Below are 72,089 nucleotides of genomic sequence, written 5' to 3'. Positions count from 1 at the left end.
CTTTTTATTGTATCCTCTTGTTGGCCACTAGTGTGCACTCTTGTAACACTGAATCACAGTGCCAACAGCTCAAGCAGTAGATAAGATCAACGAGAAGGAAACTCTAACTCTTAACAAATGTGGATCAACTCTTAACTGATAAAATATATATTTAGATTAATAAATATCACCACTGTACTATACCCATAACTCCGAAGGACTTGGCAGTTAACAAAATAATCAGTATTTATTTTACAGTATACTTACCTAAATAAAAGTTGTCCCTGTATAATAGTAATAATAATGATGATGATGATGAAATTGAATAAAAAATATTATAATAAAATATTTTGGTTGTTAAAATGCACAGTTTATTGATTCTTCTTTGATATAACTGAAAAATAACAAGGCTAGAGACAGATTTGTTCTGTTTTATAGCAGGGAAGGCTAGGAAGGGAAGTCTAATTATCCAAGGTAGTATACAAATTTTGCAGTACCCTGAATCCCAAATTATAGAATGACTAGGTGTTACAGGTTGCCTCTCCCTGGAAGGTGACATGAGATTACCTGAGGCGTGGAATCTAAGTGACTCCCTAGGCCTTCACCAGCACACCCCACAAAGAGTGATTGGACGGTGACCCTAGTGGCCACCAGGCTGCTGTGCTGCAAATGAGTTACCAGGTTGTGGCCCTCCAGGCTCTCCCCACCAGGGGGTGACATGGAGCTTGGAAGTGGCCAGAAAACAGAGAATCAAGTTGATGTAGTTGGATATGTGCTTTAAATTATTCCAGATCCTTAATTCTACTAATAAAAAACAAATGAAATTGTAATAAAAATGTTAAGACATCAGTCCAAAGAGACAATCTATATAAAAGTCATAATATGTATTGATCATAATGCAATAGTGATAGCAACATCTAGATTACAGATAATTGATATATCCATTTAGGATATATTAATAGTTATGCTGTATAATATATGGCAGTAAAAGTTATTACTTCGACAAGATCTCCGTACATATTTTGCTTAAAGCTATCATAACAATCATTTTAGGTTTGCAAACTGCTAATATGTGTACCAGCATTCAATCCACTTCCACATGGAAAAAGAAATTGAACAGAGGTCAAATTACTGTATGTCTTCATACTATTTTTTAATATGACTAAGAGCAGAGAAAACTCCTACAAGGAAAACTGCACTGTTTTCCCAGAGAGAATGAAAAAGTAAACAACAAAAACAACAACAAAAACAAACAACTTTGAAAGTTCAGAGTTTTTTAAATTAGTTCCCAAACTCATTTAGTTCAACACATTGTTTAAAAAAAATACTGGCCTCCTTGCTTGAAAAGAAGGTGGAGTAAAAGAGTGCTTTTGAATGGTTGGTTTTATATTTATGTATTTTTCTTTTCTCCATAAGGGAGGCATATAAGGGATGAATAGATATTGTTTTGTGCCAATCGTTACATAAAAAAACTTTACTGAGATTCCAATTTTAAGATAAATATTGACCAGTGGAAGAAGGGTTAATGTAAGGATTCAAGAAATGTTTTTAATTTACCATGCAGCCTAATCTCCCAAACCTACACTCTTAGTGCACTTTGCAAAGTGGTTACTAAAAGTATATTGACCTTTATCAGCTGCAATCCACAGTTGATCACAACACTCAACTATTGGGAACCATTTTGCAGTGTCGTGTGGCATGGATCCTGGAAGGACAAAGAAGTCATACTATACAGGTGAAGTTGAAGAAGTGAGGCTGAGAGCCACTACCAGTGTAGTTTTCAACTACAAATCTGAAGAGGGGCCTTACTGGCCGTATGTTAAAATGCAGTATTCTGTTATCCTAGTATTACCACTACACCCGCAGGTCATCTGGTCAGCATGCTGCAGCATCACCTGCATCCCTGTAGCCATGAATTTTTCATCATTCTCGGCACCCCTTGCACAGAAACTGAGGCTATGTGCAGCTGAAGGGGATTCTGGAGTGGGTGCTGCAGCCAATCAACAGATTGTTCAGCCATGTTCTGCCTTTGGCTGTTAAGCCTTTTTAAATCTCCCTGGTCCTAGACTCAGGTTGCTGGATCCTGCACTTCCTGCCTCCCTGCCAGCTGGTCTGTTTGGATTTTCTGTGTTTGACCTTGGCCTATTACTGACCTTGCCTTGCCTGCTGCCAGCCATGACCACAGCCAGTCCAGCTACATCAACTTGATTCGCTGTTTTTTGGCCTCATCACCACTTCCAAGCTGAAGTCTTTCCAGCTGAAGTTTTGTCCTTTGCTATATAATCTATAAGGTTACGTCCCACGTGCATGAACAGAAAGATGACCTCACTAGAAGTGCGCTGAACCAGGAAGCCGAGTATCGACAGCAGTCATCAAAGCCCAAAGAGGGCTAGTATGGGAGGGAGGAGAAACACCCAATACCCAATAAGAAATATAAAAATTCCCAAGGTAATGGGAGAAGACCCAAAAAAAGTATATCCAGGTGGTAAATAAATTGGAGCAAGACAGCATTGGTACAATCAAAGTCTTCAAATCTGACTGGATGGAGCAGGGAGGGCACATATATTAGGCAGTACCCACCCATCCTATCCGTGGCGATGGTTGGTGGGAGTGGAAGCATCCAGGGCCACTAAGTGGGCAGGTATCTCCTTTTCCAGCAGATCTAGAGAGGGAGACATAAAAAAAAAACAAAAAAAGTGCACACATTCTCCCGGCGGGTCCCAGAGGAAGCAGTGAGGACAAAAAAATATATACGAATTTATAATCAATTAAAAAAAACAATTAAAAAAAGGACTGGAAACTGAATGTGTTATTTAGGCCAGGAAAATAATTAGCTTTTAAATGACAGATCAATGTAGTTTCACATTGTAACACTAATTTGTCAATGTCACCCCCCTAGAATCAAATTAAATTTTATCCAAAGCAATAAATATTAAGTTTACATCATAGTTGTGTTTAAGACCAATATGACGACATAACGGAGAGGTGATTTCCCATTGGTAATCAAGAAGATTTGTTCATATATTCTTCTATGTAATTGGCATTTGGTTTTACCCACGTTGTATTTACCACATGACCCCCTTTGTAGAACAATTCACAAATTGGTTTTATTTTCAAAATCAGAATCTATAGAGGTGTGCCTGAAAATGTATCCTCTTTGGAATCATATATCTGTTTACACAAATAAAACTTAAAAGTTCCAGGGTTCTTACATATGTTAATTCTCTCAGGCTGGAAATTCCTTTTTACTAACATGTTACCAATAGATGGTATGTTTTTATAAACAAATTGAGGTCTGGCTGAGACAATTTTTTTAATCTTGGCATCTTAAGTAAGAAGAGGCCAATATTTTAGACAAATGTCACAGACCTTATCATAATCTCTAGAATAGTTAGTAATGAATCTAACAGTATTACCTTTTTGTACCAGTTTCCTAATGAAAAGTAAATGGTTTCTATTATGTTTGGTAGACCTGTGATAGGCTTTTTAAAGACACTTTTTGCTTTAGCTCCTATGTAATAGGTGATCTCGCAAATCCTTTGCTTGTAACTCAAAATCAATGTCATCAAAGTAGTTCCTGCTAACCCTCAGATATTGGGAATATATGTTAAAGTGTAATAATTGTGTTTACAAATGCAAATTTCTAAAAATGGAACTTGTAAATAGTCAAAATCCATGGTAAATTTTTTGATTAAACACATTAACCTGTATTTTACTAAAGATTTACTTTAGTAGATCAACGCTGCCAGTCCAGATCATGAAAATATCGTCAATGTATCCCCACCATAGAAAAATATGATGGAGACATAGTAATGGTACATAGAGAAGGCATCCTGGTCCACGTGGTCTCTTTCCCAGCCTCCTAAGTAGAGGTTGGTGTAGCTAGGGGCACAAAGAGTGTCCACAGCCACGCCCCGGACATGTAGGTATGGCTGGTTGTTATATAGCAGTGATGGCTAACCTTTTTGAGCCCGAGTGCCCAAACTGCCGCACAAAACCAAAGAATTTCCTCAAAGTGCCAGCACGTCAATTAAACCTTAATAACAAGATTTTAGTATCTAAAAACTCTTTATGTATTTGGGGGCTCTATGGTGCTTATAGAAGGGACCTTACGCCAATCCCAGGGGGAATTTTGTCCCACTATCCCATCTATTATGAGATGCATATCTTCCTGTGTCAGACACCTTCCTTTATAGGCTCTCTTTAAATAATGGAATGTCCCAGATGAAGATGAAGAAGGTTTAAGGCAGTGCTTAACAATCTTATTAATATCATCTACTTCAATAGGCTTCTTTAACAAGGTGTCACCTACAGTCATAAAAGGGAATCGTTCATCAATGTTACTTTCCTCATCTGGCAGTGCCTGTTCTTCCCTCCTTGCTGTTTTAAATGTATATTTACTGAGGGTTTTCCCTGAACGGGTGTCCATGGGGGATGTCTCTTTTACTAAGACAATCTTTTGTATTGTATGACTTGAGGATACCCCACCAGTCACCCCTGATTCTGGTATTGAATCATCCTCAACTGCCTGTTAGTATTATCCCTGAGACCTGCCACTTGCGATCACCAGTTTCTGGGTTAACGGGTTTCCCCTCGTCAGAGTGGTGGGGCGTCTTACGGTTCTCCAGGACACACACAATAAAGTTAGTACAATTTTCACAATATCATTTGCTGCTCACCTTCAGCACAAAATGAAATTACTTAATATTTAATTACATCACAATATAACAGACAACATATCATTACAACATAGTAGAAAGCGACAGATAAGAAGCGATAGAAATTGGCTGACAGGAGAAATCAGGGTGCAGACAATAGTTATATTCTTTTACTAAAGAATACCTCTTTTAAATTCTTCTCTAAAGAATTTCTCTTTTGAATTCTTCCCTAAAGAATTCCTCTATAGACTTGGCCATTAGTCTATTTATTTCTGGGACTTCTCTAAAGCCCTCAGTTTAAAGCCTATCTTCTTTAAAGATAGCTACTTTCCCTTTCAGTCTATTCTAAGTGGATTCAAAATAGAAGCAACAGAGAGTTTCGGAATAGATCAGAATGTCCCCAAGCCCCAAGGCAGGGACTTTCCGTACTCACCGAATTCTGTGTGCTCTAATCCCGGAAACGGAGACCCCAGCTGAAAGGATCTGCTTCTACTTCTAGTTCCACTAATGCACCGTGACTTCCCCTGCACCAGAGAGACAGACATCTGGAGAGATAACCCAATAACACACACGCACACAGTATGGTATAGGAATATACTCTAATGTTTACTTAACGAGGTGATCCTTTTATACAGACAAATATTCAAAGGAGTGGTCTTTAGTTACATACAGCTATTTAAGTTTTAGTCATATATGGTGTTATTCGATACATTGTATTTCAAAAGATTTTGCAATTTACAACATCTGTTTACATTTAAACTGTAAAGACAAGAAAGAAGAAGTACAACTTCCCTACAGGAGCATGTATGGCTCAAGCTAGATCAGCTATTTTAACCCTTCATCCACATCTGTAAACCCTCAACACACTGTTTGACACCTTAGGAGGAGCCCAAGACTTATCTTGATCACCAAGTTTAACTTTGAAATATGCCAAATAGGCGTGCTCTACAAATGTGCTGATGTTCACCCTTTGCCTGGGAATGGTGAAACTGAAACCACAGATATAACAAAATGAATCAGGGTTGTTTAGGCACTTATGATGAGAAACAGCAGAGCCAGACATTATCTAAAAAAAAGGAAATACGTGTGAAAGTAGAAAAAAATATTTTGCCTATTCACTACGTAGAGCAGCACACAACCTCTGATCACACTGTCTTGAGTGTAAATGAATAGCCTATACAAATCCGTGCTACAGTAATCATAGTTACATAGTAGGTTAGGTTGAAAAAAGACATAAGCCCATCAAGTTCAACCACTAGGGAAATATAGTTGGTCCAGAGGAAGGCAAAAAAAACCATGGTACAATTTGCTTCAACAGGGGAAAAAAATTCCTTCCTGATTCCATGAGGCAATCAGATGTTCCCTGGATGTAATCCATCAGGTCCCAGTGCTTTGTCAACCTTAATTTTTCCCAGCTGTTTCTCTATCATATCAATTCTGAGCCATTGTGACTCATTTAAGGCAGTGACATTGTTATTATGAATTTGGACTTGAGCTCTGCCATTTTCCTTTGTGTACACAGAGCTAAAAAAAGTGTTTAGTAAATCTGCCTTGTTTTTATCCCCAGTTACCAACCCAGTGACATCCTTTACGAGGCCTACATGCTCAGATCTGATCTTTTTGCTATTAATATATTTGAAAAATTTTTTGGGGTTTGCCTTACTTTCCTTTGCAACCTGTCTTTCATTTTGAAGTTTTGCAAATTTTATTTCCTTTTTTACATCTTTTCTTATATTCTTTATAGGTTTCAAATGATGAAGGTGATCCTTCATTTTTATATTTTTGGAATGCCCTTTTCTTGTTCCTTATGGCTTTTTTAACATCAGCTGTAAGCCACATAGGTTTTAATTTTAGCTTCCTAAACTAATTACCCATTGGAATATATTTTTCAGTTTGCTTTTGTAGAACAGACTTGAAACATTCCCATTTCTGTTCTGTGTTCTTTGAGAACAATATTGTCTTCCAAACCAAGTCACAGAGAGAGATGCCCTTAGTAATGGAAAATTTGCTCTCTTAAAATTAAATGTTTTTATCTTTCTTGTTTTTGCTTCCTGTTTACAGCTTTCATTAAATGAAATCAAATTATGGTCACTGCTACCCAGATTTTCTTTTTTATGCACATTTGTTATAAGCTCTGCATTGTTAGAAAGAACTAGTTCCAGCAGAGTATCATTTCTAGTTGGGGCTTCTATAAACTGTACCATAAAATTATCTTGTATTAAATTCACCAATTTCCTTCCTTTTGCTGTTCCTGTAGTGCCATTACTCCAGTCAATGCCAGGGTAGTTGAAATCTCCCATGATTAAAACACTTCCACTTTTTGCTGCTTTTCTATCTGTGCTAGAAGTTGATTTTCTATTTCTTCACTAGCACTGGGGGGCCTATAGCAGACTCCAATCATTAATTGTGTGTCATTTAACCTCACATTCAACTCCACCCATAATGCCTCAACTTCATCACTTGTTCCATCCGCAATTTCTTCTTTCACATTCACTTTCAGATCACTTCTCACATACAGACAGACACCACCACCCTTTCGTTTGACTTGTCTTTAGGAAAGAGAGTATACCCAGAAATATTGATAGCCCAGTCATGTGAAGAACAAAGCCAGGATTCAGCAATACCAACTATGTCATAATCCTCCTCACTCCCCTATCTTGTTTGCTAGACTTCTGGCATTGGTGAACAGGCTCTTTAAACCATTGCTGCTTTTACTATCGCTGTTTGCCAAATCCTTTTTTTTTAGTGCAATTAGTACTGCACAATCCAATGTCTGTTTGAAACATGGGAAGTTTCTTACATTAATATAAGTGGTAGAATAAAAACCTGACGTGATAGAAAAAAACTAAATGCACTTTCAGAATTAGCCAACCTATTTTAGTGTAAATAAGCTTAAAAGTCAACAAAAAATTGTTCAAAATTGTTCTCCAGTATTATTTGGATATTTAGTCTAAATTTTTAAATGTCACGATTCACAAATGCTGAGATGTGTGCATGAATAGAATTTTTGAAGTTTCTATTGAAAGGGGTTTTATATGCATTCCTTGCCTTGTTTTCCATCATAGACATAGGAGGCGGGTATTGGGCATTTCTCCTCCCTCCCATACTATTCCTCCTTGGGTCTTGGACGTCAGTGGCTGGAGCACTCTACCTGCGGCTGTTGATACTTGGCTTCTTGGTTCAGTGTACTTCCAGTAACATCATCTATCCATTCGTGCTCATGGGACGCTGAGTTGCGGGTCCTGGAAACCCTAGATGGAGGTGAGTATGTAACTGGGAGGGGGTGGTGCAATCTATTGCATTTCTCTCTGCATGTCGGCAAAGTGAACTTTAAAGTCTGCATTATTTTGGATGGCATGAATGGGACTCTAATAGAATAAACATTTGTTGACCATCTAACTAGTGAGTTTGTGTCTCTCTTTATTACTTTTGTCCTTGCCTAAAAAGCTATAGGATTATGATACCATACTTTATATGGGAGTTTGAAAACGATTTTAAAATTATTAATTATTATTATACATATGGAGATATTTAGTTTATTGTTGTATTGCTTCATTGTTATACTGATGACTTTACTGTCTGGAAAAATACTTTTGTTTTAATTTATTGTTGCAACTTTTTTGATGTTGATACTTTCAATTTGGCAGTACACACTAAGACCATTATAGGCTGAGGTATTTTAATTAATTACATCTGTGAAACGCGTATGTGAAATGCGGTATTTTAATTCTGTGAAACGCGGTATTTTAATTAATTACATCTTGAAACCCGCATGATTGACATGCTACATTCATTGTATGCCCGTGTACTGGTTTTGTATATGTGAGATTTATTTCTATATTTGCTCTTTTTGTTTTTTGGGGGGTCTAGAACTGTGCAATCAAATGTGCACATTTGGAGGTATGTTTTAATATTTGTTATTATCATGTCTTTTAAAATAATTATTCAAATAAATATATTTTTATTTTCATAATTATTGTTTTCTTCCTTAAAAGTCCCCATGGAATCTTTAATATGTACTACTTTTTTCATTTGGGATGTGGCAGCAGTTATAAGAACTAAAGTATATGGGATTGACATTTCTCTTATTGTTTCAAAGACATGTATAGACACAAATTCACTGGGACTATTTGCTCCATTACCTTGGGGTTTACAGCATCACACAAAAACAACATCAGTGTTTAGCATCCTGTGGTACTCACTCTGCTTGGATCCACAGTTTTCTTCCATTCAAGGCAATATCCTGCATTACATTGTGTTTGAAGTCTTCAATCGCAAAAACACTACACTGTAACTGAGTGGTCTATGAGTCCTTGGAACTGGTATCTTTTGTTTGTCTTTAAGTACGTCCTCCAACATGCTATACCAAGAGTTGGTTTTCCGCAGTACCAGTCCATATTTCAGATGAGGGGACACAGGAGTACCTAAAAGTAGAAGGTGGTTAATGGGTTGCCCATTTCTTTAGGTAAATCTGTCACAAAGGGGAACCCTGAATGCAAGGTCAGAATCTTTTTTGGTACTTTTATAAGGATGATGTGTGAATAGACTCATTGGTTGAAGCTGTTAGAAAAATTGTTTCTTAAAAGAACGCTTCAGATGAGGTCACTTTTTTACTCATGACCAAGATCATAGGCATGGTGCTTTTACACAGCATTGCTTTGTGTCAAATCCACATTTTTTTTTCATATAATTTGTTTGGTACAACACAACTTTAGTCACAGCCGACTGCATTAACACATTTCAAATATTTGGAATGTGACTCTTCATTTATTACAAACATATTCTTCTACTATTGAAGGAATACTCCTAGCCACATGGGTGTTGCTAGGATTCTAGAAGATTTAGGGCACCAATGAAAAGGAGATGTGCTTTAAGAGAGTAGGTGTGGTCATACCAGATGAACAAACATCCAAGTTAAAAATAAATATAAACATGCACATTGCTAAATATATATGCAGTTATTTTCAGAATAACAGCAGTGTGTTTAAAAAGTGAATAAAGCTCAAAATCCCTATAAAACTTTTTATGCACGGAAATGCATTGGGAACACTGTACATTCTATTCCAAATCAAAACATAAAGGAAAATTTTATCAAATTTGAGTTTTTCCTTAACAGAAAGTGAAGAAAAAGGACTATTTGACTATTCAAAAATAGCAGTGTCTGTATTCTTTACAAATCCATATTCACTGTATCAATTGAAAAAAACATTTTTTTTCAGGAGGAGGATTCCAGGATGATGCATCTAGAAAACCTTCAGCGGGAACGATGGATCTGCAAAAGTAAAGGTGAGTGAATTTTTTTGTTTTTATAGTTTATTTCAGTTTTAAATAGGGACCGTAATTGACATCTGTTTTTTTAACACAACGAATGACCTCACTAATTGAACTCCAAGCTGCTACTATTTTGAACAGCCTAATATATCTTTTTCTTCAATTTCTGTAATAGAATAACACAAATTATTCTACGCTGTTTTGAATTGCAATAGAATAGTCAGTGTTCCTAATTCTTTTGCTGTATGGAAATAAAAGCTTTTATAGGGATTTTAAGCTTTTTTTAAACACACTGCTGAATTATTCTGAACACAACTATATATATATTAAGCATTGAGTATGTTGAATTACTTGTTACTTGAAGATGAGCAGAACAGAAAAAATAATGAGCCAAATCTGGTTGGATTGGTCCTGAAGCTCTATCAGATTTTGAAATTAAGATTATTGTAAATAGATTTAAAAATATTTTTGGTGAAAAATCACTGGCATTGGTCCTCATGCAAGTTATAGGAACCTTGGAGAGCATGTGGGGAGGGCTAAATCTATTTCTCTGTTCAGATTTTTAGGCCACAATGGAAAAATTTGCTTATAACTGAAAAAAATTGCTGTGGTTTCATTTGATTAACAGTCACAAATTTACAGTGCTGGCCCTAATGAGAGACCCCAAGTGGAGAACTCAGTAACACACCCACAAAGTAAGTGGATCTTCCCCACTGTCTGCTGTTACCTGCAAGGGCTAATCACAGCAGTGTTCGCCCTAGAATTTGTTTTTTAGCTGGAATGAAGCTGTAGCTGCGTGTTCAAAAAGTGGGCAGGGAAAAGCATGAGAATTTTGTGCTTCCAGTTGTTTCATAGGTATCTAGTAACCCTTATAATTTTGGCTGCTTTCCACTGCCTTCTTTACTTTATTCTTGCAATGCCTGTTCCCTTAGTATGCAATGTTTTTCTATATTTTTCTATTATGTCCCAAATATCCTGTGTTCCTTTATTGTGATCCCACTTGTGTCCCATGTCCCATGTTTTATAAAGAGCGTAATTACTTGTAGTAGTGTAAATGTGTACCCAATGTAGTGTAATTTTTTAAACAGTAAAAACTGTATCATATACTGTTCCCAATGCCTACTGGCAATCCAGGTGCCCAGGATTTGTAACAGACAGTAACATTTAGGTTTTTCTTTAGTTTTTTTCAAGATTTTTTTTTTTTTACTACCTACTAATCTGTTTTGCAACTCTGTGACCCCTTTCCAACAAGATTATAGCTACAGTTGAAAAGAGACACTGTATACATCTTCCCTCCCTTTCCAGCATAGCTGGAATGCTGGCTGTACTCAATGACAGCTCTTTCCACACAAAGATGCCTGATGACAGCCGGGTGGCTACTGAAAAGTGCCAGGTGGTGTGCCTGGCTAAAACAGGCTGGAAAGAACACTGCACAGTTTTGAGGGCAGGGGATCACTTTACCCACAGACAATGCACTGGAACAAATGTTCCTTTTTTTGGCTATGTGAAATCGCTGGTATCTATGACACTCTAGAATATTGTGAACCCAGGACAGTCCTAAAGGATGCAGGGATATTTGTGGATGTATGCCAGAGAGGACATATTGTTTCTTTGTAAACCATGATTGACTATCTTAATATAGTTTCAAGGAGAGAAGCCAAAAAATACCAATTTTACCCCCTTAATACCCCTGTCCACACTTCATCTGTTTCTTGAATGTAGAGAAAGGAAAGCATTTCAGATATCCATATTAGGTATGTGATATAAGCAAACATATATAATATTCCTTTGTACATTGTTTACCTCTTAAAATGCTCTTGTAGTTTCTTCTGTATAGGCAAACCTACAACAAAGCTTAAAAAACAATATTTTAAAAATATTATACTCAAAAGAGTTTTGCCAAAGAATCTTACTGTTTATAAATGTAGGTTTTTTTATGTATAAAGAAAACATTTTGTATTATCTTGTCAAAAGTAGCTAAGAGTATCTACTAAACCAGTTTGAGTTATATCAAAAGTTTCTTCAATAGCTTTTTTGCCAAATAAGGTTTCTGAAGCTGCAGCTGGGATACTGTCCTAGTTTAGACATGCATTGGCTAGTACTTTAGACAGGGTTTTGCTGGAAAAAAGAATTTGTTTTTTTTTCTGCTACTCCAAGAACTATTTCTTGTGTAGGGGAGTGCTTAGCACCAATAAGGAACCTTTACATAACTTTTTTTTTCATGTTCATGTATGCCCTGTTAACACACATGTTGCATGCAAGTTGTGTATTTGTGTCAATATTGAAGGACATAGCTCTATTTATTGGACGTGTGGGTTCTTATCCTTGTCTGCAGGAGGATATTAGGTACAGAAATAATCTAAGGGACCAACAAAACCTTGTGAATAAATAATTTGAAAGATTAAAAACTTAAAATGTATCCTAGCATCACCTGGCACCTCAGTTGTCTTCTGATGGACCTGATCATTTTTGTACTCCCTGTAGTATTCATTAAGCAACACGGTTCCTTCTTGATAAGTCTGAAATGTAAAGCCATAATTAAATGAAATGGAAATTTTTGAGTCTGCCTTAAAGTTTGATCCACTTGAAGTTTTCTGCATAGAATTCTATAATTTCTTCTGGAATTGTGGGTAGTGAGATTTATTTCTAGCATCTATTTGCAATCGCCCTTAAAGCAGGACTAAACCTAAAAAGTAAAAAATTGCAAGCAAGCAGGTCCCTAATTGCAGAAGGGACAGGCTACATATTTTCATTGAGGGACTAATAAATTTAAAATTGTATCAGAAAATATAATATATGGTTATATGTACATTCAAATATAAAAATGTTTGATGATCCAAAGCAAAAGAATAAAACATCTAACTGTTGCTTACAAAACTAAAAAAAAACTATATATTAGCAAAACTAAATCAGAGTGTTGATTTTGGTCTTTCTTTTATTATGTGACAATCTATTTTTAGGTTTAGGTCTGTCAGTTCCACATACTTTTATAAGCACACAAAAAAACAAAAGTGAATGTCAGTGGTGTTCTGCAGATACCGGTAGTAAATGCATGCATTTTCAGAAAATGCTCTACACTGACAACTCTTTTTCTTTTGGGAAAGGTTTGCTTCAGCAAATGCCCCATACTTCCCAACTCTTTCGGATGCGGAGGGACTGCTCATCTTTCAAAACTTGTTTGTCCTCAATTGTCCCTAGCTGTTGGTTTAACCAATTCGTTTTTGGTTGTTCATTTTTTTATGGCCTGCAAAATGGGGGCATGACAAATGGCACCGTTCATTTTAAAAAGCTGTGTCTTTAATAAATAGCAAAACAGTCAGTCAAAATATTGATGAAAATGTTTTCTGAACCTTTTTATAAAATAATGATATTTTGAAAAGAGATCAAATGTAATTGGGTCTGCCAGTCTTTCTAGGTGTGGGATTTACAATGCCTTTAGTGTCCTTACTTAATGTACCTCACTGTGTAATATAGTGGTGCTTTATAGTTGCAGTTAAAAAATGATAAAGAAAAAATGTTTTCATAATCATTCCTATGCACGGTCTGGCCTGATTGAAAGGATTTCAATGGAACAGTAGCAAAGAATCTCTCAAATAGAAAAATACTAGGTTTTCATAAAACACATATGTATTATTGTGTGCAGCATTTTAGTGCTAATCAGTGCACTTAAACATGAAAAGGTATGAAAAGGTTATAAAAACAATGGTTTTTTTATTTTGTCAATGCATTTTTAGTGTATTTTACAATGCTACATATCTCAAGCCCATGCATCTTTGGTAAATATTCCTTTGGAGAATGATTGCTCAAGCCATTTTCCACCACCAGTTCACAGTGAAAAATAATTTCTACTACTAGAAAAATGTGAAGCAGTAAGGCCATGAACATCAACAGATGACACAAATATATATGTGTAAGAAAACATTTTTTATAAATGCCTGTGGTAGGGAAGGGTAATATCTATTTGTAAGATCTATTTGTCTTGGTGACCATGGTTAACCAACTGGGCTGTTAGCCCGAACCTGGTTTGGAGTAAGAAAACTTGCTAAAAGCGTTTACCGTGTACCAGGTTCGGGGTAGCTAAAAACAGAAACAAGCATTACAGTGCAATCTGATTGTCATACAACATTGTATGACAATCGGATTACAACTGAAAAAAAAAACACTTACCTTGTCCCCGCAGCTCCTCCGGAGATGTCTTCTCTCTTGTGTCTTCTCCCAGTGTGCAGTGACGATCTCCAGGGTTTCCCGGGTGACGTATCTACATGCGTCGGTGCGGGAAATTCAAATCACTTTGTATTGGATTCAATACAAAAAAGCTGTATTGAGTCAAATACAAAGAAATCTTTATATAATATATATATATAATTTTATTATTTATATATTATATAAGTTACTGTACAGTTACATTACATTACACACTTCTTTTTTAAGATTTTTCATAAAAAAATGTTTTATTATTAAATTTAATTATTAAGTTTATTTTTAAATTTATTAAATTTTGGACATATTTCGGTGAGTTATCCCTAAGAATTATAGCCTACAATCTAAAATTTCCAAGCAAAAAATGTAACGCTTTTTGCATAGAAGTACGCAAGTACTCTGCGTTCGTGTATGCGTCCCTCAGCGATTCCTGATGATGTCAGTGCATACGCCCATCGACGGGGGTTGTAGCAAGAAAATTCAAATATTTTGTATTGGATTCAATACAAAGTCCTGTGACCAATCCAATCCAAAATAATACAAAATATATTAATGTGGTTTTGTCTATAGGTATATGACATTGGACTCTGTTTTAAAATTTACCACACTAGGGAGGTGTTTTAGAAAAATATAGTATTATACAGTATACAGAATTATTGCATTTTCAGTATTTTTTATTTATTTATGCATTCTTGTTTAAGCTGATTTTTGTGTTTTTTATTTAATTTTATTATTAAAGTTATTTTTTTTTTTTACATGATTGTGTGTTTCAAACTTTAATATATTCAGGATATCTACTAGACCCTTGTTCGGACATATTTCTGTAAGTTACAGGTCTACAATTTAAAAAAAAATTCATGAAAAACAGTGTACTGCTTTTGGTACAGAAATCCATACATCAGTGAAACGCCCAGGTGGTTAATAAAACAGAAAGTCATGGAAAGTACAACATTTTATAATTGTCAACGGACAGGTTGGGGAAATTTTTCAATAGGAACACCTTTTCCAATAACAAAGTTTAGAGAGGATTTTCTCTCATTCCTATGTCATTAGTACAGAATGCAAAAATCTAGTTTTATAGAGTAGTATTTTGTCAATCTTCTGTTGACAAATATGGCAAAGTTAGTAAATTAAAACCTGAAGGCCCCAGAAGGTAAATGTACACAGTTTCATAGTTGGATAAAACTACTGTATAGAAACACTAAAGCTAAAGGGCAGGATGCAAAGAACGTGTCATTGTGAGTCTGCTTTGCTTTCTGAGCTTGCAAGATTTCCAATCATTGAGGAATAAATCAATTTTAAATTGTATTAGAAAATATATTATTTAATATATAGCTTTTTTTAAAACATCTGTTGCTTAAAGGGTAAAAAAAATCTGTATATTAGCATAACTAAATTAGGGTGTTCACCTTGGTCATAATTTTATTATGTGACATAATCTTAAACTGTTTAAGTGAGGCATCCCAAAAATATACATAAATACCAGCAACTGAAGTGGCATGCTCAATGTAATACAGTACACTGCAATTGATATATATTGGTACTAAGTATACCCTTGTACAACTTTTTCTTTGATTTGACGTGCATACATTACCACACTTCTTGGATTGTAATGCATAGGAATTATTTGGATGTTCTTTGGGGCCTTTGATGTATCCATGTTCTGGTAGTAGAAGTAAACGTGTGTTTTTGTCTTCATTTTTTGGATGTGTGGTCTGCAGTTTTCATTCATTGATCAATGAGCTATTCTAAACTACAACCCACCGACAGCAATGAATGTTGATTGCAACCATCACTGTAGGTTGAACATATAGCTTTGTTGATGACCATTAAAAATTGTTTATTCATGCACCAGAATTGTCAAAGTTGATATTTAAAAAGCTTGATTGAAAAAATAAAAAATAAACAAACACCAGACTTATTACATTTAAAATGCTTTAATAATGCTTCAGGTTTTAATTTACATTTCAGCAAGAACTGTTACAGAATATGGTATAGTATTGTATATATTATTACCATACCAGGGCCATCATGTAAATAGTTTTACCTTCTGGGGCCTTAGCAGTTAAATCTGTCTGACAAAAGTCAAGTTTTATGGAGTTGACTAGGATTATTTAAAGCTAATCTCTGGACAGAAGTAAACCCTTCAACTCACTGCTATACCCCTCCGAATAATTGGTGGAATAAAAAATGTTACATGTCACCCTGTGACATGTAGCTTGCCAATAACTTTCTTTAATAATAATTTCCTTATAAACAGAGAGTGGTAGGGACATAAAACTCTAAGGAAAGGGGAAATGGCTGCCAAAACATAACCCCACTGCAGGAAACATGGCAGTACAGAAAACTATAAGTAATATCAACTATCAACTATAAGCATATCATGCTATTGTGAGAGTACACTTGTCACTTATCATCTTTCAACCCACTTTGCTCATGACTGGTAAGCTGTAATGATGTGAAAAGTTTAAAAGATGAATGGAGAGGGAAAGTTTGTTTCCAATTACAAAATGTCCTACATATTCACTTTAGCAGTACAATAGCACATAAAACAAAAAAGTAACAAAATCCTGCTAGTGCAAAATTCAACTGGCTACATACCTTCTTTGAACCACATTTTCTCATGTATGTGAACGGCAGGCAAATAAAAATGTAAATGTGGGGGATAATGATTTATGATGCTATCTTCCCCAATAATAAAATCACTGTTGTAGCATTATAACAGACAAATGATAATAATAATAGTTTCATAACCTGTGACTTATTGCTGGCCACGTAGGATCAGTGACCCATATTTTCTCAGGAACTGTGAATGGTATGAAACTAACAAAATGGCAATATACCTTTAGGGTAAAGTGGGGAATTCTGCAGCTATCTAATGCCAAAAAGGAATAAGTATGTCAGCATACTTGTATACAAAACAGCATGCTATTTCAACATTTTACAAGCAACTTACCTTCTTTAACTCATTTTCTCATTAACAGTATGCCATAGTGCCCAAAATACCCAGAATGGTGGGTAGAATGATGTTGATGCCCCCAGGGCATGAGGGGAGTGTACCTCTGCTTTAGGCTCCATTTTTCCTTTGGTAAACCCCAACTCTTACCAATCAACTGTTGAACTTTAGTGGGTGGTAGAAGCTCACCTCACAGTGCCATGCCCAGAATATATGTTAAGACCAACCAAAGTTTGAGTCTTTACTTACATATAGTTGTGCTGAACATAGACCTTCCTGTTTATTCAGCCAATATAATTAAAATTTTAGCATTAAATATGATTTTCTATAAAGTTTTCTTAATAAACTAAGCACAGATAAGCTAATCAGCTTCCAAATCAAATTGAAAGATCAATGAATCCTACTTCTGCTGTTAAAAAGAAATGGTGCTCATTATTCCCCATTCTACAAATTATATTTTGCATTTCTGTAAAAAAAATGAATTGCAGTGTTTGATTTTATTCCTATAACTTTTTTTATTTTATTCTGAGCCTAACATGAACGTCAAATATTACAGTTAGTTTTCTGAACTGTATTATTGATGTAGCCAATATTACATAGATGTCACAGTAAATAAATCTGAAGGAAATGATAGTTTAGAAAATCGTAATCTAATAGATAGTGGTTGCCAAGGCTATATGTAGTAAATATCACAAAAAGTAAAGGAGAAAGATGTTTTTTTTGTGGCAACAATAAAAATGATTTACTTATCACAACATATCATAGCATTCTCGGCTAAACAGCCCAACTAAGCTCAGTGTTCTCATAAAAGGATAGTGTGATATAATTAGAATAATACAGTATCAGTTTAGTGGTCAGACTGAATAATCTTGCAAGTCATGAATATTGTCCTTTTCTCCCGCCTCGTTTCATCATTTGGCTTCTTCAGGGAATTCAGAGACTTAAATTTATAGTCAAATAAATGCTAATGAGAATGCTATGATATGTTGAGTTATTAAATAAAAATCTATTTATATACATGATAATTTTTATTGTTGCCACAAAAAAGCCATCTTTTCCCCTTTTTCTTTTTGTCACAGTAAGTCATTTTATAGGTGATATAGAGATCCTAGTAGGCTTTAGAATGACCATATCAATGTTAGACCTAGATGAGAAAAGGGGAAGGTAATCAAGGATCAAGCAGTGGGGGATAATTTTGTAAAAACATTAAAATGAAAGAAGCGAGTGTCCTAAAGTAATGCTTTTAATAAAAGACTGAGAATAAAAAAAAAAAAAAAATAATGAACCAACATTTTTTTCATGAAAGGTTTTTAATTAAGGACATGACAGTGCAGCACAACTTACCTCTGCTGATGGCCAGTTCTATGGGTTTATAGGAGGTTATTGGTGTGATCACTTCTCATGCTGTATTTTTTTTTTTTTTCATGTGCAATGAAGAGCCTCAGGGTACAGTCAACGGCCGATGGTTTATATTTGTACACTTTCTCAAACTCACCGACAGCGTTGAATGTTCTCTGAAGCCATCAGGGGCTTTTATGAATTAACGAGATCCACACCCTATTTGAGAAGAGGAAAGTCTGTTCAGTTCAGCACATTCCAGCAGCTCAATTAGGTCATCAGAGATTTCGTTATAGGGAACTTGGACAGATGCGATAGTGTTAGCTGATTCAAAGCTTGATATATAGCCGATATTCGAGCAGAATGCTTGCTGCCTTTCTGGTGTCACTGGATTTCATTATCTCATTTTGAAAATACAAAAGAAGTGAAGGAATATTTTTATTTGTTGTTCAGTCTATCATATGGTCTGTAGTTGGTGTTTGTGATGATTAGGATGGTTCATCATTACATTCATAAGTCTGCAAACAAAAAACAAAAAAACCACAAATGTAGATTTGGTAAAAGCTATAATAATTATAATTGCAGAGCCACTACCTTAACCAAAGCTTAAAATGTATGTCCATGCAAAAGTATACCAAACATGCATCAATATTACCCATTATTTGTTTCTATATATGTAACTTGTACGAAATTATATCTGTTGATCTGCTAGAAATCCATTGTGCTCTGCTCCCCATCCCCTTCTTTGTGGAATATTTTTTATTTATTTTATTTTTTTTTTGTATGAAGTTGATTCATGGAGCAAAAAGGGTTAGGAAAGGCTTGTAGCACACTTTGAGTTGCCTTGTTCTGAGGGAAAACAAAAGATCATTAACACCTTTCATCATTCCTTAAAATATTTAGGGTAGGGGTGTCCAACCTGCATGATGGCTACAAATGCTGTCTCATATTCACCTATAGTTTGCAGCTACCAAAAGGAGAAGCATTGTGGTTATCAACCTACAATTGAGAGGTTGTTTTTTAGGCAGTTAAGCATTCCTCCAGTTCATCGCCACCTCATGCATCATCTGTTACCATTTTACAATTGGCATAATAATGGTAAATATAATCCCAAACACAAGAGTAAAAATAATTTTTTTTCTCTTGTGTTTGTGTACATACAGTGTGGTGCTTCCAATTGCAGAAACACAGCAGTTATCCTACAGTCCTACAACCCATTACCCTACACAAGACAGCATTTTTAATAATATTGAGAAAGTCAGGTAAGCATTCCTCCATCACCACCTCATGCATCATCTGCCATCTTACAGTTGGTATAATAATGGTAAACGTAATCCCTTATTTTTTTTTCTTAGTTGTATATATGCAGTGTGGTGCGTCCAAATTACAGAGACACAGCAGTTATCAACCTACAGTTCCACAACCTATCAACCTTCAAAATAGAGCATTTAATGTTAGAGAAAGCCAGGTAAGCATTTCTAAGCGTTCCCTCAGGTGTCTCACATGTTGCCAGCCACATTTTACAATCAGCATAATGAATTTAGCCCCTATTATTTTCTAGCATGGATTCCACAACATCTCAAAATGAGACAGAAAGAACAATTATGGATGAAAGAAGAGTGTTCAATAAAAAGTGGACAGATGAGTACTTTTTTGTAGAGGCAAACAGTAAGGGACCCTGCTTAATTTGTGGTGAATTTGTGCAAGCGTTGAAAGACTATAATTTATTTTTAAAGACATTATATGCAAAAACATGCTGCCAAGTTCTGTGTGTACCAATAAATGTTAAAAGGACAAAACTGTGCAACTAAAATTTCTGTCTTGTAACAACAAAAAGTTACTACTCAGACCTAATTTATTGTAAAAGCTAGATATGTGGTAGCATATTTCATAGCAAAAAAATCAAAACAATTTTCTGATGGTGAGTTTATTTAGCAATGTATGGAACGTGTGGCAGATATAATTTGCCCTGAAAAAAAAGATTTCAATATTCAGTTTGACTCACCAGACTATAGCCAGGTGAACAGAAGAAATTGCAAAAACTATTGAAAGATATTTAAAAAGAAAAGCTGCTAATTTTAATTATTATGGGCGATGAATGACAGCACTGATGCTACTGATATGGCTCAATTTGCCATTTTTATAAGATGTACTGATGATGAATATAATATCACTGAAGAGATTACCTGTTTTGTGCCTTTAAAAGACACAAATAAATCCTGGGATTTACATTGTAAAAAGTATATTAAAGTGATTTTCTCTGCCCATTGTTAACATATCTGATAGTTACTAATGGTGCCCTGGTGATGATAAGTAAAAGAAAAGGAACTGTAAAATATTAGAAGAGGAAGCAATTGCTGCCAGATTCACTTTTGATGAAATATCAATTCATAGCACGTCAAGAAAATGTATGCGCAAAAGCTTTAAAAATAGATAACGTCATGCAAATAGTCTTTAAGGCTGTGAATTTCATAAGGGCCAAGATATTGAATCATCGCGAATTCCAGGAATTCCCTAATAATATGTATGCTATGGCGACATAATTTACTTTTCCGACATAAGATGGTGAGGTCGATACTAGATGTTAGATTTTGTTAAAAAAGAACTTGACGATGTAAACTGTTTTAGGCATTTAGCATTTTAGTAGATTTTTACTTCTTATTTGAATGAGTTTTTTTATTTTAAACATCCTTAAAAAAAAAAAAAAAAACAACTTTTCGGGGGTAGGTGAGTATACCTACGGTCTAGTTCTAACTTTAATTGTACATTTACTTTATTGTAATTGTTTTGTTAATGCTAAGTATATAAAAAAAATTGGTATATTTTATACTGATTCCTATTGATTGTCCCCTCCTACTGTATGCTGCCTTCCCCTTTTCTTAGATTGTAAGCTCTTTGGGACACAGTCCTTTCCTCCTCCTGTGTCACGGTCTGTGTCTGCTTGTTATTTGTAACCCCTATTTAATGTACAGCGCTGCATATTATGTTGGTGCTAGATAAATACTGTTTAATATAAATAAATAATAATAAAAGCTAACTAGTATATACTGGTAATCTCATGATGCCATATTTTGCACAAAAAAAAAATTACCTGCCAACTTATAAAGAACAAATCATTAGCAGCCCTGTAAATTGTGTTAGAGTGGTAAATGAGTAAGGGGACCCAGTCCAGGAGTCTGCTCCACCTACAGACTTGTCTTCATAATTAAATCTCACTGCTCCTAATGTGTGTGCACATCGCCATCACCTTTTATTTCCAGCCAATGGGGAAGCAAAATAGAGGAGAACTCATGAACAACAGTATGTGATGGCACAGGACCAGTGTTGTTCAAAATGACGCATGATTGCTTAAGCAGAGCTGGAATTGAACATGCCTCACAATACTGACCTAATTTCACAGTTACTGAATAAATTCAAGCAAGCTGCAGTGTATGTGTAGGGATCCAACATTTCTTGCTGTTGCTTCAGTTCTGCAGAGACAGAAAATAAAATAAAGTTTAGGTAATAGGCGGCAGGTTATTGATGGAGATTGTGAGTTTTACTTAAGCAGGCATGGTCCACTTTTGTTACATACAGGAAACCTTTCCTGAGAAATGCCATGTAGCCATCCACTATAGTGTATGTGGATGTGAAGTGTATTTTTAGAAGCACAGAAAATGAACAGCAAAAGGATAAAAAAAGATTAAACAAATATTAGGGTTTACATGTAGTTAATGTATTATAAACCCCTCAAGAAGCAGTAAAGTATCAAAGTACCATTGTCAGATGAAAAAAAATGATTTTACAAGTCAGACTTGTGTCCCTAAAAACTACCATTATTATGTTTCTACCTGGTTCGCCCCTCTTCTACCCTGAAAACCCAACGTGGTATTCATGATGGCTGCCAGACAGATAAGAAATAAAGTTTTTTGGCTTAATGTTGTTGTTCTTACCTTTTCCACCAGCGAAAAATGTAAGACTAGCCTTTCTCAATAATTTTAACATAAAGAAACCCCTTCTATAGTTACCGTAGCTACAGCTCACAGCACATTAGTGTGTTGGTCAGTGGGAAGAATGTGTTTTAAGTTGTTGCCCAGTAGGAAGAATGTCACCTTACAGATAGCAAAGAAGGTTATTGGTGTCACAAAACCCTGGGAACACTGCCTTGGGCCTTTGGATTTTGATACAATGTGGACACAGACCATGCATGATCCTGCACTTCAGTGTATGTAGGGTAAGCATCTGGCCTAGTAAAGAGGAATCTTGTCTTCAACTACAAAGTCTAAACTTGAAGGTAGTTATATAAATAATACTATGTGCCAATTACAGACAGATTGTAAGTGAAGAAACACCTTCAATGTTACAATGAAAGCATTGGCAGTTGCATCAGTAGTGCAGCTCCTACAAAGGAGGAATTTGTGTATTTCTCCTCACCAGATGACTTAAGAGAGGGTGTTTAAAGGGTGAAGAAGATCTAAACAATGAAATGAGAAATTGTTTAGTTTTTGTAGCAGCAAGTTTTCAGGTTACACAATAAATAAGGAAGAAAAGGTACATCAATTATCTATTCAGGACCAAATATACTCTAATTTGGAAGCAAAATAGAGAAAAGTGTTTACTATTCAAACTTGAATTCAAATTTTAGTGAAAATGCCTTACAGAAAATTGTTTATAAGCAAATCATAAATAAGTATATATCTATTTGCTGAAAAAGGTATAAGGCTGTGCAATAAGGTCCCCAAATTTGTGAACCTAAGGCAGATTTTTACTTTTGACAATATAGAATCATTTTGGGAAAACTATGCTGGACTTTCCATCTGAGGTTGTTCCAAGGGCTTTGAGCTTAAAGTTTTATTGAAGGTAGACAACTTATCAGTAATGCTTTGGGATGCAGTCTGATTAGGCATATTCAGCACAGCTTTTAAGGCTTTAGGACATAATAGTGAGGTTCAAACTCTGAAGCAAGGCTATGCAGGCCAGCTCTGAAAGGCAAGTACATTTTCTAGACATAATAACATTGGGGACAAAGCAGTGAATCAGAGGGAACCTGTCCCAGCAAAAAAGAAAACCTCCAAGGGATCAGCCATCAAGTTGGAGGGTTTAAAAGGGAAATGGTAAATTGATTTTTATTTATAAGCAGGGCATCCCAATTCTACTTTAAAACAATGATTTTGACATAATGGTCTGGGGAAAATGTTTTCAAGATCATTTTTCCAAGATCCACTGGGAAGTGTCACTTCAAACTTTAAGTGATCTCTCATGCATAAAAGTTAAATTTGAAAAAAGTGTCTATTCCAAACCTACCTAAAACTCATGGATGTTCTCCTTTGACATTTAAAGAGACCCAAAAGATCCCATTACTTTAATGATCTCAGAAAATGTCCCGATTCCTGCACATCTGGATTTGGTTTGATTCAGAAAAATACATGAGCTCACTGAGCCCACATCCCCTGTGCAGACCTTTGCAATGTTGGATGTTATGTAAATGGGACAGGATTAAAAGTTTTTTATTCTCTCCTTTTCTTCTCCCTATGAGTCAAGTTGTCTCTTTACAACTAGCAAATAGATTACTCGTGTGTTGCTGCAAAGGTGCATGGTGGTATGTATTTAGTCTTCATTGATCAGATATAGAGCCTACTAAGAAAAGTGGAAAAAAACAAGGGACTCAACTGTTAACAGATAATGCAACTGCAATTGCACATCATTTGTAATTGTGGTATTAAGCAGCTTTTACTATTGCACTTTTCTGATTAGATTTTTAAAGGGATACAATAACATTTCCTTTCCCTAAAGAGGGGCTATCTCAAAGGAAATGTTAGCACTGGCAGACTACACCAGTTGAGTCTTGGATATGCTGTTACCAAGATTTGTTTGCAACCAAAGTGAAAACCTTTTTTCCTTTCAACCAATAGGATTGTTTTAAGGCAATAGATATTCTTTTCAAACCTTTGCATCTGGAGCTAAAAATGCCATCTCACCCATTGCAATTCTAAATAACATCTGGGTCGTTGAATTTATTGGTGGAAGAGCTGTGGACTTTTCCTCAACACTGACTTTTGAGAGGGACTGCCTCAGAGGTTGGAGTGTTTTATCCCTGGGTATATATTAGCAGTGAACAAGCCTGCCTTGGGCAAACTTGCCTACTGGGATTGGATGTCATCACATTCAAACTGTTTAACACTTGGTTGATACCACTCTAAGATGTTGTATTTACTTGTCTTATAAAAGCAAATGTATGTGACTTTACTATTTACATGGTATAGCAAACATGCAAAAACCCTGCAAATCTGGAGGTTTATGTGACTTTGATTCACTTAGCACCAACACTGTCATATAGGAAGAGTGCATCACTGTGAAAATGCTTTACAGTTGAGGGTGATTATGATGAGAATACAGTACTGATATAAGTTTAGTAGCTAGAAGAAAATGTAGGCAAATGTGTTCAAAGGTGGTAGGCTTTGGTGTTAAAGTTTTATTTTGAAAAGGCTGCAGGATCCAATGTCTGATGGTCAGTGTATCTATAAACAACTCTAAATTACAGGCCTGGTATTGGTTTTTAAAATCGTAAACTAATATAGAAGATATAAGACCCATATAAGATATGGGTCCTCAAAAAGGCCACTGGGAAATCAAGGCCTGGGAGAAATAGGGGTTATTTAGGATGGAGAGAAGAGAAAGCTATGAGGCAAGAAAGTTACTAGAACCCCTCTCGGAGTGATATAATGACAATGTAAGGGCCATTTTGGACCTGCAGTTGACTGCAGCCTGTGACAGGCTCAACCTCTGTCACAATCATTCTCAATAAAGTAAAGGAAGGGAAACAATTTTGAGAATGCATCTGCAGGTGGTGATAAATCACTTTTAATTGCTTAGTAGTTTTTCTGTGCACAAATATCGTTACCTGCAGTGTGGTTTGCGGCTCCCAGAAGTAAAGCAGTTTGTCATGCGCCTGCCCGGTTTTCCACAAGTATGAAAAAGGCCTTACTTTATCTAACATCTACCGAAACTTGTTTTTGTTCTTAACTGAAGTAACATCAACCATTTTTTAATTTAGATTTTTAGCAACTGCACAAACACTAAAGTTATAATTTAAATACAAATAGTCTTTAGGGTAACTAAAGTAACTAACTAGTATGGTAAATGTCTTATTGGTTAATGAACTGCAAACAATGGACAGAACCTTGTTATGCTCACAGATATAGTTGAGAAAAAAAAAAAAAAAAAATTAAAAAAAAAAAAATTATACTGGCTATTTAAAAAGCAATGCAATTATATTTTTCATGGAAAGTAAAGCAACTGATACATTAAAAACCATCAGGGTAAAAGTAATTTGCATTAGGTTTACTGCTTTGCAATTATTATTTTAAAGGCAAACCTTTAATTGAAAAAAATTAGCCTAAATGTAAATCAAGGCTGTTGCAACCTGAGTTAATCTGTGGTTGCTCCTTATTTTTACAAAAGCACCATCAAAGATAATGTCCTTGTGCACCTTTGCAATGAATAATGTTAAGTCTACATAGAGGCTGGGTCCCTGTTTTTGGTTTTATGGAAGGGAATGGAGAGGTTATCTTCATGACATGCACTGGGTTTATAAAAATTAATAAACTTTAGCAAAGCTAGTAACTTGATAAAAAAAAAAAAAGAACAATAAATGTAGTCAAGTTAGATGAGTCGTTTCAAAAATTTGTGGAAATTCCTGTACTTTCTAGTGTGTAAGGGAAAGGAAAAATGTTTGCATCAGATGTTAGTGTTACAGCCTTGACAGTAGTGTCAGAGCTACTGTCAGACAGACATACTTGCCATTCTGTGTAAAGTTCTATGATCCAAATTTCTTTGCAAATCACACTGAACTATGATAGCAGTTTAAGAATAAAATACTGCTAGTATACCTATGTTAAAGGCCTGCCTAATCCTAAATGTAAACATAAATGCAGAATCCGATTCACAGATATATAAGATTTTGCCCAGTAAGACTTCTGGATTAGATGCTAATACTGACCTACAATGCTGCAAAAATATGCAGCATAAAAGCCATCTGTATCTTAAACGCTCTTTAATATGTGCAGATGGCAGGAAGTTTTATTTCCTCCTGTGAAAGCCTTGGAGTTTAAGCTCTGGGGCATCTTTTGTGATCTGACTGCTGTGAATTATTTCTGGTAGTGCAGTTTGGAAAGTGCAAATCTCATGTGTGGTAAATTTTTTTATGTGCTAGTGATTTTTTCACCCTCTGTCATCTACAATGAATTTAGATTGTGTAATTCACCTATTGAGAGTACTACCATTAGAATTTTAGGGAAAATGATTCATACTATACTGTGACACAGCAGTGGGTATTATTGTGCAATATGGAATATTTAACAATACCTTAGATTCTAAGGCTATCTACACACGTCAGAGGATTCCCGTCCGATAATTGCCTCAGGGCTAGTATTGGGACGAGAATCTGGAGTGTGTACATCGCTCATCTGCTTTTTTACATGGATTCGCACTGGCGAATTCACAAACGATGAAGAGAGTGCAGCGGGGTACTGCTCAGTCTTCCCCCCCCCCCTTCCCTTTCCACAGAGCATACCGAAAATTATTAAACGTGTGTACGTAGCCTTATGGTTTGTTTTTATGTTAGGCTTAAACAGTAAACTTCCACTTTTAAACAATCAAACATTTTAAGCTAGTCTTTTATGCAGGATGTAGTCTTTCAAAAACTGAATGGTATATATCTTTCATCTTTCTTGTATCAATGTCAGGCTTGTGGATCCTTTTGGGATGCAACACCCCAGACTGAACAGAACAATGAGGCACCAAACTATTGCTATTCAACTTTAGTGGATTAAAATCCATGGTTAGCAGGTAAACCTAATACCTACCAGTTAGTTAAACCATTCTGGTCAGTTTCAACAGATATAAGTATCCCTATATAATCATTCACATATAGAGTTCAGTACTTGTAACACTCAGTTTTGCCAAATAATTTAACGTTTGCTATCGGTGGGGATCTGAAAGGATAACAGTCTCATTCCACTTTAAAAGGGGCAGAGAAGGTCAAAAGTCCTATTAACTTCCCTGGCGGTATAAATAAGTATTTTTAAATGTTAAAGAGGTACATTTAAAAATTTTTAGTATTTTAAATTTCCCACCTGGTCCCGCCTCCCAGCCACACGGTCCCGAGCAGATGCCCGCCTAGCATCTGCTTCCCCTGGCCTCACGTCCCCAATGTTTACATGCTTGGAACGCAGATGCCGGCTATCGCCAGGTTACACAGATGCCCAGCCGGCATCACCAGGGGAAGAAGATGCCGTTCATCGCTGGAGGACGCCGCGGGCACCGCTTGCCAAGTCAGCTGTTTAAGCTCCCTGGCAATTCCACCCCGAGTGTGACTCGAGGTTACAGCTTTTGGTTAATTCACCCTGAGCCACACTCGGGATTACTTCTAGGGAGGTTAAAACATTTTCTAACACACTAGAAAGCCTTTGTATTGAGCTTTACCTATTGAGATATCCCCTTATACCTGTGCATTGCATTGGGCTGCCTAATTGGGATGGGATTAGGTTGTTTATGACTCTTTTATAAATGAAATACAATTGTACAGTGATTTTTTTCTGCTTTGCATGTTTACATTAATTGGGATTACTTATTCTTAAAAAAAATTACAGTACCCAATTGTCACAATTGAAGCAACCTATTTTATATTCCACAAAATTTTGAAATGTATTACCAGTTATAAACAGACAGAAAACATCTGCCCTAAGACATATTTTGCTTGCATCCTTGCCCTAGTTTGTGTAGTTTGCCAAGAACAAGTTGTGCAGACAAGTGAATGAATGTTTTCTTCTTACCTTCTATTGGTTATCACAGAAAAGGCAAAAGTCTTAAATTGTGCTAGATTTGTATTTGAACAGATGCAGTTACTGAGTGTTGTATATTAAATGCGTATCCTCTTAGATTGTAAGCTCTTATGGGTAGGGTCCTCTCCGCATTTTGTGTCACTATCTGTCCGTCATTTGCACTTATTTAATTTACTGCACTGCATAATATATTGGTTTCTTTATAAATACTGTTTAATATTATAAAATAATACTCTAGTGCCTTTCAGACTTACATGCCTATTTAGACACCCTCTGTAACTCTGTACAGTGGTACCTTGGTATAAGTCCTTAATCCCTTCCAGATCCTTGGACTTATACCAAACAGAACATATACCAAATTTTTCCTATAAGAAAAAAAAGGAAAATGATTATTCCGTTCCCATGAAAAAAAATCCTAATGTTATTGGCATAATATACATTTATGGGGCTGTATGAAATAATTAAAACACTGCTTAATACTAAAATACATAAAAACAAAAGCAATTAGATGAAATAAATGAAAATGTAACCTCACTTTACCTTGTTGAGAAGAGTCGAGTGCCTATTAGGATGGTGCTGAGAAGGGAGGAGATGTTATGTAATTCACAGAGAGTTATAGCGCGGGTTGTTCACTGAATGGTGGCAACTGGCGTTCTGACGCTCATGGGCAGAAGTGGCTTTGTCTGGGGAGAGGTAAATAAGGGTAGCGCTCGGTGGTATGACTCATTTTGACCCATACAAGTTCTAGCACAAATGTTGTATACATTTTCTGTGTCCAAACAGGACTTATACCAAGTTGGACTTATTCCAAAGCGGACTTATACCGAGGTACCACTGTATATCTAAATTGGGAATAAACAAGCTGTTGTGGGTGAGCTTTTGCCATAATTTATGGCACACACTTACCTTCTTCTTAGTGCCCTGCAGTGATGACGTGTCCATGACCCTGTCACTTCTGCATTCCCTACAGCTGCTAATCTGTGCAGGAGTTACATTGCCTCTGACCACTGAGTCTGTTCTTGGCACTGGTAAAAATAGATCCGGGCCCTGTTTTGCATGGCACAGGTGCCATGAAGCATACACAAAAGGTTACTATGAAAAAGGATTTTATCAAAAAGAGACTTTGTATGTCTCTTCTGCCAAAAACCTCTACCTCCTTACCACCTGGTGACTTTTTGTTAATGGTTCTTTCAACTGCAGAGAAATAGAAATGAAGCAATGGGAATAGTAGTTATTAATACAAAATCTGATGGGATATATATTACTGTAAAGCAATTTCCACATGCAAAAAGGGCTTTTTTTTCTTCTAAGGGCTGTGGACTAGCGTCTTATATAATAATTGTGAATACTTGTAAGAAATGATGTAGAATAAACATCCTGGCAGTTATCCAATCGTACATTTATTTATCTTATTTTTGTTGTTTAATATTGAATTATTATGTTGAATTAGGTAATCCATGATTTGTAATTTGCATTTCCACATAAAAAGAACAACAAAAATAGCAAGAATTGTATCTACCTTTATTGCAGACACACAGAAGCAAAACTTCTACGGAATGTGGGTCAAGGCGACAGAGATTGGCAATGCAATGGGGATGGGGAGGGGGTCTGTCTAATCTGCTTAGGGTACACAAAGCAAACAGCGTTCCTAATTGACCTCAATATTCAATGAACAGAAAATTGAAAATATGTTAAAGCCATTCATTTTTGCTGGAGGAAAAGTGGACAGATGGGCGCGGATGGCCAGATATAAATTAGGCAGTTTGTTGCTATAGGTTAATGGATTATTTATGTAATTAGCTTTTGCACTGATATGGCATACTTTAAGGTGCTTTTATCAGTGTTTTTTTTAGCTTCTCACCTTTACAGTTGTATATGTTTGATGCAATTTTATTTTGTATAAACAGGTAAAAACTGTTCTCAAAAACTTATGGGGCCAGCTGGATTTGAAAACCAGCTTTATGTTACCTGACATTTGATAGCAGTTCTGTCGGTTTCCATGTAATTTGTAACCTTTTAACTCTCACTCCAGCCAAAGTTAAAAGTCAATGTTAGATTGCCTTTCATAGCACAGTCTACCTGCTCAGTACAATTCCAGGTATTTCTGACTTACTGAAACAATTAATGACAGAATAAATGTAGCTAAAGGTATTTGTATTGCATTTGTGTGCTGCTCAGGTAAATGTAAATTCTTGTTGATGTTACCACTGCTGCAGTGTTTCCTGGAGAGTAACAGGTGCTCAATTATTATCTTCACTAGAAGCAGATGTTTTTTTTTAATCCTACTACCCCTTATATTTATTTATTTTACTAAAGGAAGCCTTGCCAACAACAGCCTTTAAAAAAACATTGAATCAAGTTGCCACAGTATCTGCTGATACATTTTGTCCACCATATATATAATTACACAGTAGGTCAGGTTGAAAAAAGTCCATCAAGTTCAAGCACTAGGGAAATAAACATATCCCAGATATAAAACCATATAAGACATAGTTGGTCCAGAGGAAAGCAATAAAACCCCTGGTACAATTTGCTTCAACAGGGGAAAAAAATTCCTTCCTGATTCCATGAGGCAATCGGATGTTCCCCGCATCAACGGTCACTGTTATTTTTACTTTAAAGCCTTAATACCCAATTATATTCTGTGCTTCTAGAAAAACATCCAGCTTTTTCTTAAAGCAATTTATAGTAGTTGCTGAAACTACTTCCTGAGGGAGCCGATTCTACATTTTCACAGACCTTACAGTGAAGAATCCCTTCCTTATCCGGAGCTTAAACTTCTTTTCCTCCAGGCGCAAAGAGTGCCCTCTTGTTCTTTGTAATGATCTCAAAGTGAATAATTAGGAAGAGAATTCTCTATATGGACCATTTATATATTTATACAGGGTGATCATATCCCCCCTTAAACCTCTCTTCTCAAGGGAGAATAGATTCAGTTCAGCTAATCTCTCCTCATAGCTGAGCTCCTCCATTCCTTTTATTAGTTTAGTTGCCCTTCTCTGCACTCTCCCCAATTCCACAATGTCCTTTTTGTGAACTGGTGCCCAAAACTGGACTGCATATTTAAGATGTGGTCTGACCAACGCTTTGTACAGGGGCAGAATTATGTCTCCATCTCTGCAGTCTATTCCTCCTTTGATACAATAAGGTATTTTACTAGCTTTAGATATTGCAGTGTGGCATTGCATGCTGTTATTAAATCTGTGATCTACCAGAACCACCAGATCCTTTTCTATTTCTGACCCCCCCAAACTGTATTGCCCTTAGACAGTATGAAGCATGCATCTTGTTAGCCCCCAAGTGCATAACTTTACATTTATCTATATTAAATGTAATTTGCCACTTGGCTGCCCAATCAAACAGTACATCCAGGTCTGCTTGTAGATTGTAGACATCCTGTATGGACTTAATTCCATTACATAGTTTGGTGTCAACTGCAAACACAGAAATGGTACTTTTAATCCCAAACTCTATATTGTTTATAAAGATGTTAAACAGTTATGGACCCAACACCGAACCCTGGGGTACACCACTAATAACCCCTAGACCATTCAGAGTATGAATCATTAATTACAACTCTCTGGATGCGGTCCTTAACTTATTTTTTTTAAAAATTGAGGTTTGCCTTACTTTACTTTGCAATCTGTCTTTCATTTTGAAGCTTTGCACATTTGATCTCCTTTTTACATCTTTTCTTATATTCTTTATAGTTTTCAAACTATAAAGGTGATCCTTCATTTTTATATTTTTGGAATGCCCTATTCTTGTTCTTTATGGCTTTTTTTAACATCCGTTGTGAGCCATATAGGTTTTAATTTTAGCCTCTTGAACTTATTACCCATTGGAATATATTTTTTAGTGTGCTTGTGTAGAGCAGACTTGAAACATTCCTATTTCTGTTCTGTGTTCTTTGAGGACAATATTAAATGTTTTTATCTTTCCTGTTTTTACTTTCTGTTTACAGCTTACAAAAAAATGAATTCATAATATAGTCACTGCTACCCAGGTTCTCTTAATGCACATTGGTTATAAGCTCTGTATTGTTAGAAAGAACTAGATCCAGCAGAGTATCATTTCTAGTTGGGGCTTCCCTAAACTGTACCAAAAAATTATCTTGTACTGAGTTCATAAATTTTTTCCCTTTTGCTGTTCCTGTAATGCAATTACTCCAGTCAATGTCCGGGTAGTTGAAATCTCCTACGATTAACACCTTTACAGTTTTTCCTGCTTTTTCTATCAGCGCTAGTAGTTGATTCTCTGTTTCTTCTTTAGCATTGGGGGGCCTATAGCAGACTCCTATAATTAATTGTGTAATATTCATCCCCACATTCAACTCCACCCATAATGCCTAAACCCCATCGCTTGCACCATCAACAATTTCTTCTTTCACATTCACTTTCAGGATCCCTTCTCACATACAGACAGATACCACCACACCCTTTTGGTTGACTCTGTCTTTACTAAAGAGAGTATACCCAGGATTATTGACAGCCCAGTCATGCAAAGAACAAAGCCAGGATTTAGCAATACCAGAATAAGTCAGAATGCTCTTCATTCATTAAAGTTTCCAACTCCCCTATTTTGTTTGCCAGACTTTTAGCATTGGTGAACAGGCTTTTAAAATCATTGCTGCATTTACCAGCACTGTTTGTCAAATCCTTTTGTTTTTCAGTACAAATAGTACTGCGCAATCCAATTTTTGTGCGTAACATGGGAAGCTCCTTATATTTATCCATAACCCTCCCCTCAACTATCCCCAATCCACCCTCCACTAGCGGTTGACCCCTGTCTATCTAAATGTACTACATTTGGCTGTAGATGTCAACACTAAAGCACATGCAATTCAGGGTCCTTAGAGCATATGTCTGTGAACCACAATGAATTAAAGGTGAGGTGAAGCACGCCTCTAAAGTGACTTTCAAAGATTAAATTTGCATGGTGTTGGTGCAAACGCCCTGTTTTTATTTGCTAGAGGTCATGGCAGGATTACTCTTGAACAGGGTCATTACTGTTTATTTTTATGCCCAAAACATAACACCCCTGGTAGTGCCCCACAAATAGCTAAGTCATCAAGACACACCTCCAGCAGCCACACACACAAATGTACACAGGATTTGTAAATCTAAGCTACACACATGCAAACCTGTGAGTCACATTTACAGAATAATTAAAAAAAAAAATCTCATTATGCATAAGACTCCTGCTTTGTATACACAATACTAGGCAGAATCAGCAAGGATCATGTACCAGGACCTCCACTGAGAAGCAACCCAGAAAACATTTTTAATATCTAGTATTGCCTTCTTTGATTTTTCTTGGTCAGGTGAATCATGTTAATACAGGTTAACCTAAGTTGGAGTTGCTAGCATCAGACATAGGCTCCGGCGAAATTCAAGCAACAACTTCCTTTCTCCCTAATGTTATGTACACGTCAGATGATTCTCGGCTGATACGAGTTGCAGGGCCTGTCTGGGATGAGAATCTGACATGTGTACAGAGGCCTTCCGACATTGTTTAAGGACAGAAGACAAGCGACCGCAATGGAAGTGAAGTGTAAAAGTCCAGAATAAAATCTGATTCATGTCATGTCTGATTCAAAATAAAATTCAACACTTTTAGTACAAAAAGGTATTCAAAATAAAAAAGCAAAGTTCTGTTGAATCCCACACAGGCCTACTCCCTTCTAATTTAATGTTGACCCTTTCAAGTTGTTGTGGCCCCTAAATGCTTTTCCGCGATAACACATACAAGTGTGAGAATAGATGTTATTACCTCCTGTTAATAAAAATGACAGTTCATGTGTTTGCCTTACTGTAGATTTCTAACGTTTTATTAAGTCTGATCACCTCTTTTGGTCACAGAACAACTCCTCTACCAGTACTTGTACTCAAAGACAGCAAAGATGGTCTTTCCCAGGCTATATGGATATTGCACTTTGCGGTGATAGTGGGAGATGGATGCTAAGGGAATTAACTGATTTTTTTCTATGCTTCATAAGAATGTTGGATTTATTGTTTCTGTTGGGAGTTTTCTAAAGGGCCTATCTGTGACATGAGGCCTCCTGGTGTGGGGGTTTCATATGTTCTGACACAATTAGCTGTATTTAAACCCTTAGCAGTATGTAATCTGCCTTTCCTGTACAATGGAAGCAAAGGTCCTTGGATAAATTTTATTTGGTACAGAATATAAGGAGTGTATGCCTCTCTTTTGCAGTAATGAAGGTTGTGAGTGTTTTGTGCTTTTCCGGCAGACCCTTTTTCTATGTGCTAACACAATATAATATATATTTACATGACCCCAACATATGGTGTATTGCTTTGAAGAATCCATAGTCATAGTTGTTTAAAAAGGGCTCACAAAAAAACGCACGTAATTTGTTTGCTCTTTTACAGTCACGCAACTACAGTTCCTCAATCACTCATTCCCTTTTGGGCCACAGACTGGAATAATACCTTAGACACCATGGTATTAGGTCCCCCATGCCTCTCTAAAGCAATTTCCAAACTCTAATAATTGTCTTAAATGCAGTGCAGATCACACAGATCTCTGTCATAACATTTAGGACTGCCCCTCAATCAAACGTTTTTGGAGACAAATTGCCCGATATATACAAACGCACTTGGTCAGTTATTTACCCTTCACTCCCCTTTGACTAATATTTGCCATGGTGAGTGGGGACGGTATCTGCTACTCCCGGGGTGCCAAACGGCTACTGCTTCTTATCCTTATCTGCAGTGGGAAGGAAATATATTCTCAACTGTTGGATCTCCATTTCCCCTCCCTTGATCCAGTTGTTCCTTATAAAACTCCAACATCTGTTCAAAATAAGATAGGTTGAGGCCTTCCAATCCAAAGAAACTAAAACACACAATTTTTTAACACATGGGAGAGTTTCATTAAAACTCTGAACATAATTACTAAAACTCAACTTTATAAGTGTTTCAATCAAACTACCCAGTACTTCATCAGAACCTTAGATGGTGACCCCCCCCCCCCCCCAAAGTGTCACCAATTAAATCTTCCACCAACCTCTAGGTCTGCCAGAATAAGAGCAAAATCTCTCTCTCCCCCATAGGGTTACCTGGACCACATCTATCCAAGGAAATTGGGCAATAATGGGAAACATTATATTAACTCTGACATGGCAATACCAATTTATTCTTATTGTTCCTTTCTTTTTTTTTCTCTTTTTCTTGCTTTATTGTTAACCAACTGCAGTACTATGTGCAATTACTCATTTTGTATACTCAAGCATTGTTGACTTGTTTGTTTCAATCTGTAACAAATGTATGAATTTCTTTTATTATTGGAATCACATTGTTTGTCCTAAGCACTGGTGTAACAGAATAAAAATAAGTTTAAAAAAAAAGGGGCTCACAATGGAATGTCTCTACCATTGTCCTGGTCTAGGGCCAATTTGGAAAGAGAGGACTGCCATATACCTGCTAGTATGTATTTTAGGACACGTCAAATTCAGCTTTCTAAAGAAATAAATATGGGGTTTCCTGGTAAGATTATGTGGGAATTTTACATAATTATGTCACATTCAAAAAAATGCTGCTGTCTTGTGATACCCCAAAGTCAATACATTTCTTAGTGACCTTTTTACCTTATTCATCACAGGCAATAGAGATTTGGGGTTTTCAATATGGCCAATGCATCCCCAAGGTTTAGTCATAATGTTGTGCACAGTTCAAAAGAATCAAGTCACTCAAACCTCTGGGATATCAATCTGTCCAGTTTAGTAAGTGTAAGAGATTGTGAACCGCTTTTACTCACACTAGTGCAGATGAAAATAACAGAAGAGAGACTTAACAGCACACATCACAGACCACTTTTTTTTCATCAGTCTATTTTACTACTGATACTGTACTGAAGCATGAGACAGTACTTCCAGCCCATAGTCAAGATCCTTCAGGAAGGCACATCCATACATGCTGTTACAAAGCAACACCACGTACAAATATTCACATGTAATTAATTTTAGTGCTTTTGTCATGAACTAAGAATTATTGGTTCCACAGTTTCTGCAACTACAGAGGTATTTAAAATATGAAAATATCTAAATAACTATTGGACACATTTACACTTTAAGCTACAATAGACCACCACATCTGTCAGCCATGCTTTTGTCACCTAAAACGTCAAACTGCATTACCTGGATTTTGTATCTATTTATGTCCGAACTGTAATGTGACGTCTTGCAGATGAATATACACACAGGTATTCTAGCCAATGCACTGAAAACACCAACCATGACATTCTTAATGAAAAAGGTGTTTTTACAGACTTGATGCTCACCGAGGGCATTTAAATCTAGATTATTCTAACCTAACTGCAAGCAACTATACAAAAGCAGGTAACAGCTTTACTATGAATCTTAGCTAAACAGTGTTATGCTGGGAACTGTGTTTGGAAGAGGTGTGCTTACAGTATGATGACAGATGTAATGTGTAGAACAGGATTGGATAGAATGCGCTTTTTCAATATTTGACTGAAAAATGTCAGGTGTGATTTATAGCTTGTCACAGTTTTTTTTTTGTTTTTTGTTTTATTCTTTTTTTTTCTATCATGGTCTAACGTTTTTAATTCCCAAAGAGCAATGGCTGTTTCTGCCCTTTCACAAATTTCTATCGCAAATTACTTGTGCCTTGAGTCAGAGTCTAGCTTTCAGTTAAAATCTGGGGTGACCTTGGGGTTAGGAACCACATGGTCTGAATATTTTTTCTTTTCAATAATTGTTATTAAAAAATTTTAGGTAAACAGAAAATGTAATACAATTGAAGACAGAAAACAAATTAAGTGTGATGTACATCGCTGTGTAACATGTTGGCACTATATAAATACTGTTTAATAGTATTAGCACAAACAGTGTTCAGGTTTAACTTGATTCAGAAAATATCTAACAGCAATGACGGCACAGACATAGAAAATCTGTGACACATGTCACAGTGCACAAGGTATCAATTTTTAGTAAAATGTATAGAAAGAGGCTTTACTTAGTACATATATATTCAAAATGAAACCTCAAGGCCTCACATTGTGGACCTTCCTGTCACTTTTTTCCTGCACCAGAAACAAAATTGCACTGATACTGGGAATGACAAGAACACACTGAAGAAAAAGAGGAGAGAGGGAGCAAAACGGGTGGTCGGGGGGGGGGGGGGTGGTCATGGTTGACTTGCATAATGATTTTTCAAAACAAGTAAAGTATTGCAAACTAGATAATTACTTGTGTTTCTGTACTGGTTATATGTGCAGCACTTACAAATGCAATATGAGCATATAAATTAAGTTCTTTAGGATTTGTAATAATAATAAACTCTCTGCACCAATCAATATTTTCATTTTTATATGTTGTGTACATTAAAGAGGAAGAAAGAATCTGATTTTTTTGGTGTAGGTTAAAGTAAAGTAGTCTTTCCACAAACCATATGAATTTGTGAGGTATATCAGGATTTTTAGGTGCTTGTTATGAATAATTGACAACTATATTTAAAGTTAAAAAAGTTTAATTTATTATCCATTGCTTTAAAAAAACATATCACAAAAATTGCATTGATACATTTATCATATTTGCAGCATCCAAATCACATATATGTCTAATGAACCATTTGTACTGTCGAGTCCCTGACGCGTTTCACCCGCAGGCTTCCTCACAGGGACACAGTATTCCAAACCTATCAAGCCATATATGTATGCTCTAAAGCAGAAAAACATAAATAAATACATTTTTGCAAACATATATTTAAATTTTAATTATTTGTGATATTTGAAATGACCCAAGAGACAGAAAATGTGCCTACTTGTATATGTAGTTTGTATATGTAGTAGATTAATAAACCTTCTATTCAAGGAAGTTATAAAGCAAATTTCAACATGTATCCACAGGTAACTCAATTGCTTTAATTATAGGCGCTGTGATCCCCTAGTGCCAATCCATACCAACTTTTTACTCTCACCAAAGTGCAGAGATAGTAAAACACAAAATTCTACTTGTAGCTTTTTCATCCAGGTATACAACACTAATAGGTTAACAGCAATCGCCACCTACAAATTTAAATTTAATAATTATATATGCAAACAGTTTCTCATTTAGCAGATCTCACAAATCTCCACAGTTTTTAGTTATGTTATTTATACCAATGCCATAAAGTTTCATTTTTAATAATAAACAGGATTTATACAGCCCCAACATATTACGCAGCGCTGTACATTAAATAGGAATTGCAAATGACAGACTAATACAGACAATGATACAGGAGGAGAGGACCCTGCCCCATGTCCATATAATGTCATCTTGAAAACACAACTATCAAAAAATAGTGGTCTTTAAGTGTAATCCTCTCTGGGTCACAGCTATCCTACGTGTGTCTGAATCCTGTCTTCCCAGATCGTCTTTATTTGTATCTGGTGTATGGTTTCCCACGTGGTGCATATTTGTGCACCGGAAGCACATGGGATGCTCTGCTCTTTGTAAAACATGGTTCAAATGAACCATGTTATTTGTAAACAAATTTTTTGAATTTCGTCATGTTTTGTGTGTATTTAGGTAAAATTCTAGTTATCGATTTTTCTTTCTTTTTTAATTTTTGGCCAAAGATTATTTCCCCTCTATTCATTCTTTTTACTTTCTAAGATTAGTAACATAAGATTACTTAAAAGTCCATTCTATTAGACCTAGACATTAGTAAATGTATTGGGAAAAATCCATCAATAACTTATTTGAGAGCCCCATCATTGAGGGACAAACTTGTCAGATATCATTTTGAAGTACCAGAAGACAGACGAGACAGACCCAAGGGAACTAGATGTTGTAAAAATGCAAAGATTGCAGATGGAACTAACAGCCGGGGGGGGGGGGGGGGGGGGGGGGGTGTACTTAGCTATATGTAGTTGTAAATGTTTTTACATGGGTAAAACTAAACATACAAGAATTTATGAACACATTTAGAACATAAAAAAATGCTAAGAATAGTCATATGGGCCAAACACACAGTTATAATATTGATGAAGTCAAATTTCTGGCTTTGGGAAAAGTTAGCTGGGATCCAAGGGGCAGAGACACTGATAGATTTACCAATACAAAAAGAAAGCAAGTGGATATATAATTTGAGAGCAATGTATTACCCACGATTGAATGAGATGAATGACTATAAATCATTTCTATAAAAATGAAAGAGAACCTGGCTGAGTGGGGAAGAAGATGGGGGACTCTTCTTTTTATTTTATTTTGTATTGCACTTTTGTATTGTTCAGGTTGATGTCTGTATTTATTGACCCATAGAGACAACATACGCACCAACGGAGGATGGATTAACAACATCTGAATTACTACTCCCCAAATTAAATTACTAATAATGTAGTATATAGAAAAATGAAATCGATATTGCAGAATAAATATGGAAAATATCAATATGACTAAGTTCAAATATATATTTGGTAATTTATTTATTGGAGATTCAGGGAAGAATTAAGGGCAAGAACTGAAATTAGATCAATTAACAGTTAACCGTACTGTTTTTCCATGCCTGCTTAAAACCTGGAGGGAGCTGTGTTACTTCTACAGCTCTTCATGCTTCTTCAAATTGCCCTGAAGTCTGCGAATGCAAGTTATTCTAAGAGATCTCGCAATATCTGGTGTTTGCGATTCAGGTTGAACTGCAAGCCAGAAGTGATTATCATTCATACTTCCGATATGTAAATCGGAAACATACAGCACAGCACGTACGTGCGCTTTTGGGAGACCAGAGGTTTCCACCTGACGGACTGAATCCAGCCTCCGTACTCTGATTAGGTAAATGGATACACTTCATCTCTGGAGTTCAGAACTGACTAGTGAGGGGGTTAACATGGTTCATTTTAACCATGTTTTACAAAGAGCAGAGCATACCATGTGCTTCGGGTACCTCAATCGGAAATGCCCATCCAAGTGCACAATTATGCACCACATGGGAAGCCATATACAGCTACATTTAAGAAGGATCAGGGCAGACAGGACTCAGACACAGGAAGGATAGCTATGACTCAAAGAGAATTACACTTAAAGACCACTAAGTTAAGCTTTTAATGATGGAAAATGACATTTTTTGATAGTTGTGTTTTGAAAATGACTTTATATGGACATGAAACTATATGAAAGGAATTATTTGCATACATAATTAATAAATTTAAATTTGTTTGTAGGTGGTGATTGCTGTTAGCTATTGGTTGTTGTATACCTGGATGAAAAAGCTAAAGGTGGAATTTTGTGTTTTACTATCTCTGCACTTTGGTTATAGTAAAAAGGTTTATGGATTGACACTAGGGGATCACAGCGCCTATAACTAAAGCAATTGAGTTACTTGTGGATACATGTTGAAATTTGCTTGATAACTTCCTTGAATAGAACGTTTATTAGTAATTCCCTTTGGTGAATATATAATGTTGATTATTTAGAACTACATATACAAGTAGGCACATTTTCTGTCTCTTGGGTCATTTCAAATATTACAAATATTTAAATTTAAAGCTATGTTTGCAAAAATGTATTTATTTATGTTTTTCTTCTTTAGACCATACATATACGGCTTGACAGGTTTGGAGTACTTTGTCCTTGTGAGGAAGCCTGCGGGGGAAACGGGTCAAGGACTCAACAGTACAAATTGTTCATTAGACATATATGTGATTTGGAAACATGATAAATGTATCAATGCAATTTTTGTGATATGGTTTTTAAAGCAATGGATGTTTTTAACATTAATTATACTTCTCGATTATTCGTAACAAGCACCTGAAAAATCCTGATATACCTCATATGAATTTGTGGTAGATAAAAGAAGGATGTGGTGCTCCTAATGCTATTTTCCCACATAACTATCTAACTGTAAAAAAAAAAAAAAAAAAAAAAAAAAAAAGTAGTGTTTCCTGTGTAATGCCACTTTGCCGCATTCATGTGGTAATATTCTAATAGTAACCAAGCATACGTGTAGTTTCTAGCAAACCAATATGTTTGGGCATGAGATCAGGTGACACGCCTTCCTGAAACTGTTAAAAAAAATGTGCTAATCTCACTGCACATATGTATGATTGGCACTTTTTTCCCTTACATTCCAGGAAAGCCCAAAGCTTTCTGGGATACATGATGCGGTAATTAACGAAAAAATTGTCGTGATAGGTCTGCTTGAAGGGTTGTGATGCACGGACGAGCAGGACGCCGATAGAACCAGGTAAGTGGGTTTTTTAAATGTTTTCAGCTACCCCGAGTGTGGCTCGGGGTTACCGCTTTTTGCATGTTTTTTTTACCCCGAGCCATACTCGGGAATACCACTAAGGTGGTTAAATGAGCAGAAAGTAGGAGCAAGCTGAATAAGATGAGGAAGACTGTTCCAAAGAGTCAGGGCACCTCTAGAAAAGTCTTGCAGCCATGTGTGTGATGAGTTTATGAGTGGGAAAGTCATTAGTAGGTCATTGGAGGAGCAAGGAGAGCGAATGGGGTGTATTTTTCTATGAGGTGAGAAAGGTAAGTTGGACAAGAACTCTGAAGGGATTTGATTCTAATGTGAAATGGAAGCCAATGAAGAGAACTACAAAGAGAGGCAGGAAGGAACTACAAAGAGAGGCAGTGGTGAGAAGGATGAATAAGTCTGGCTGCAGCATTCATAATAGATTGTAGAGGAGAGAGTTAGGTTAGTAGAATACCAGAGAGGAAGAGGTTACAGTAGTCCAGACAAGAGATAAGAGCGAGAACAAGTAGTTGAATTGTTCTGAATATGGGGGGTATATGAGAGGGCAGAGTTGAAGTTGATGCCAAAACAACATGCCTGAGGGAAGGGATAAATAACAGTGTTGTTAACAGTTAGAAATATGTCAGGGAGATTTGAACGTTTAAGGGGTGGAAGATTAGACAGAAGATTACCGGAAATTCCGTTTTATCCAGTTTGAGTTTAGGAAATCTGTCAGCCATCCATGATGAGATGGCTGACAGGCAGCATGAACCCTTATCCAGGATTGAGGGAGACAGGTCAGGGGTAGACAGATAGATTTGCGTGTCACCAGCATACAGATGGTACTGTAATCCAAAGGAGGATATGAGACTACCGAGTGAGGAGGTGTGACTTTTGGGGAACACAAACACAGAGGAGAGTGGGAGAGGAGGAATTACCATTAAAAGAAACTTGGATTGAACGGTCAGACAGGTTGGAAGCAAACCAAGAGAGAGCAGTGTCAAAAGCAGAGCAAAGATCTAGGTATAGGAGAAAGGAAAAGCTGCCTTGGGACTTGGCTCTGATAAGGTCATTGGCCACTTTACTAAGTGCTATTTTGGTGGAATGGGCAGCTTTAAGGCCAGACTGGAGTGGGTTAAGGAGAGAGTTGGTGTTCGTAATCGTTTTATAGACATGGCACTTGAAAAGTTTAGAAACATATGGGAGAAGGTAGATAGATTGGTAGCTAGAAGGTAGGGAGGGTCTAGTGAGGGTTTCTTGTTTGAAAGCAAAGTGGTATATACCAGTAGAAAGGGAGTAGATCAAAGGAATTTGGGTCAAGCAAACAGGTAGTAGATGAAAATGATGAGAGAAGAGAGGAGACTTTATCCAGAGTAACAATGCTGAGGGAGGTTAGTGAAAATTTACAGGTGGAAAGGGGTGGATATAGTTGAAGTAGCATGGTGATCAGTGACATCAAGTCTGATTTTGACAATTTTATCTCTAAAGTAGGTTGAAAAGTTTTAGGTAGAGAAGGTAGTTGTGGAGAGAGCAGGTTTGGGGGTTAGGAGGGAGTTAATTGTTGAGGAAAGGCTCAAATAATTTTGCTTGTTGACAGTGAGTGCAGTGTTAAAAGTGTTGTCTGGCTTTGTAGTCCATGAAGTCAGCACTGAGGCCAGATTTCCTCCACTTGCGCTCAGCTGCACGAACAGTCTTTTGTAGATGTTTGGTGTTATTGTTGTTCTAGGGTTCGCAGGACAGAGGTAGGGGAAGGTGGCAAGGGCAACTTTATCCAGAGTCAGAGAAAAAGTTGGATTGAACAGAGTGGCAGCTTTATGAGGAGATGGTGTTTTACAGAGAGTGGGGGCTAGGGATGTAAGGCAGTTTGAGAATAGGTTGTGGTCAAGGTTACGGATGTCTCTCTGACATTGACCAGGTCTGGGATGAGTTTGGAAAATACCCGGTCCAAAGTGTGTCCGGCGATGTGTGTCCAAAGGTGGAGGTAATGGAGAGCAGTGGTGGCTGAGGAAGGACAGTTGGGGTTGTCCACAGCAACCTTAATGTCACAGAGGATGAGGGTGGGCAGGTCATGAAAGAGACTGTGTGAAAGCCAAGAGTATCTTGCTGAAAGGTAGGCAAGAGGGAGGCTGTGTGGGGGACCAGGGTTGGGTGAGATTTCACTAGCAAATAGCAGGTGTAGGAGTACTAAGAAAGCAGGAGAGTGAAGGAGCAGTCAGACAAGGAGTTAAAAGACTGGGGAGGAGGAGGAGAGGGAATAGAACCAGTAAAGAGAGTACACAAACAAAGATATCAAAACACATTCTTATATACATTATCAGTGTCCTCCCCAGCCCCTTTTAGCTGGGCGCACCACCCCGCACTTTTCAGCAAACACCCAGATGTTTTTGGATGGTTACTGATGAGTTGGGTCACAATACAGGGTCAGCCACCCACCTACAATTTCTTCCCACCCGGCTCAAAAAAAATTCTGGGTTAAGGACTGCATTATGTTTAATAAAGTGGAATGGCACAGGGAATAAGTATTGAACACATTTAATAAAACTTATCTAATACTTAGTGGAAAAACCTTTTTTGTTAATGGCAGCTTCAAGATGCCTCCTAAATGAAATAACTAACCACCTGCATTGCTCAGGTGTAACTTTGGCTCATTCTTCCACACACACGGTCTTCAAATCGTGAAGGCCTCTTTTAAGAACTGTGATCTTCAGTTATTTCTACAGGGAATCATTGCCTTGCTGAAATGTCCACTCTCATTTCATCTTCAGCATCCTGGTAGAGGGCAGCACAATCTTATCAAGACCCGGCTACATTTCTCCATTCATCCTTCTTCAATTATATGAAGTCTGCCAGTACCATATGACAAACCCCATGACATGATGTTCACACCTCCAAACTTCACTGTTGGTATGGTGTGTTTTGGGTGATGTGCAGCACCATTTATCCTCCTAACGTTGTGTGCAATGACATCCAAAGAGCTCAATTTTGGTCCCATGTGACCAGAATATATTCTCCCAGTATTTCACTGGCTTGTCCAAATGTTGTGTAGCAAACTTTAAACAAGCTTCAACACGCTTTTTCTTCAACCAGTAGAGTCTTGCATGGTGATCGTGTATATAGGCCATGTCCATTGAGTGCATTACGTATTGTTTTCTTTGAAACAATTGTACTTGATAATTCCAAGTCTTTCCTAAGCTCTCAGCAAGTGATTGTTGGCTCTTGGACAACTCGTCTAAATATTATTTTGATTCCTCTGTCAGAAACCTGCAAGGAGCCCCTTCTCATTTGTTTTATGGCGAAATGATATTCTCACTTCCAGGGTATGGCCCCAACTGTGCTCAAAGGAACATTCATCATATGTCTGTAACCAATGCCATCAGTACGTATTCCAACAATAAAGATTGTGATGATCTGGCGAGAGTAACCACCAGATCAGGTGACACGCCTTCCTGAAACTGTTAAAAAAAATGTGCTAATCTCACTACACATGTGTATGATTGGCACTTTTTTTTCCATACATTCCAGGAAAACCCAAAGCTTCCTGGGATACATGATGCGGTAATAACGAAAAAATTGTCGTGATAGGTCTGCTTTAAGGGTTGTGATGGTCTGGCGAGAGTAACCAGAAGAAAAAAGAAGATGAAGGCGCTGGATGTGGAGGACGAAGGCGGATTCCAGGATAGCAGGTGACCCAAATGAAGACAGCGCCAAAGAAATCAGGGGCTCTGTGGAAGGAAAGGTAAGTAAGATTTTTTTGTTTTTGTTTTTGGTTTAGTTCCGCTTTAAAGTATTTCAGAGTGTAGGCAATGACAGCCCTTTAACATTTTGCATATCTTATTGAAGGTTACCAAGCAACTTCAGATAAATCAAACAGTGGGCTTGAACAGGAGAACCCGAACTCATAATTAAACCCAGCAACTACAGAAATTTGACTAGTTATGAATAAAGGTGTGGACAAGTTACTATTTGTTTATTCCAATGTTTAAACCAATATTCCAATATTCCAAGTTTAATCAAACTTGCACAATCATTAGGATATATATATATATATTTGTTATAAATTGTATGCTGCTTCCCCACCTCTTAAATTGTAAACTCTTCCAGGTAGGGTCCTCTCCTCCTCCTGTGTCTGTCATTTGGAACCCCTATTTAATGTACAGCGCTGTGTAATATGTTGGCATTATATAAATACTGTTTATTAATATTATGATGTATCTGTTTGCGGTATTTAATTTACATTCTTAGAATCCTCATCTTTCTCATATTTCATTATGTATCCCAATTATTTGTACTTTGAAAAGATAATTTATCAGACCATCTGCTTTTCTAGAATTTAAATATACTCAAGATTAGTGACATTTGTGCCCCAAGAATTGTTGAGACTGTGATGTACGCAATGTGTACACTGTACTGTATTCACTTTCTAGTAGCAGATGTAATGCCATTTTTAAATGGGCATCTACATCCAAAAGATGCAAAAGTTCAATTCTAACGTAAAGTATCTAGGAGTGAAATGGACACTTGTGCTGTGTTTCTTATACAGCAACTGTTCATCTTCATTTTACTACAAGGCCAGGAATGTCCTAAACTGCACCAGGGTTAGTGTTTAGGAAGCAGCTTTTACAGGTCAAACAACTAAGACCTTGACTTCACTACTGAAAATTAATTACAAAGTAGCCAATATTTTGTTATTCAGTATGATTTGCTATATATTACCAAAGAAATATGACAACACCATTTAACAGTATTGCAGTTATGTGCAATATCCCCCCCAGGACTATAATACAATAGCATTTCACAATAATCACAATAAGTGATTAATGTGTTTTCTCCATCACTCATTTAAAGCAACAAATAACCTGCAACTGAAAAACTCAAAAAGGGAGGCATGACTTCCGCTACCTACAGCAGGTAAATAAGAAGTTTATTTTCAACTATAGGCACAGCTACCTGGCTGGCCGGATCAGTAAGATTTGTTTCTTCATTGCTTCCTTGCCAACAAACAAAATTCTGTAGCATTATGGTCATTGAGTGAGCTATGTCCATTAGCTAAAAAAGAATCGTAGTTTGGTAATTGTGCTATTGACATTCACAATAGAGATCTGTGTAAATAAACAGATTAATAATAATGTTTTTTTTTATACTGCCTAACATAGTCTATCTTCAAAATGTGTGATGTAAATTTGAACTGTATTGCCTATTTTATATTGCAATTGTAGAGAGTGATGTTACTGTAGAGAAGTTATGAATATTGGTGTTTATTGCCAAAAAAGCACAGCTTTTAGGTTAAAGCAAATATGTTTGGAGAAGATTTAAGAAGGTTATTATTGCTGCCTCTCCTAAATAGTAGATTTCTGTCACAGAACTGTTCTGTAAAGAGGGATGCGCTTGCGCTTTTTTAATGTTATGGTTTTACTAATAGAGGAATTGTGTATCAAATCTACTTAGTCCTCTGTCCAAGTCGATTTGTCCCACATTTTTATGGCTTGAATCTCAAAGCCAGTATGTCAAATGTAAATGAAAAAAGGGGTCAAGCTGGGCCAAATAAATAGATTCACATTAGGTCCTAGTAGGCTGCATCTACATGGCTCTGAAATATATTTGGGCTGTAAGGCAACTCAGAATAGTTGTAGCTGAATCAAACATTCTATTCTAAAACAACATACAGTTACCGACTGCTGGGAAACATCTACATCTAATGTCTGTTTTCACTAAAATATTTCCAGTTTTTTGATCACCGGAAAGACTGCTGTTGGTGTTGGACTTTTTTTTTACCTTTTTTTTTTTTTCTTTTTATTCTGATGAACTCACTCTTTTATCTACTGTTGGATGTTGGACTTTTTTGACCTATCTTCTTTTTTTTTATTTTTATTTTAATAAACTCTTATTATCATGAATATGAAAAATGTTTGTAAATATCCAATCTTATTCTGTTGTTTTTAGATATCTACTGACTGCAATTTCTCATGAATGAATGTGGCTGTTCAGCAGTCATGAAATATAAAAAGGTAAATTCTACCTGAATTACCTCTATAACACTGCACATACTGAACTCTATTTTCCTCCTGTAGTAGACCTGCCATTGAGGCATTAAAAAGCTGTAATTTCCTGTTGAGCACCCCTCCCTCCCATGTCTGTGGTGCTTAGGCTTTGTGTCCTATTGATTGTGGCTGTGTGCTAACAAATCTCTATTGTCCAGGGAATGGAGGGCTGGCGGGGTCTGAAGAATTGCTGTCTGCTTTCTATTTAAATCCAGGTAGCCCTATTCATGAAAGAGCCTGTTCAGTGGCTATGTGCGGAACATAAGGCTTGGCCAAGGGCTGTAGGGTACAGCCAGACGTTAATAAAATCTGCATGAGACAGTAGGTCTTGCAGGCCATGATTTGCAGTAATAAATGCATTCATCAACACAATTATGATATAAATAATACAGCACCTGCTTGACCTGCTGTTTATACATTGTTAAAAATCCTTATTTGAACCCAGTGTCTTCTTTACTGTGGAAGAGCTAAAAGACAGTTTCAATTTACAACTGATGTAAACAGCAAACAAACTAAAATAACAGTATTTTGTTCACATACCAGATTGTTTACAATTGAAGAGCTAAAAACCCAAGCAATGTAAACTCAAAACAACTGATGTAAATAGCAAATGTGCAAGTAAACATTTAAAATTTAGGAAAGAAGCTGAAAGTAGTCAGTAATCTGACTTTTTCAGTGGCTTTTATTATTTTAAATAAATATATATATACACACACACACACAATTAGGATATATATGTGCACACAAATGCATATTAATGATGTCCTGTGTTATATATATATATATATATATATATATATAAAGAAGCCAAGCAGAGGAAATGTTCTGTACGCTTTCATGTTCAATGCTTTGATGTCAGATTAATCACACACATTTTTACAAATTCAGCTCTAACGCATGCTATAATCTACACACATGCATTTGCCCCATGTCCTCATCTGCTTCCCTGCTACACTCTCATGTGACATCCTGCAGCCGGCGCAAACAACGACAGGAGACCACATTTAAAAGCCAAGTTATCTATAGTTTAGGCAGATTGTATAGCTAACAGTGGAAGTTCGGACCCCAATTGGCAAAGGTGACCTTTCCTGCAAGTATGATGGCTTACCTGTTGAATGTTCTGACCTCAAAATTAGCAGCTATTTAGAGTATAGGAATCCGCAGCATTGACCTGCGTGTAGTGTACGCTCTTAAAGACAGACATGCACTCCAGCAGCTGTGTGTGGATCATTGTAGACAAAAGCAGGCGCGACTGGAGGGGAGGAGGAGAAAAGAAGGGGGGCAGTGGGCAGGTTTGGGAACGTTTCCTGTCACTTAGCACATTCCTCTTCACTTGGTTTGGGAGACATTTGGACAAGGGGGCATTACTCTCTGTACTATTTACCCATTGTGGGATTTTAGTTTTTGCATTGGTTGCTGATTTGTTTTTGTTTTTTTGTCTGCTAAATTTTCTAGGTTCCCAAGCAGCCAAACATATTAACCCTTCTTCTGCCAAGTAGTATCTGCAGATGGCAGCAACTGCTGGCAACATTTTTTTTCTTCAGAAAACAGCAGTCCAAATGAGGTTGGCTCATATTCTGTCAGGCTTTTACTGAATGGATCTTTCAGACAGTAAGTTACAGAAGGTTGAATAGGAAAACTAATAAAAGGTATTTATTAAGGGTATTGATGATGGTAAGCATGTTTAGCAACCAACCATAGCCAATTTTTCAATAAGGTCAGTGAAAGCTTTGAGTACTGGGGCTTGTTAAAGGCACTCTTAAAAAACAAAAAGAAAAAAATGCAGCTTTTACACCAGTGATTTTTTATTGTTCTGCAATAATATTTTTATCCAGTATTTATTAGGCAGCAACATGTTATGCAGCGCTCTACAAAGTCCATAGTCATGTCACTAACTGACCCCCAAAGAGGCTCACAATCTAATTTCCCTACCTAATTTTATGTCATTAACACAGTCCAATTTGGGGGCAAGCCAATTAACCTAACTGCATGATTTTGGAATGGGTGGAAACCAGTGTACCCGAAGGAAAGCCACACAAAAAGTGTTTAACTTTTTGTCCTCAAGAAAAGTTTCTTTGTGTTGATTTGATCTATTTGATAATGCAAGTTGCAATTGGCAAGGCACAGTAACTCAGAGCAACAACTAAGTAATATTTTGTTTTTCCTAATATATATTTTTGATTCTCTCCCGTAAGTGCCCAGTACAAGTGTTAGGCATTTCTGAAGCCAGCATATATATACCTACTCAGCTAATATTGGATTGTCGAGTTCTCCTATTAATCAGGTGGTCTATGGCCAAGTGATTGCAGGCTATCCATATTTGCTATATTCTTGATTTTCCACCTCAGTTTTTTTTAAAAGAGTCAGCAGTATAGATAAAGAAACAATTTTGATTTGTTTTTTTAGGCAATCTTTTACTTTCCTGGTTAGGGCATATTACCCTTTATAACCACTATATTTTAGTTTTAGGCTAATCAAAATAACTAATAATAATAATAATAACTAAATTACTTTTAAATATATAGAAACTTTTATAGTCTGTGGGTAAAAGTCTTTTTTTTTCCAGTTATAAATCAGGCATAGGAAAGGTTTGAATTAGTTGCAGCTACTTTGTGTCTCTTGCACAAAAGCTGGTTGACCCCTGTGGCTCACCTATCACCAACAAACTGCCTGGATATAGTTGATCTGGCTCAGTCCCTCCCTCTCTAGTGGAACCAGCCCTGAGGCTAGCAGGGTGATTGATTTCATTTTTTAGGACAAATATTCTTGCCTTTACTAATTTGCTAATTCTTTACCACTTTTACTATCCATTAATATTCATACTGTGTTAAAAAATGACACATTGCAAGAGATTGAAACCTCTAGAATAAGAAATATATATGTCAACTGTGTCAACTCTACAGAATATACATACAGGCACACTGATGGCATTAGGAGAACAAAAACAGTAAGGGATTTTAAACTGTTTTTTTTTTCACAATTTTCAACTTGCTGACTCTTTTTATAGGTACAACAACAAAAAAGTATACAAATACTCACTGGCAGGAAGGGGATTTCCCAGCAGCCTATTTCACATGAAGATTTAGGCTTCTACGCCAGTATAGTAAATGGAGCCACAGCAGCAGATGACTCTCTCTGTGGTGTGTTGTAATGAATAAACTGGTAGAACTACACAGTCAGAACTTTTAGCACTTGCTTTGAACTATATATGGTCAGTTTGATGGACAGGAGCAAGTGCAGTCATGTGCAAAGCTAAACTATTTGTTGAAGGACTCCTGGATGGGGATTGTGGGCTTCTCATTGGTTGCACTGATCTCTCGTTGCTCTTCTCCCTATGCTTTTCTTTATTCCCATAGCTGAAACATGACCTATGCAGAGGTTGCAACTTACTGCTCTGACTGTATGGTTGTCTGCTTCGACTACAGTTATACCCATAATTATTGCTTCCTGTTTTAGATTTGTCTATCCAAACATCTGAAATAGAAAAACCTTTACTCTGCCAAAGGTCAAATATGTTCTGTTCTGCAATGTTACACCCACTCTACTTTTAAAAAGGTTTTTTTCTCAAGCTGGGTAGTCAAAATGATTGCATCGATTCTGTCATTAGAGCTGTGCTAAGGAATCACTAAACTCTAAAGTGGGCTGTGATTTTTGGTGTTTGAAAACATGGTCTGTTACCATTGCTATGCAAATGCAAAACACACCCATTTGTTCAGGTAAATATTTGTCACTGTTTTATCTTTAAACAGATAGTAAGATTAGGTGCTTTTTTTGTATTATTATTTTTGTGCCACTTAAAATAGCTGTCTGCATTTTTCTTAACAGTTAATATATATTGATCTATTTAGGTTTAAGAGTGCTGTCGCCCCATATTATTGACCTTTGAATTTGCCAAAGTTGAGTAAATATTAAAATTTTATCCTGGATGTCAGAACACTAAGATTCCTGCTACGGCCCCCCTGACCGATTAATACATCCCTGAGATGTTCATTGGCTTCACTAACATTGCCATCTGCTACACTCATAGTACAGTCTAGATAGTTTGTTTGTCAGCCTGTTATGTATAGGTTGTCTCCGCAAAATAACCATATTCGTGGGTTGTAGAATATTTTTCTGGCACTGTTATTGTTTTTATACTGTCTTGACTTACTTGTGCAATGGTTTGTACTGTTTTACGTATGGTTTGTAATACACATTGTTGTATATCTCACAATATTTCATTTTGCTTTGTCCTCCCCCCTTTTTTCTTTGAAACCTTGATTATGTACTTGTAAATGCTGCATTTTTTTGTATTTCCCCTTCCTTTTTGTTTTTCCCCAAAAAGAAAATTTCCTAATATAGAATGTTTAAAAAAAAAATTGTGCATTGGAGCAAAACATATTAACCCGCACATATTGCACATAAGTGCAAATAAATGTCACCTATGCTATTATACATGTGATATTGTTGTATAAGGGCTACTTCAAACGAATAATAATAATGCTGGGATAGCGTTAGTAAATAGGAGTGTAATTTGTTTAAATATGTAGGATAATACATTAAGGAGATGATACCATGCGACTCTCTTCTTGTGCTCTCCTCCGATGATTTTTATTTTTGCATGAGTTTATCTGAAGAATCAGGTTTAGAGATCTTGGAATAGAAGTATTGGGAAAAAAGTGCCATAAAAAATTTATTTTTTGGCCTGGATCCACATAAAAAGTGTGTATTAGTATGTGAGTGTGCTTAGGCACTCTTGAACCCTTAGCCCATAGCTATTTATCTGCAGTTTGAAACCTCAGACACCACTATGTCTTTGAGTTAGTCTCAAGAAATTTGTAGTGTAATTTGGTGATGTCACTACTTTGCATCTCACTGTTCCCCTTTCATGGAGGCCCCTAAAGAAGTACTATGGTTATGTAATAATCTATTCTAGGTTTGGGTGACATGTTTGAAAATGTGGTTTCAACACTGTTATTCTCTTCACACCAACTGCAAAGTAGGTTATTATCCATCATGTATAAAGATTTGGCTGCATAATACAGCTAATTGGTATAATCTGCAAGGGGGGTGTTTTGAGCCAAACGTATAAAGTGTCTAAAGAGATCCTTTGAATTACCTCTATTGAGATATGAATAAAGTATTAACTGAATGTGTACAACTTTTGACTTCTTGTTTGTGAGTATTTTCATGGAAGATATAGAAGTTATCTGGAATACGAGTTACAAGCCTATTTTAAAGGTCAGGAGCTGCACTCCTAGCACCTGTTCCGCAAGTGCTGGTCATTGTTATGTCTTGGACACCAACTATACAATTAGGTCTTCACTTCTAATATTGAAAAAGCTTCTGCTAGATTATCTGCCATTGACAGGGACACATAATAGTAATGATCAGTGGTTTTGATGTGATCTATGGAAGGAATGCATATCAACATGAAGGCACAATCTCTGGGTGTACCCTTCCACCGCCACCATGGTTTGCAGTGGATGGAATGTGACTTGTTTAGCCTTTTCCTCTCTACCTTTTTTACAGCCTCTTTCTTCTCCTGCGACTCTACCATGCTACCTCTGAGGCTGGATGTTTAAATGGGTCTGTATAAGTTATCTTTTCATAATAAACTGCAGTGTAAATATAGGATGCAAAAAATATAAATATACCATTGTTTAACAGTATAGTACCAACATATTACGCATCACTTTATAATAAATTGGGGTTGCAAATGACAAAGAGAGAGAAAAGGACTCTGCTCAGAAGAGCTTACAATCTAAGAGATAGGGGACGAAGCACACAAAAGTAGGGGATGGTTTAGGAGACAGAAGAAGGTGTCCACCATGCTGAGATGGCCGATTGACAACATGAAACCTTATCCAGGACTGAGGGAGACAAGTCAGGGGTGGACAGATAGATTTGAGTGTCATCAGCATACAGATGGTACTATAAACCAAAGGAGGATACACGACTGCCGAACGTGGAGGTATACAGAAAAAAGAGAACTGGTCCAATGACTGACATTGGGGAACACCAACAGGGATTAGAGTGGGAGAGGAGGAATTACCATTGAATGAAACATGAATAGAGTGGGTAGATAGATAGCGAGGATTGTCACTGATACCAAGGGAGTTCATGATGTGGAATAGAATGAGGTGCTCAACAGTTTCAAAAACAAAGGTGATGTATGAGAAGGAGGGAACAATAGTTGCCTTGTGACTCAAGATTTTTGAAAACATATGGGAGAAGGGAGATAGGATGGTAGGAAGGGGTATAGTGAGGGTTTATTCAGGATAGGGAGAACAATAGCATGTTTGAAGGCCGAGGGGAATATACCAGTAGAAAGGAAGAGGTTGAATAAGGGTGGAGGAGCAGGCACAGGGTAAATCAGAGGAAATTGTGTCAAGCGGACAGATAGTAGATGGAGTTGATAAGAGAAGAGAGGACACTTCATCCAAAGTAACAGGGAGGCCCTAGAGCCTGCGAGAGGGGAGCTAGGCGGGGGCCAACATGACTGTGGGGGAATGGGCAGAGGTCAGTAAATGGGTTAAAGATGCAGGTTTTAATTTAATGTGATTGGTCAGATAAAAGGTGCATAGGGGAGGAGTATGTGTCAAATTTTGATTTGAATTGATTGGTTAAGAATTGGTGCAATGGGTGGGGTCAAATAGGTCAATAAAAGCAGAGTGGGGGGAGTAGTAAGAGGCAGTTAATTTCATCAAATTGAAGAGATTGGGGTTAATATCGGGAGGTATGCGTGGTTGATATAGTTCCTGAGGCGGGTAGGGACGTCTGGGAACAGTGGTATATATATATGTATATCAATCGGAACGCAGATCCCTGATTAATGGTTTTGAAAGGGTTAACAAAGTGGGTAGAGGACTTGACACCTGACGATGGGGATGTATGGTTTTAGTTATGGTTGATATTTATGTTTATATTATGTTATCAATAAAAGATGTGTAACAAAATTTGTTAATAAAAGGCCGGACGGCCATTTTCTAGCATATCTGTGTGGTGTATTATATAAACCTAAATGTTTTAAAGAGGTGTGAATTATATTGTTTTTTACAATAGGCTCATTCATACCATAGTCATGGCCTGAATGAGGTTATTTAAGATTTACAGGTGGAAGGAGGAGGTTTGGTTGGAGTAGCATAGTGAGCAGAGACATTATGCCTGACTTTGACAATTTTATCTTTAAAGTAGGGAGCTACACCTTATGACATCTGAGAAATAATTTTGATAGGTGACAGTCAGTGCAGAGTTAAAATGTAATAGCTTAGCTTTGTAGTCCATGTCAGCACTGAGGCCAGATTTATTTCACCTGTTCTCTGCTGCACAAACAGTCTTTTATAGACATTTGGTGTGACTGTTGTGCCAAGGTTGGGGGTTAGCAGGATCGGGGTATCAGAAGGTGACAGCGACAACTTTATTTAGATCCAAAGATAGTGGGGTTAAACAGAGTGACAGCTTGATTTTGAGATATTTCAGAAAGAGTGGGGGTTAGTGATGTAAGGTAAAAAATAGGTTGTGGTCGAGTAAACAGATAAGTCACTGCCATTGATCTGGTCAGATAAATGGCAAAGAGGGACAGGAATAAGAAAGGTTGTGGTCAGAAAGGGGAAATGGGGAGATGTAAAGGTGGGTGAGGTTGCAAAGTTTGAAGAATATGAGATTTATTGTGTGTCCCACAATATGTGTGAAGCTGTTTGGCTGGGGAAGGGGGCAAAGACAATAACAAGAATAAGGGTTTGGGGGCATTGTAATAGACAAAGGGTGAATCAAAGCAAAACACAAAATTTTATGACAAACTTAATTCCATGTGAGCAGCAACTGTAGTAGGTGTTTTAGTGAGACTTGTAAGCTAAATTCCAGGTGTAGGGTTGTATGAATCGACGTCAGAAAGGCAGCAGAAGTGGCTTGGTAAAAATTGCAGTTCAGGATGGTAGCAGCAGAGGTTGTGTTTGAGTCCAGGTGGTTTCTTGATGAAGATTCCTTAAATAGACCTGAGCTAGAAATTGAAGAGTAGAGTTGCAGTTCCAAAGACCTGGAATAATTTCCAAATCACTTAAAATTTGGCACTTGAGTTTTGAGCATGTGACCGTGCTTGATGTTTATGTATAATAATTTTTTATTAAGAAGGGTTGGGGTAAACAACACTCTAAAACACATACAGCCACATAACAGGATTACAACAAAATATACACATATATTTTAACATTGGAGATATTAACAAAATATACCTATTCTCAGTCCCTTAAAGTGACCATGATATGAGAACACAAAAAATGTAAACTTCCTCAACAGCAGTAGTTCTAATAAGAAATCATGCCAAAACAGAAAGGACTATCATGGAATAAATTTCCCCATTCATTAATCTAGAGTGTGAAAGATACAGAAGGAAAAAGAAATGGTCAACAGTACATAATTTGCAACCCCATTATGTAAAACTTCAACTAGTCATTATCGTTAGCGCATACATATCATCTCATATTATCCTTCACCTCAAAAAAGGTTGAATCTCCAGGGAGTTTTTGTAGTAAACCCAGGTGTCCCAGGAGGTGCAATTCGTAGATTATTTTCTTCCCATGCGATCTGTGATTCGATGGACTCAATTTCATTGACCTCACATAACCATTCTGACATAGAAGGGGACAGAGTTGTGCAATATATCTAGTAATAACTTTTTGCGCTGCCGTGATAAAATGATGTAAGAGGCCTTTCTTGAAATGTTTGAGGCCTGGTAAAATATTCCCTAAAGGTGAAGTTCCAGGGAGTTAATCTACGTACACACGTCCAATGGCTCTCGTCCAATAATCGTCTCAGGGCCTATATTGGATAAGAATCTGGTGTGTGTACAGCGCCCGTCGTCCATCGTTCGAACGACCGTCCTGGCGGATTCAAGGGCGAAGGACGATGAACAATCATAATGCAAGGGAAGGGGGGGAGCGCGCAGCGGGGTTCCACTCCATCGTTCTCCCCCTTCCCTCTTCATAGAGCAGAACGGTGCTGTATGTACAGCACTCGTTCATGCATCATGCAGTGCTTAGTCATTGGAAAGGATTTTGAAAGATCCTTTCCAACGACTATAATTGCACGTGTGTATGCAGCTTTAGCCTCCTATTACTAGACAATCAGTTGCCTGACTGGATAGTAAAACAGTGTAAATGTTTGAAGTCTCTATCCCGATGCATTTCTCCAGTAGTCTTCATCAGGGGATGTACAGAGAATGTCAGAGCAGTCAACAATTTAGACAAAGTTCTATAGTTGTACCACACTTTAAGAAATAATCTCATGGTTTAGGTTAATAGATCATGCGGGTATTTTGATTCTTATTGGGTTAGTTGAGATAACAGTCAACTAAATGTTAATCCCTGAAAAGAGTTGATAATAGTACAGAAATGAAAGAGTTACTGACGGGCAGCATGATCCATATTGAATCAGCGGTTTCAATATTGATCATGCTGCCCGTCAGTAACTCTTTTTTCCATGTATTCTATGTATCACTGACTGCACATGATGTAAATTTTTCTTGTTTACTTTACATATGTGTACTATGCCAAATATACACTATTGACCTTTTCAAACCCTGTCTTGACTTCCGGTTCCGGTGCCTGATGTGAGAGGCTGCAGAGTGTGACGGCTCCGGCTCTCTGGTGCAGAATCTTCTGCTAAACTTCCTGCTATGCCGCTTTTTTCTGGATAAGAACAAGTCGGCTTTTACTTCCTTTGTTCAGCATGACATGGACAAATTTATCTTCTCCGCTGCAGCTGGAAGCATGAAGAAATCTTATCAGAAGCATTCCATCAAGAGGGCCTTGCTGGGTAAAAGGGTCTCGGTGTCAGATCGTGCTTCTGTGCCTGACGTGGAATTTGAGACTGACTCTCCACATTCCTCTCCTCCTGCCCCCTTCCTCTCTTTAGATTATCAAAAGCTAGCTCAAGAAGTCACCAAACATCTGCAGCCTAGCCTTCTTTCCACTGTTAAAGATACCATTGCCTCTCAGCTACAACCTATCACTAAATCTCTTGCTAAGCATGAAGGAGATATCTTTCATTTAAAGCAAAGAATTAGCATCCTAGAGGATGATCTATTGACCACTCGGACTCAACAAAAGTTGACGATGGACCAATATAACACCCTCTCAGACAAGTTAACTGACATGGAGAACCAAACCCGTGGGAATAATTTAAGACTTACAGGAGTGCCTGTGTCTGTTCAATCAGCAGATTTGCATAAATTCTGCTCGGTTCCATTGCCGAAAGCCCTTGGCCTTAAAACCCCTTTGGAAGTGGAACGAGTCTATAGAATTGGTGTACCTCGGAGGAACAAACTGATCCCACGTCCAAATAAAACGCAATACTTGGATTTCCATGACAAAACTCAAATTTTAAAGGCATATCGTTTCCTTGATAATTTTGAAATGGAAGATTCAAGGATTTTGATTTTCTCCTACTACTCTCCTGAAACAACCAGGCAGCGTAGAGCCTTCTCTCCTATATGCAAATTGCTTATAGAGAAGAGTATAAAATTTGCCTTACTATACCCAGCTGTATTAAAAAATTTCCTACCTGATCAAGAGTTCCGAATCTTCACAAGATGCTGCTAATTTTGTAAAAGATTTGTTCTCTAATTCCTCTGTTACCGTTGATCAGTCATGTTCTGATTCTAACTTACATGCTCCATCTTCCTTCCCAGGTCCATCTAATACTCGCTCAGTATTGAACTAATACTAATTTCCTGTTGAGGAGATATTGTTGTGCTATTACAGTGAGCTTTTCCTCTCTCCATGCTATGCTGCTATGGTTGTACCACTTGCAGTTATGTTTATGTCCTTAATACTATCTACTATTTAAGTCACCAGATATAAGACCTGAAGCTGTTCTTTTTTCAGTCTACAAGTGCAAAGGTTACTATGATATTAATACTTATACTTCTAAGCTTTTTTCTTCAAGTTCACATATCAGGAAAAAAGGAGATCCAGAAAAGTTATCTTTTCTTAACCGCAACTTTGTTTCGATTGTTACTTCCTCTTCTGATTTTTTTGTTCCCTTCTCTGTGATTTTTTTTTTTTTTTTTTCGCCTTGTCTGCCTCTAAAAAGCTTTTGAAACTACCTATTAAAGTCGCTGAGTGTTTAAAGGTGTCTGGCTGCTAGGCTGTGATAGCCGGACATCTATTGCTGACATGATTTCATCACTTCTACATTCCTCTTTTAATTGGGACCCATTCTAAATGAGAATTATCATCTGGAAAATTAAGGGTCCTCGTTCTTCCCAAAAGCGTACCAAAATTTTACATCATCTCAAGAAATTAAAGGTGGATATAGCCGTTCTCCAGGAGACTCAATTACCATCCTTCTTATTCCCGCTGATGTCTAGGCAATGGGTCAGTGAGGTGTGGGCTCTCCTGCTGATGGCCGTAAGGCCGGCGTCTTAACTTTTTTACACAAAAGGCTTAAATACACAGTGTTGACAAGGCAGCAGGACTGTGCTACGGGCAGATGGGCTACCATCACCTCTAAATTGTCCTCCAGGACTTTGACAGTTGTCAAGGTATATGACCCGAACCAGGAAAATAGAAATTTCTTCTTACAGATGACCAGTCTTTTATCCCAAATACCTAGTTCTCCAATAATCGTAGCTGGTGACTTTAATGCTACTGTAAACAATTTGGAGGATAGAAAGCCTTCACCTAAAGCTTCCTCTTCTACATCTCAAAATGATAAAAACTACCGGATGTTTCTCCAGGCTATGGGCTTAACTGACGCTTGGCTCCATCTTCACCCACTGGAACGAGACTTTATTTATATTTCTGCTGTTCACGCTATAGTATCAAGATTAGATTCTATTTGGTTTCTTCGGATCTATTGCTGAAGCTAGATGATGCTGGTATACACCCTCTTGTCATTACTGACCATGCTCTAGTATCCATGGATTTCAATGATGGTTTCTCAAGCCCCACTGCTTTTGTATGGCATTTCCCATCTCACCTGGCTAAGAACGAGAGATTCCAACATAATCTGCAAAGTTGGTGGATGGACTGTGTTTATCACAATGAGGCCCATGGATCTAATCCAATGCTATTTTGGGATGCTGCAAAATCTGTATTTAGAGGACGGATCATGGCATATGTCACTCGCTTTATGAAAACTACAATACAAAATTAAAATAAGTCCTGTGATGAAGCAAGACAGGCACATGTTCAGTACTGCTCCACTCTTTCTGCTCTGGATCGTGTTAATTGGATACAACTATAAGATCATACCGGAAAATTACATTTTTAAGCTTGGCAACAAGTCTGGTAAATTGTTAGCGAATTTAGCGAGAGGATATCGGACTCCGCAACAGATATCTCAAATCAAAACTTAAAAATACTCAGCACCCAAAGAGATTGCTGAAGTCTTTGCCACTTATTATGAACAATTATAGTGTTCTTCAGGTGCTGATTTAGCTCAGAGCCAACATTTCATTGATAAGGTAAAGTTACCAACATTTTCTAATGAGGATCTGGCTTTAATAAATGCTGAAATAACTCAGGAAGAGGTTGTAGAAGGTATCAAGGGTTTTGCCAACAGCTCTATAATTTCTCTCTAAGGTTTTTGCCTCTGGTGTTTATTTAGAATCAGGCTATATGGCACATGTTAAAGTTTTACATAAAAAGCAAAAAAAAAAAAACACTGTTACCAAGTTTTTGTAGACCTATTTCACTTATAATTCATAATGTAAAGATATTGTCTAAGATTTTTCCTGATCGCCTAGCTCAATTATTACTGAAATTGGTGGGACCAGCCCAGTCAGGATTTGTTATGGGCAGATCCACAGTGTACAATCTTAGAAAACTGCTACTGGTGTTGGAGCATGTTAGGTTGTCGGACTCATTCTCCTTGTCAAGCGCGATATTGATGCTTGACGTGGAAAAAGCCTTCGACAGGGTGGAACGGTGCTGGCTTCATATGATTGTATCTAGATTTGGATTCTGTGGCCACATCACTACTTTTCTTCAGGCCCTATATTCAAGCGAGAGTACATGTAATGGGTGCTTTGTCTCATGCTTTATTTTATCCAGAGGCACGAGACAGGGCTGCCCTTTGTCCCCGATATTGTTCGAACTTGCAATTGAACCATTGGTCCAATATTTTTTTCAAACCAATGTTTTCGAAGGTATTATAGTGGGTCATAGTGAAGTTAAAGCAGCTTTGTTGGCTGATGACCTTCTCTTGTTTCTTAATAATTCTTAATAAGGGATCTCCAAAATTTGATTCAGCTTATTACTTTTTTTAGTACTCCATCGGGGTTTCAAATTAACTGCCATAAAAGCGAGATAATGTTTCTCAAATCTTCTCATTGCTCTATTTTGAACTCTTGGGTGAGAAAAATAGGCCTGGCAGTGACGCACCATTATTTCACATATTTAGGGGTTAAAATGACCCGTAATATTTCCGAGATGTACCATTTGAATTATATTCCCCTAATACACAAAATTATAACTGAGCTGGCAAATTGGAAGATGCTTCCGCTTTGGTTGATAGGTAGATGTCATCTTATAAAAATGGTGAGTTTTGCCCATTTGCTTTACCCACTTCAAAATTTACCCTTCCTGCTCAGACACCAGGATGTAAAATAAATTGCAATCGGCTTTTCCTTCTTTTTTATAGCAGGGAAAGACATCACATATTGCCAGACGTTAACTTGCTTACCCCAAAGAACAACTGGGTCCAAATTTCCTAGATATAAGGAAATATAATCTTTCCTGTTTGCTATGACATATTAGGGACTGGTGGCATTGCACCTCTATCTACATTGATGTCAAATTGGAAACATCAGCTGTTCTACCTTGGTCTTTACTCGGACCGCTCAATACACCATTCCCACGTATCCCTGTGGAGGTCAGGACTAATTTGCTTTTTCGTGATACACTTTTAGCCTGGCGGGTAATCAGGAAATTATATGGGGCCTCTCACTATATTACATCTGCTATGCCACTACAGTCTATGCCTGATTTTCCACATGGATCCCAATTATTAGATTTTTTTACTGGCTCAGGGGAAGAGTTCAATTTCTGGATCATTTGCTAGATGAAAATTGCCACTTTTTACCATTTCATATTTTATGGGTTAAATATGCACTTCCTTCCTCACATTTTTTTTAACTATTTACAAGTGAAGCATTATATATACACCCACCTCCGCTGTGATCAAGTTTTTCCATTGCCATCTGCCATTCTAAGGTAAATTGGGAAATATCAGTTCCTGAAATTAAGGGACGCTGTTTTACCCAACAATTATTCCTATGTAGATAAATGGGCAACATTCCTAGATATTCTCTACCAGGAACCCCTGGAATATATTTGAAACTAGCTGGTCAGTGGTTCGTAAGTTGATCATTAGTGAAATCTGGAGGGAGATGCATCCTAAAATATTGCATGGGGCATACTATGCATTTGATCTTAAGATCAAATCTTCTACAGTTCCCAAACTTTTATTGGCATGCCCTAAATGCAGTTTGTTCCTAGCTTCCCTGGAACATGCAATGTGGTCATGTCCAAAAATCCAGTCTTTTTGGCTCCAAGTTTTTTCCTATGCAAGTCATTTAACAGTCCAAAGACAAACCTTTCTACCTCAAGTGGCTCTTTTCCATGTACTTCCCTCTACTCTGCCAGTATCTAGCACCACCAGATCTCCATCTAAACTTGAAAATGTATGTTTTCTCCAAGCAAAAAAATGTATTATGAAACAATGGCTGGACCCCATAGCTACATCTATGTTACAACTAACTCAATTATTACATTCTTCTATGACGATAGAAAAAATAGAGGCTACTCAGCACCTTGACACACATCCTCAAAGATTTTTTGATTCCTGGATGCCTTTTTTGAAAGACACATTCTCTTCTTCTCAATTAGATGATCTTATTGATCTTTTCCGTCATTCTACATGGTACGACTATAGAACTTTAAATAATACCTAATGTTTCAGAGGCTTCTTTTTTTATATAGCTACCTCTTTGTTAATGAGGCAAACATTGCATTTGTTCAGTTTTATTTTGGTTAATTAATTTGATATACTTGTTCTACCTACTAGGTAGTGATCCCTTTCCCTCATCCCAGCTTAAATAAAAAAAAAATGTTAGTGAGGAAACACATTCATATGCCTGGCAATATAATGGATGTTCCTATTTATCTAGTACAACTAATACCTGTATTTTATGTTATCTGAATGTCCTGTATTTCTGTTATTAAGACCTTGTTATTTACCTTTAAACTTTTTGTATGCTATGGTATTTGATGTTTTCTTTCTATCAATAAAAATTATTAATGAAAAAACCGTCTTTCTCTCTTTTTTTATATTTTCCTATCTGGTTGTGATCCAAAGAGATACCTATTTCCATTTCCCAGTATCAAACAAAATTAAGTAAACCAGGCCTTAAAATTTTCAATAGAACTTTATAGATACAAGCTACCCATGTGTCACCTTTTCTGATCGTAGGAGAAGATGCTAAAACAAAGCGGGTGCCCTGAGTAATTTAGAGACAGGTTGCAAGGATTGAATATATGCCTGCAATTGGTTGTATGCCAATCATGCTGAGCCTTGTAACTCTTGATGTATCCGAAGGTTTCAAAAAGAAGGTAGAGTACCACCTTATAAAGTGTGGCTAACAAATGGGTGTTCTTTAATATTCCAGGATAGGAACTTAGAAGTCCCACATGCTGGAGGAAATTCGGGATTATTAAATAGTGGTGCCAGCAGACTAGGCCTCAAAGACAATGACCCTGATTCATCAAGCAAAATCGGATTATCGGTCGCGCATTCGTATTCGTGATCCGGAATCGTACGCGATCGCGCTATTCAGCAACTGAAAAAGATCGCGGCCGGAGCCGCGCATCTCCGGCAGCTTTACACTGGCGAGCTTGTATTAAAAGTCTGTGAAGGCTAGAATCCGGCTGGCAGTGAGGCGAGTGTACGCGCACACTCGAGTCCGGACCGCGGTAATCCGCGATCGATGGCCACGCGTACTTTCGCGCTTCCAGCGAGCGCGGATTTTATTGATGAATCAGGGGCAATAAGTCTTGTTTTAGCAAAGAATCCCAAAGGGAATGTACGTGTATGTGTGAACAGTAGGGGGAGTATGTGGAGAGAGGGTACAGAACGGAGGTTTGACCCAAGGCACAACAGCCAAATCGAGGGATTCCAAAGTCACATCTAGTGAGACCCACAGCTTATGAGCTTTGTTTTGAGTCCAATCTACTATCCTATGTAATACAGTTGCCATGTAATAAAATTAAAAATGTGGCATGGCCAGCCCAACCTCAGATTTCCTTTGAGAAAGAATCTGCCTATTTATTCTTGCCTTTTTCTCTGTCCATATGAAATTATAAGTCAAACGATTATGAAGAAGAAAAAGAAGTTTAGCGGTGTTGTTGCAACAGTGTAAAAATAATATATTACTTTTGGTAATATATCCATTTTTACAGTGTTAATCCATCCCAACCATGATATATGTAAGTCATTATTGAATTGAAGCATAGATGTGTGAAAGTGTGTGAAAGTACAGGTCTAAAATCTGCCATTTCTGCAATATTTGATGAAATTTGTGTGCCCAAATATTTATTAAAGGTAGGTTGCCATCCAAAAGGAAAATAAGTACTCAGCTGAGATACCTGGGTTGACGACAAAGAGACATTATTAGGAGCTTCAGTTTTGTCATGATTTTCTTTGCTTAATGCCCCAAAATGTTCAATTTCCTTCATGAGCACAGGCAAAGAGGTATGTGGAGATGTAATATACAATTATAGATCATCAGGAAATATGGATATTTATATTGATGATCCCGAATCTGTAGGCCTTTGATATCCACTTGATATCCATTTTGCAAGATAGCACTGGCTAAATGCTCCATTACCAATAAAAATATAATGAAAGCAGGCATCCTTGCCTGGTACCATTATTAATAAAAAAAATGGGTCCGATGAGACACCATTTGTCCGCACCTTCGCATAGGGTACCGAGTAAAAGGCTTGTAGCCTAGCAAACATTGTGAGTCCTATACCTATTTGAAGAAGCATCTCCTGTAAAAATAGCCAATTCATGCTCGTCAACCGATAAAAGTCACATGGGTACTGCATTTTTGGGCCCAATTAATGAGAGATACTGTTTTTAAGGTATTATCCCTGGATTCCTTGCCGAATTTGAGACCCACTTGATCTAAATGTACAATATTAGGGATCAAAAATTTCAATTTATTAGCTAAAAGTTTTGAGTATATCCTAACATCCAAATTTTACAGGGAGATTGGCCTATTATTGCACAGTGCAGCCTCTCTGCCAGGCTTAGGTAGTATGGTAATGCGGGCCTCAAGAAATGTCATTAAACACTGATAGCAAGGGTGGAAGATTGTCCTGGAACTTTTTCTAGAATCTGGGTGTCAGGCCATTAGGTCCGGGACTTTTCCATATCTTTAAGGGAAGATATATGCAAGAGCGTAGTTCCATTTCACTAAATGGACTCTCTAAGTATGATTGCTCTGTATCAGAGATAGAAGGCAGTGCTGTCGCTGCTATATATTCCTTAACTTTGCTAGGGAATGTTTCCAGAGCCATATCCGCATGTTTCCCCCTAAGATTATATAATTCTTGATAGAAATTTTTAAATGATGACATTATTTTAGGTGGGTTAAAAACTTTACGACCCTTTGGTGTTTGGATACATGTTGGTAGAAAATGTTTCTTGTCCTATCTCTGAACTTTAAAGAATATTCAGCTAATATTGCTTTAATTGTTGGCGTTGGTGAGATAAAACTACTAATGTGTCAGGATCATAGTCCTTTTTATGTTTAACTTCTAATTGGGATACACATTCCAAAAGTCTTTTTATAGTGGCCTTTTTTCCTTCTTCAGTTTGTATGCATGTTTGATAAAATGACCTCGCATTACACATTTTAAAGCCTCCCACTGAAATGGTAAAGATGTGGTGTCTGTTTCATGAATACTCAAAAAATCTTTGATAACTTTAAGTCTTCAATGCATACCAAGTCTTTAAGAAGATTGTAATTCAATTTCCAATTATTCACAGATGTAAAAGGTGGGGATTTTTCTAAAGACAAAAAGACTGATCAGACCAAGGAAGCTACCAATGGTGGCAGAATGCGGAAAGGTCAATGTATATTGGGCGAGGACAAATGCATTCAATCTATGATATGAAATATGTGCCGGCAAATAATAGGAATAATCCCTGTCCCCAGGATGTGTTACCTGCCAAATATCCACTAGGGAAAATTTTAACTTTTCCGTAGTCACTTTTAAAATTTGGAGAGTTTTGTATGTTAACGGTGTACTCTTCGAAGAAGAATCCAGTGTTGGATCAAATACAAAATTAAAGTCACCTCTGATCAGTAATAAACCTGCTTGACAATGCATAGGGTCTCAGATTTTTTGAGATCCATAATTGATAGGGTCTTGATTCGGTAAATAAATGTTTGCAATAGTATACTTCCTGCCATCAATTAGAATCTTCAAAAATACAAGTCAACCATTAGGGTGGGACTTTTGTGCTAGGACCATATGTGGTATTGATTTATGGATACCAATAGGTACCCCTCTAGATTTAGATTCAGCGTACGTACTATGATACCATGTAGGGTAATAACTAATACACATGACATTAAAACCCTGTACATTGTATGTACAAAGCTTTAAGGGAGCCATTACTACTGTATCCAAAATGCTGTTTTGTGCCTAATGTTTAAACAGATATGCTTTGGGCCCTAGTATTGCTGAACTGAATCAAGTATAATGGAATTCGGGAGATCAGCTGAACCTGGGTAGGGGTGGGGTTAGTATGGCAATACATACCATTGTGCAGTCAGCTGGAACAAAGGGATAGTGAACAAATTATTTCATGGCCAAATTCAGTTCAGATGGCAGTCAGAGTGGATGATATACCATACACAAGCAAATGTAATTGGTACACAAATGGAACAACTTCTCAGATGGCAGTCAGAGTACTTGACATGCATTTTGAAACAGACAAGCAGGAATAGACCTCTTTACCTATTTGCATGTGCTAATGTTGGAAGCTCTTCCTACATACTACTTCTGACAAACTGGCATAGGCCCACACCATGTTTACAGGCCTGGGGAGAAGGGGTCTGCAGCTAATGGCTACTGCAATGTGAACAATTCTAGTGGGACTACAGCTGTGTGTGCTAATTGGTGTTTACTTGCATATGAGAGTCCATCTGGATGCCCTTTTCCCTTTAAATTTGTTTCCATTCTGTGTGATGATGACTATTTCATTCTTTTTTGAGTTATTACCCTTTGATTATTGTGTTTTGATACATCATTAATAAAAGAAATAAAAAAATATGCAACTGTAACCCAGCAGTGGTAAACTCAGCAACGCCAAAAGACCTAGACATCCACGGAAGACAACAGTGGTGGATGATCGCAGAATCATTTCCATGGTGAAGAGAAACCCCTTCACAACAGCCAACCAAGTGAACAACACATTCCATGAAGTAGGCGTATCGATATCCAAGTCTACCATAAAGTGAAGACTGCATGAAAGTAAATACAGGGTGTTCCCTGCAAGGTACAAGCCATCATAAGCCTCAAGAATAAAAAAGCTAGATTGGACTAGCACAGTTCTGGAAAAACATTTTTTGGACAGATGAAACCAAGATCAACCTTTACCAGAATGATGGCAAGAAAAAAGTATGGAGAAGGCATGGAATAGCTCATGATCCAAAGCATACCACATCATCTGTAAAACATGGCAGAGGCAGTGTAATGGCCTGGGTGTACCTGGCTGCCAGTGGCACTGGGACACTAGTGTTTATTAGTGTTGGTCGAATAGCTCCCTATTCGATTAAACAGCTTTTCGGTCGAATAATGCATAGTTATTAGGGTGATTGAATGTCGAATTCGAACTCCATTAAAGTCAATAGGGGAAAAATTTGGGTTGTTTTTCTGGACTATGTAGAGCTTCTGCAGCCTGTAAATACATTTAAAAAGACATGTCAAGACTCCCCCAGCTCTGCACAACACTGTACTGAAGTAAAAAAAAAAAATAAGGAAGTCTTTTTTCTGTTGCTGGCAAGGCCATTGACTGTACATATAAGTGATGGCCTCAACCTCTAATGCCATCCTTGCTTCGTCTCAGGGCCCACTGCCTTCTCCTCATGCTGTTACTGCTGCCGCCTGCCCAGCTCTAGATGCCAGTTACCAATGCTGTCCACGCTCGGTCTCAGAGCCCACTGCCTCCTCTTCCTGCTCTTCCTGCTGCACGCCCCAGGCTTTATCAATATGAGCCATCAGGATGCAGTTATACTTCTGATGAGCCAGCTGATTCGAGTGGGTGGCATCTTTAACCCAGCAGCACAGCTGGAAGCTAAAGTGGAAGTCCATGTCAATCACATCCAATTGGTGCAAATCTGCCAGTGTGGTGCTGTAGAAATTCCCTTCTATGATGTCCCAGCGCACATTAGGAATTGGGTCCCACCAGCTTTGAATCCAACAGACATGGACATGTTGCATATCACCAGACATTTGGGGCTCAGCACCTTGGTGAGCCTAATAAACAGGTGGTCCAGGTTGGTTTTGTACATTTGCAGTGATTGCCTGATAACATCCTATATACACGAGCTGATGATGACAACATCGGGCTGAGGTCCATGTTGGCAGTTGGCCAGCACGCTCTCTATGTACACCGAAGAGACACAGGTCAGGAAATAGAACCGTACAAGGTGGTGGTGAGTTCTGTAATGACACACTTTGCAGTAAATTATGCGATTGTGCATTTCACCCAGAAATCCCTCGTGTTGTTTGCAAATGACATCTCACCCTTCCCTTTTAGCTGCTTCTCAGTACTAAACTCTTCATTCTGCAGTATTTTAACAATGGAGTCTCTCAGGATGGCCACATACTTGTTGCGGAGAAGTCTCCAGACGTCTGCTGAGCACAATACCTTCATGGCTCAATGTGGTCATCCAGGACCTCTCGGTTCCCGTTAAACATACCGGTGTCTCCTATCTCATCCCCCCGACATATACAGAGGGACTGCTATCCCACTTCCCAGCTCCAGGGTAACATACACAGAAATTCAGTCCGATAAAGAGTGGTACCGATGGATGAAGCGAAAGAAGTGGCCTTCTACATTCAATCACAAATTTCAGATTACACACTTGCATTACACACTTCGGGGTGTCATTAAAGATGCACTACACCCAGCTCTAAATGCCAGTTATTAATGCCTTCCACACTCAGTCTCAGGGGCTGCTATCGAGTGAAGCACATGTAAGGGAACGGGGCTTGGCGGAATTAGCAGGTAAAGAAAACCCTGTTGAGCTTGAGTCTAGTCTGGCATCTAGAGCTGGGTACTGGGCAGGCAGCAGCAGTAATAGCAGGAAGAGTAGGCGTTGGGCCTTGAGGAGTGTGTACAGCATTAGTAACTGGCATCTAGAGTAGGGTCCTGGGCAGGCGGCAGCATCAGTAACAGCAGAAGAAGGAGGAGGTGGGCCCTGATACGAAGTTTGGACGGCATTAGTAACTGGCATCTAGAGTTGGGTACTGGGCAGGCGGCAGCATCTGTTAAAGCACAAGAAGGAGGCGGTGGGCCCTGAGAAGTCTGGATGACATTGTTAACTGTCATCTAGAGCAGGGTACTGGGAAGAGCAGACGGTGGGCCCTGAGATGGAGCAAGGGTGGCATTATTGTTTGAGGCCATCACCTATATGGACAGTGTAGAAGCTGTAGCTACTGGAGGCATTGCTGTGTAGGGGACTGACTTTTCCTATGTTCTAGCTGTAACTTTGTAAAATGCGGCATGGACAGCTTGTTACCTGGCATCTACAGCTGGGTACTGGGCAGGCGGCAGCAGTAACAGCAGGAGGAAGAGGTGGTGGGCTCTGAGACAAAGTGTGTACGGCATTAGTAATTGGCATCTAGAGTTGGGTACTGGGCAAGCGGCAGCATCAGGTAAAGCACGAGGAGGAGGCGGTGGGCCCTGAGAAGTGTGGATGGCATTGTTAACTGTCATCTAGAGCTGGGTGCTGGGAGGGGCAGAGAGTTGGGCCCTGAGGCGGAGCAAGGACAGCATTATTGTTTGAGGCCCTCACCTATATGGACAGTGTAGAAGAGTTAGCTACTGGAGACATTGCTGTGTAGTGGACTGCCTTTTCCTATCTGCTAGCTGTAACTTTGTAAAATGCGGCATGGACAGCGTTGTTAACTGGTATCTACAGCTGGGTACTAGGTACTGGGCAGGCAGCAGTAAAAGCAAAAGGAAGAGATGGTGGGCTCTGAGACAAAGTGTGTACGGCATTAGTACAGGTATCTAGAGTAGGGTACTGGGCATGTGGCAGCATTAGTAACAGGGGAAGAAGGAGGCAGTGGGCCCTGAGACAAAGTTTGGACAGTATTAGCAAGGGGCATCTAGAGTTGGGTACTGGGCAGGCGGCAGCATCAGTTACAGCAGGAGGAGGAGGCGGTGGGCCCTAAAAAGTGTGGATGGCATTGTTAACTGTCATCTAGAGCTGGGTACTAGGAGGAGCTAGTGGGGACTGCCTTTTCCTATCTTCTAGCTGTAACTTTGTAAAGTGCGGCATGGACAGCGTTGAAAACTGGCATCTACAGCTGGGTACTGGGAAGGAGGATCTGGTATCTACAGTCAGGTACTGGGCAGGTGGTAGCATTATTTACAGCAGGAGGAGGAGGAGGAGGTGGTGGGCTCTGAAACGGAGCGTGGAAGGCATTAATATCTGACATCTAAAGTCGGGTACTGGGCAGGCGGCAACATCATTTACAGGAGGAGGAGGCGGTGGGCTCTGAGATGGAGCGTGGATGGCATTAATAACTGGCATCTAGAGTTTGGTACTGGGCAGCAGCAGTAACAGCATGAGGAGGAAGCATTTAGCACTGAGACGGAGTGATGACGACATAGTAATCGGCATCTAGGGTTGGGTACTAGGCAGGCAGCAGCAGTACCAGCATGATTCGAAGGCGGTGGGCCCTGAGATGAAGTGTGGACAACATTAGTATCTGGCATCTACAGTGGGGTACTGGGCAAGTGGCAGCATTTTTTACAGCAGGAGGAGCAGGCGGTGGGCTCTGAGACGGAACGTGGACGTCATTAGTATCTGGCATCTAGAGTTTGGTACTGGGCAGGCGGCAGGATCATTTACAGCAGGAGGAGGGGGAGGCGGTGGGCCCTGATACGGAGCGTGGACAGCATTAGTATCTGGCATCTAGAGTCGGTGACTGGGCAGGCGGCAGCATCATTTACAGCAGGAGGAGGGGGGCTCTGAGACGGAGCGTGGATGGCATTAGTATCAGGCATCTAGAGTTTGGAACTGGGCAGGCGGCAACATCATTTACAGCAGGAGGAGGAGGAGAGGGTGGGCTCTGAGACAGAGCGTGGACGGCATTAGTATCTGGCATCTAGAGTTGGGTACTGGGCAGGTGGCAGCATCAGTTACAGCAGGAGGAGGCGGTGGGCTCTGAAACGGAGCATTGACGGCATTAGTATCTGGCATCTAAAGTCGGGTACTGGGCAGGCGGCAGCATCATTTACAGCCGGAGGAGGAGGCAATGGGCTCTAAAATGGAGCGTGGACAGCATTAGTATCTGGCATTTAGAGTTTTGTACTGGGCAGGCGGCAGCATTGTTTACAGCAAGAGGAGAAGGAGGTGGTGGGCTCTGAGATGGAGCGTGTATGGCATTAGTATTTTGCATCTAGAGTCGGGTACTGGGAAGGCCGCAGCAGTAACAGCAAGAGTAGAAGGCGGTGGGCCCTTTGAGGGAGCATGGACCGCATTGGAGGTTGAGGCCATCACCTCTATGGACAGTGTAGAAGTTGTAGCTAAGACATGAATGGATTAATGAAAATCACACTTTCCATACCTACTATCTAGTGAAACCACATAAAAGAGAACCTGCTTGGTGGAATCTGCGTTTTTTTATCATTTGTGGATATCTAGCAAGTGCTATCACAGTTAAATATCTGTATTTGTTTCACATGAATACATAAATTTTTATGGGTTTTAGGATACATATTAAGTGCTATTAGAAAATAATAAAAAAATTAAATATCTAAAAAATTAAATTAAATAATTTATAAATGGTCTTTTGGATAGATACCAACTACCAAGTGCTATCAGAATTAAATATCTGTATTGTTTGTAGAGTAATACAATTTTTATGGCTTTAGGGATATATTGTAAAGAGAAATATAGAATTTTTTATGATCTTTTGGATCGATAAGTGCTATCAGAATGAAATATCTGTATTTTTTATGTGTTTTAGGATAGATACCAAGAACTATCATAATCAAATATCTGTATTTGTTTTACAGAAATACAGACATTTTTAGTTTTTTTTGTGACAGATTGCAAGAGGTATCCTAAATTGTACCTCTTGTAATATATCACAAAAGCCAGAAAAATTTTTATATTTATTAATAACAAATACAGATATTTCATTCTGATAGCACTTGCTATCTATCTAAATAGTAAAAAAAATCTGTATTTCTCTCTAAAAAAATACTGATATTTAATTATGAATCATAATTAAATATGTGTATTTTTTGGAGAGAAATATATACATTTTTATGGCTTTTTTAACCTCCTGGGCGTTACACTGATGTCTAGATTTCTGTTCCAA

At 37.7% G+C, this 72,089-nt stretch overlaps 1 long non-coding RNA gene across 1 annotated transcript; it reads right to left on the bottom strand.

The window, feature by feature from the left end:
• Positions 1–18,291: 18,291 nt before the first annotated feature.
• LOC140343330 (uncharacterized) lies at positions 18,292–48,714 on the bottom strand. Its single transcript, XR_011923299.1, has 3 exons — positions 48,575–48,714; positions 21,791–21,872; positions 18,292–18,920 (listed from the first exon to the last, which is right to left on the bottom strand). It is a non-coding gene; the product is annotated as an uncharacterized lncRNA (long non-coding RNA).
• Between the last annotated feature and the right edge of the window lie 23,375 nt (positions 48,715–72,089).

The sequence above is a fragment of the Pyxicephalus adspersus genome, chromosome Z, assembly GCF_032062135.1.
Source record: "Pyxicephalus adspersus chromosome Z, UCB_Pads_2.0, whole genome shotgun sequence".
In the NCBI taxonomy this organism is placed as follows: Eukaryota; Metazoa; Chordata; class Amphibia; order Anura; family Pyxicephalidae; genus Pyxicephalus; species Pyxicephalus adspersus.
The sequence above is the reverse complement of the archived record's forward strand: the minus strand, read 5'-3'. Positions and strand labels throughout refer to the sequence as shown.